This window comes from Canis lupus, chromosome 10, assembly GCF_011100685.1.
Source record: "Canis lupus familiaris isolate Mischka breed German Shepherd chromosome 10, alternate assembly UU_Cfam_GSD_1.0, whole genome shotgun sequence".
Taxonomy (NCBI): Eukaryota; Metazoa; Chordata; class Mammalia; order Carnivora; family Canidae; genus Canis; species Canis lupus.
This window is the reverse complement of record NC_049231.1, coordinates 4724914-4797002: the sequence shown is the minus strand read 5'-3', so window position 1 is coordinate 4797002 and position 72089 is coordinate 4724914. Positions and strand designations below refer to the sequence as shown.

General features: G+C 34.0%; 1 pseudogene; it reads right to left on the bottom strand.

The window, feature by feature from the left end:
- Nucleotides 1–38287: 38287 nt before the first annotated feature.
- On the bottom strand, nt 38288–38705 carry LOC106559344 (annotated as a pseudogene).
- Between the last annotated feature and the right edge of the window lie 33384 nt (nt 38706–72089).

Below are 72089 nucleotides of genomic sequence, written 5' to 3'. Positions count from 1 at the left end.
GTGGGAATGTGAACTGGTGCAGCCACTCTGGAAAACTGTGTGGAGGTTCCTCAAAGAGTTAAAAATAGACCTGCCCTATGACCCAGCAATTGCACTGTTGGGGATTTACCCCAAAGATACAGATGCAATGAAACGCCGGGATACCTGCACCCCGATGTTTATAGCAGCAATGGCCATAAGAGCCACACTGTGGAAGGAGCCTCGGTGTCCATCGAAAGATGAATGGATAAAGAAGATGTGGTTTATGTATACAATGGAATATTCCTCAGCCTTTATTTTTTTTTTAATTTTTATTTATTTATGACAGTCATCAGAGAGAGAGAGACAGGCAGAGACATAGGCAGAGGGAGAAGCAGGCTCCATGCACCGGAAGCCTGATGTGGGATTCGATCCTGGGTCTCCAGGATCATGCCCTGGGCCAAAGGCAGGCGCCAAACTGCTGCGCCACCCAGGGATCCCTTCCTCAGCCTTTAGAAATGACAAATACCCACCATTTGCTTCGACGTGGATGGAACTGGAGGGTATTATGCTGAGTGAAGTAAGTCAATCGGAGAAGGACAAACAGTGTATGTTCATTCATTTGGGGAATACAAATAATAGTGAAAGAGAATATAAGGGAAGGGAGAAGAAATGTGTGGGAAATATCAGAAAGGGAGACAGAACATAAAGACTCTTAACTCTGGGAAACAAACTAGGGGTGGTGGAAGGGGAGGAGGGCGGGGGGTGGGGGTGAATGGGTGTCGGGCACTGAGGTGGGCACTTGACAGGATGAGCACTGGGTGTTATTCTGTATGTTGGTAAATTGAACACCAATAAAAAATACATTTATTTAAAAAAAAGAATTATTATATAATCCAGTATTTCTACTTCTTGGTATTGACTCAAAGAAAGTGAAAATACTAATTTGAAAAAAAAATATGGACCCATTTGTTTATTGCAACATTATATACAATAGCCAAGATATGGAGACAACCCAAGTGTCCATCCACCGGTGAACGAATAAAGGAGAAGTAGTATATACGGTCAACAAAACATTACTCAGCCATAGAAAAGAGTGAAATTTGCCAGTTACAGTATCGATGGATCTAGAGGGTATATGCTAAGTGAAATAAGTCAGCCAAAGACAAACATGATATGATTTCACTTATATGTGGAACTTAAGGATCAAAACAAAGAAAAAAAAAGACTCTTAAAACAGACTCTTACATATAGAGAATAAACTGGGCGCTGCCAGAGGGGAGGTGATTGGGGAAATGAGTGAAATAGGTGAAGGGGATTAAGAGTACAATTATCATGATGAGAAGTGAGTAATGTATAGAATTGTTTAATCACTGTATTATACACTTGTTAATTATACTGGGAGTAAAATATAGATAGATGATGATAGATAGATAGATAGATAGATAGATAGATAGATAGATAGATAGATAGATAGATGATAGATAATGGATAGATTACAGCATGAGAAAAAATATTTCTTTTTTTAAAAAAAGATTTTATTTATTTATGCATGAGACACAGAGAGAGAGAGGCAGAGACACAGGCAGAGGGAGAAGCAGGCTCCATGCAAAGAGCCTGATGCAGGATTCGATCCCAGGACTTGGGGATCAGGCCCTGAGCCAAAGGCAGACGCTCAACTGCTGAGCTACCCAGGGATCCCAAGAAAGAAATATTTCTAATAAACTTGGGGTTTTTAAATTTCACTTTCTCAAAGGAATAAAAAAAGTTTTTGAAATAGAGGTTTTGGTTTTATCAATTTTTACATGAGAGTACTTACCTTAGGAAGGATATATAATTGCTCAAAGTGAAAAAAAAATGCAGAAATCAGTATGACCCAGATTTCTCTGACTGCAAAGCATATGATTTGTTAAAACTTCCCTTAAAACAAAGTATTCATAATACTTGGCTATTTTCTCAAGGTCAGTTACTCTATTAATTCACTATATGCTGAAATTCAGAGACTTTAGTTTGGAAGCATTATAGCAAAGTGCACAAGGGCTATAGGATGAAATATTCCACAGGTCTGTATCTAGTCTATATTTATACACTATTTATAATCATATTTTATATATGCACATTAACTGAAATTCTTTCTCATCCTCCCACATTATTTCATTTTTCTCAGTGGTTAGATTATGTCACTCTAGCTCCCCTTTCCCTCCTTTGCATTGCTCGATATGTTTTGTATTTGTGGCTCTTCTGGGATATTGCTGGGATTTTTGTGTGTTTCCATTTATCATACTATATTCAAGGATATTCAGGTTGTCTGTGGAAATGGGTAGAATTTAGGCAGGGGATTCATGCAGCATGTTAATTCACTAGTCTATTACCCAGAAATTTTACTCAAAAGGATTTGTAGAGAGGTCTTATGTATTTTACCCTTTCAATCATAATTTCCACCATGTGCATGACTGGGCATTTGTCCAGGTCCAGCCTTGGTCTCTTTGGGGTCAATATGAGGATATATTAATTTGAAGCAGGAGGAAATAAAAAGAGTTTTATTTCTGAGTAGCCGGTAACCATTGTATATTTTCATCATCTGAGGCATAGTGCAGTGCTCATCAAAGAGGACACTAATGAGACTGAGTACCTCTAAACCTGTGGTTGTGTTTGTCATCATTTCTCAGAAAAGACCGGGTATATTTTTATTCTTAATGTGAGAAAAAATAGTCTCAAGGGAGGGGAAAAACTGTGCTGGAATAGCAATGAAGAAGTAGTTGCTCTACATGACATTTTATTTCTGGATGGCTAGAAAGATCAATGTACTTGCCTGAAGCTCATGAATTAATATCCTCAGCTATCAAGGAATGAGACATTGTGCACAGCAACTTGTTCTTCATTGCTAACTTCTTGTCATAAGTAAAGTAATAATAAGGTGGCTTTAGAATAGGTGTCACCCTTGGGATATACCATTACTGTATCTTAAAAATCACTAATAACTGTAATGCATGGACTTGACTTACATTTTCTGTACAAATGAGACAATTTGTATTAGGCATTTGGAAAGCAGGGCCTCTGGGAAATTCAGCCTTAAAGAGTTGTATTTTTATATCTCCAGGGGTCATCATAGTTCCATTAGGTTCAGGGAGGACTGGGATGAGGTTCTTAAATATAAATTTCAGTATTATCTTATTCTTGTAACCAAGTAGTTTGTTTCCGATGACTCCATTACTAAATCTCAATAGCAATATCTTTATCTTTACCAATTACAAAAATATGTTCTGAGGACACATCCATCAATGCATGTCTTTCTTTGTTCAATATTTGTTAACTATTTACTAAGGGCCAATAATTGTGGTAGATATTATGTATGTAAATATAAGTTCAAATAACTTTAGAATTTAGTAGGTATGCTGCTAATAATAAAATTTCTATGTGACAAGTGTAATGAGAAAATACAAGCGACAAATTGGAGAAAGTAGAGAGTTTTGATTTCACGAAAGTAAAACCAGATATATGGAGTATAGGATGGCAAAAGTGACTGTAACAATTTGCAACACGATGGGATGTTAGAAGTCTAGAAACTGTGAGACCTCAAATACAGGATGGTATCTAGGTACATGAACTTACCTAAAATCCTTTCTGAGAATCTAATGATGTAATGATAAAAAATGAAATGAATGCACAAAGGCAAAATGAATGGGGTAGTATAAAATGCTACTGAAGATATCAATAACTTTTTTGAAGAAGAAACCACAAGAAAGTTGAAGGAAGTTGGTAGAGTGATAATAATCCTGAGAGGAAGTTTTAGTCATTCTGTTCCTTTCCAAATAGAATAATAACATTTAAAGTTTTCCAATGGTAAGATGCTTATTATTGTCTCAAATTCTTACAGAAGTCTTGTAAGGGGAGTTGAATTTTTTCCACTTTAAGAGTGGGCAATCTGAGGATCTGAGATTTTCAGCCATCTAAATTACTACGAAGGAAAGCTTGAAGATGAGTGGACATCAAAAAGTGGTTAGCTTTTCCTTCATTTAATAAATGTTTATTGAACACTTACCACATCCCAAACACTATTCTCTACAGTGAGTTTGTTACGGTAAGATAAATATGATTTCACCTCTCACTGGATTTATAGTTTTCTGACTTTAACTTAGATATTTATAACAAAGCTGAAGAAGAGAAATCACCATGATAAATTGATAAATGTAAATGTTTAGAGTATAAATATTTATGGTATAAAATCCACACATATTCCTATGAAGACAGGCTAAGTGATTTACATTGTGACATCACCGAGAATTATTTTACTGTATCTATCCTGACTGCCTTGTAGTGTGATTATAATGGAAAGGAAGAAAAAGCTATGCCTAATATATAATAGATTTGTACCATGCCCCATTTGAAATAAAGACATGGACAGATATTTGTAGGACTGGTTCTGTGTGTACATGATGTCATCATTTTTCGTTATTGTTCGTCTCATTTTAATTTAGAGATTAGGTTAAACCCAGTAACTAGGAGAAGAAATCCGTGTAATTTTAAGTGACATTATTTGGATTTGTTGACTATATTTGTGATCTTCAATTTCTTTCTAGTCCAATCAGATATTTACCCCCCGCCCACCCTTCCACTGAAATTGTTAAAAATTCTAGCAATGAATTGCTTGTTGCTAAAAGAAAGGTTATCCCACAGTTCTCAGTTAACTTGCCCTTAAGCTTTGATATAGTTGATGTGCAAACTCCTTGAAATACTTTCTTTACTGAATTCCAGGGTTACCATTTTTGCCTGATTACCTTCTGACCACTCAGGCCACTCTATTCTCAGCTTTCTATTCTGGGTCTTTTTCATATCCTTAATCTCCGACACTGAAAGGGTCCATAGTTCAGTCACCTGACTTTTTCTTTTTACTAAATATCTTTTGACCTTTTCTTTTTTCTAAATATCTCAGTCATCTGGTCCCATGACTTTACTACAGTCTACACGTTAATAATTCTCAAATGTATTTAAATAGTCCATATCACTCCCCTGAACTTCCCCTGACTCTCCTCCACAGCCCCAGTTGGACATCGAGTAGACTTCTCAAACTTAACAGGTCCAAAAGATGGCTCTTGGTATTTCTCCTACATACCTTCTCTGTTCCCAGGGATCTGTATTACTTGCATCCTCACCTTGTATTTGTTCCCTATGAGCGCTCTTAAAGATTACCACATGTTTAGTGTCCTAACAGTACAAATATTTTTTTTTTCACAGTTCTGGATGTAAGAAGTTTGAAACCACTAACAGTGGATTGAAATCAAAGTATGGATAGGACTTCACTCTCTCTGGAGGTTTTAAGGGTGAATCCATTCCTTGTCTCTTCCAGCTTCTGGTACCTACTTATTCTTTCGCTCATGGCTGCATTACACAGGTCTTTGTCTCTGTGATTACATGCTTTTTCCTCTTCTGTTTATGAGTAAAATCTCTTCCACTGCCACTTGAAAAGGATTCATGATTGTATTTAGCACTTAGGGTCCAACGGGATAATCCAGGACAATCTTGACACCTCTAAATCTTTAATTTAATCACATCTGCAAAGACTTTTCCCTCCCCTCCTTTTTGCAACATAAAGTAAACATTTATAGTTTTCCAGAGATTAGGCCATGGATATCTTTTGGAGGGAGGCATTTTTTGGCCTAACATAACCTCCTTTAGGTCATCACTGAAGTATCACTGCTTATGTAATTTCTTCCCTGACCCCCGTATTTAAAACCTCCCACCACTATCACCAATGCCTCTACACTCATCTCCCTTTCCTTTATTTTTTTATCCTCATAGTTCTAACCCATCTAATTATATATACACATATATACCAAAAATTAAAATCACATACATTATATATTACATCTATGAATAAATAATTTAAAGTAGATGTTTAGCTCTCTTCTATTACAAGAATGATAAGCACAATAGGGCTAAGCATTTTTGTTACTGGATCTTATCCAGTGGAGATTAATACTTTTTATAGTAAAGCTCAATAAATCCTGGAGAAATAATTTATTAAATGATTTGTTATCAACTAGTTTACACAAATAGGTTATTATATTATTGTTACATTTCAATGAGCAGCAATTTTATTCTTTAATTTTCACATAAATGTATTAGATAGATCCTTAGTAGTATTAGAAAATCTTTATTTTTATTTTTTATTTTTATTTTTTTAGAAAATCTTTATGATACTCATAGATACTTACCTGAACAATAAATGGGGATTACTTTTTAGTCATTTTATTTTTCTGGTTTATCTTGAAATGTATAATAGTAAAGAAAATCTTTATAATTATATCAGAAGGTATGGATAACACATTTGAGAAAACCAATATTATTTCATCATAGTTATTCCAATTGATTAGATTATAACAAGCTAGGAATAAATTTCAAGTGTTTATAAACTACAAATATTGAAAAACAGAACTTCTCTAAGACACCTCCTTAGACAATCTATTTGTACAAATAATAGATTAAATCACATGTAAAAAAAATAAATAAATTACATGTAATTATTTTCTTTTTTCCTAATCTTAATTGAGATTAAGTATGTATGTAGTTTTATAGTTTATATTATGTAAGTATGTAGTATGTTTTATAGTTTTTGTCATCATTGTCCAAGGACTTTCTACGTTCTCTGTGCTTCTTATTAATTACACTGTCCCAAATTGAAAAGGACACTCCTGGCAATTTTTTTATAAAGATTTTATTTTTAAGTAATCTCTTCACTGACCTCACAACCCTGAGCTCAAGAGTTACCTGCTCCACCAAGTGAGCCAGCCAGGTGCCCCTCCCCTCCCCTTTGAAAACTTTTCATTATTGAAGTATAATTGGCATACAGTATTACTTTCAGGTGCACAACATATTGATTCTGTACATTACACACTTGAACACTGTAAATTTTGAACATTTATCGCCTAGATCTTTATTACCAGTCTTCCATTCTTTTTGTTTATTGTCCCCACATATTTTTTTCCAGACTACATGGAATAAAACGTTGGCTGCTTTGTTTTCTACTTCATTCTACAGAATACTACAGAACAAGTATTACTTTTAATTGAGTCCCAAGCTGCAAAGATCTGCCACTTCTGTTATTTTTATCATCTAATCTTTTATCACCATCATCAAAAGATTGCTGAACACATATTTTAAAGCAGTTCTTAAAAACCCTAACAACTAAGCTACAATATTTTGCAGATTGACACTAAATAAGAAATAATACAAGTCTCTGTCAGTTATAGGCCTATCCAGTTGCACTCACTTTATTGTCTACTATTGCTTATCATTGTTCAGGTGACAGTAAATTAAATTTCTTCTATACTTTCTTATAACTCTGTCCTAAGAGATGGGAAATGTGTGGGTGAAAAGTATGAAATATAAATGAAGAGAGATGAAACTGCATAAAAAATCTGAGATTTCCTTTAAGGAAAAGAAAATTAGGGATGGATCTAGAAGCAATAAGAAAATTCTCACCTAAAAGTTTCAGAATTCCATGTTCTGCATTTTCAGATGTTGCATGATTCTAAACTGATGAAAAATTGAGCTTTGCCATCTCACAAAGTGGAGCCCCTCCTATTCTAAATATATTCTTTTTTTTTTTGTCCTTTAGCACCTATTTTACTTTTGTACTAAGAGCTGGTTAATAAAATTCCTCTTGGCAAATATAGAGGACTTCTCATTTTAAAATAATAACATTTAAGAAAGTATTTATATTCACTCACAGAGAATGAGTAGGAGAGTGTTTTCACTATATTTTAGTTTTCATATAAACACAGAATGAACATTATCAGTCACCGTATCCTTATGTATACACTAAAAAAAGGCTGTTGAATGAAATAAGGCAAAATCTGATGCATAAAGAATGTTATTTAATCTTCACAATCTGTTTGCCACCCATCAAGATATAATCATATAAATGCATTAAACTGAGTAAATTTGGTTTTTACAGCTTACATTTTAAACCAACATTCTAAGTCAGGGTTTCTCGACCTTGGCACCATTGTATTTTGAGCCAGATCATTCTTTGTTTGGGGGGAGGTATCGTCCTTTTAATTGTAGGATGTTTAATAGCCTGAACATACTAGCCTCTGCCACTAGATACTAGTATCAAACCCCACCCCATCCATGCTGACAATAAAAAAAAATATCCCAGATGTTGTCAAATGTCCCCTGAGTTACAGGAAAGAGAGGGAGAGGGACATTGGCCCCAATTAAGAACCATTGCCATAAGTTAAGAAATATGACTACATAATATTATTATGCAATATTATACCTTATATCTGGGTACTTTTAGAATAGATTTTTATTTTATTTATTTTCATTTTTAAAGATTTTATTTATTTACTTGAGAGAGAGAGAGTAGAGAGCATGAGTAGGGGGAGGGGCAGAGGGAGAGGGACAAACAGACTCTGCTGAGGAGGAAGCCTGACAGAAGGCTGGCTCCCAGGACCCTGAGATCCTCACCTGAGCCAGAATCAGACACTTAACTGTGCCACTCAGACGCCCTTGGATTAGATTTTTAAATTATCTGAAGTCACAATTTCTTATATATCATCATATCATTCAAACATGTAAATTACTAACTTCCAGATTTAGGGATAAATATATCTATAATAGATACCATAAATTGTGGAGTATTTTGATAATCCTGTCAAAGAACATCTAACAAGTATTATTTTACTCTATCTTATTCATTTGTATACAGCATGGCTTGCATATTTAATTATAAATAAAATTAAATTAATAGATTACTTATGTAATTACTGATCACTCATTATTCCTTCTAAATATTTAATAAGTGGAAAATATATATGTTTCATGATCTGTCACATGGTTAAGTGAGGATGCTGTTCTCTGATTACATTTCACTATGTTACATCTGCAAATTCATTAAACAGAAAGAAAGGGTATTTTCTCTGCTGTGTGCATTTTAAATTTGGGATTAGTGTTTTCACCTGAATTCTATTTTAATATCTTGATCGCTAGTAATTTAAATAAGGTTGCTTCTGGGTATACCACAGTAGATTATGAAGCAAGCCATAGTGAATAAACTAGTGCATACTTTGGGAAATTAATATGTAAAGAGTTATAGTATGAAAAAAATTAAGATATGAGTAACATATAATCAGATTTGATTCGGAATAAATGAATAATTCACAATGGAATACAACTGTAATTCATCATCAAATTCACATTCTTAGTTTTTTGTGTGTGTGTGTCAAGTTTTATCCCCCTCAAATTGAACATAACTGTTTATTTTCCATTATTTATCTCTACGACCTTCTGTTTCACCTACTTCCTTTCTCTCTTTTTTGACAATCCATCGAGTGGGTACTGTAGTGATTACTCTCAAGTTGATTATATCACGCTCTTTAGTAGAACATGCTCTTTGGTAGAGCAGTAGATCCCCATTATCTACTATGCTGACTTTCAAACTTGATCATGTAAGACTGCCAATGCTCTTAGTAGAATGCTAGGTCATACTGGGAAGTTATATTTTTTAAAAGCTTAAATACAGACTATTGCATATGAGATGTTTTTTATATGGCTACTAAAAGCAAATGCCAAAAAAAGATTAAAAAATAAAAATTAACATAATCTCATGCATTAGTACCTTGTAGAGAAATGATGAAATATCTATATTGTTCTAAGTGGTGAAGCACATTAGTCTAGTTTTCTGCAGAAACACAGAATCACTAACTTCTAAGATGAAGCAAAAAGTGCCCTAGCCTTAGCTTTTCATACATAATTCATCTTAGTCTTCTCTGTAAATGTGTAATATCCTCAAGTCAAATATCTGAAATTCCTAGGAAATTTCCTTTTGGCTTTCCATGCTTTGCTCTTGATTTCCCTGAAACCATAACTTTACAAGCCGCTTCATTTCAACCTGTTGAAACTCACTGCTCATTCATGACCTAAGTTAGACCTGCTCCCACTACTTATCAGAGGCCTCTCCCTTCTGTGCGCTAGTGTGAGTGTTTTTACCAGCTTCCTTAGAATATTCTGACATTCCAGAACATTGTCTAACAGGTTCACTCAAAGATTTTTTTAAAGAGCAACTTAGTTTAGTTTGACTTGCTACTTACTATTGATTACTGGTTATATGCTATGCAGTTGTAGATTTAAAAAAAAAAGATTTTATTTATATACTTGACAGAGAGAGAGAACACACAAGGAGGGGGAGCAGCAGGCAGAGGGAGAGGGAAAAGCAGGCTTTCCACTGAGCAGAGAGCCTGACGTGGGGCTCCTTCCCATGACCCATGAGATCATGACCTGAGCCAAAACCAAGTCTTGGACATTCAACCAACTGAGCCACCCAGGCACCCCTATAAACTGCTTCTTAATCTAATTTAGTGATCGCCTTCCAACATTATTTCTTGGGTAACAATACATTCTTTAAAGGGTCTTTGACCAAGTTTTGTCATTCTTTGGTTTCCATTTTGAAAATTAAATTTGTACGATAGCTACCTTTGTCATAAAATTCTAAGAATGTTTCAAAGACCTTTATACCCCCAACTACGTTGGCCTGAAAATCAGTTGATGTTAGATTAATCTTGGTTGTAAATGATATTCTTGGAGAAAGCACTAAAAGACCATTTTCAAAAGGGTATTTCATTCCTGAGAGGAATGTGGGTCAATTAATATTGATTTGGAAAGGGAGACAGAAAGGAAAGGATGTGACAGGAACTGAGAAGAGCAAAGACTAAGGTTTATTTTATATTTTTACAGGGATACATTCTGATACAATTAACAAAGAAAAGCCAAAAAGAAATCACTGGAATTTATGTGGCTTTAATTTGCTCATGAACTTTAGGTCACACTTTAGAAAAAATAATCAGGATTCAAGAGATATAAACACTCTCTTATACCTCTCCTGTGGGAAGAAATTACTTGTAAGTGTGAGAAAAAATATTCATACTTAGAACATTTATCTATTTACAGCTGTCACTTTTGGGAGAATCTCACTTAAACAAGAGAAAATATTTATGTACTCAGTTTAAGGCTTCAAGGACATATTTTTGCCTCACATTTGTGAAAGAAATGATCTCTCTCCAGCAGTTTTGACTGCAAACCAAGTTAAACATTTCAATATACAACAATTTAGGACTATTGTGAGAGCAAACTTCTGGGGGAAAAAAAAAGATCAAGATCCAAAAGATATCTAGTTGAAGACTTCTTCCTGGTGCAACAGAGTGTAGATAATTTAGAGATGTTATAATGGCTTAATAAAGCTTTAAAAAATCGCCTATGAGCTTAAAACTCAAACTTTACACTTTATAATTTGAGGCCCATTAATGAATAAAAGGACCACTTTATGCTGATTTTGTGGGCAATACTTGTTAAATTACCTATGTTGAACTAGTTAATTCAGGTTCCGGATAGGGTATGAATAAGGGGAAATTGATATTAGAAAATTAAAAAATTACATTCCATATGCATAGACTACATTCAACTGGTTTCCCTAGGTCAGGTCACTGAGTAAATTAGGGCTTCTGAACCTTGAACCACAGTCATGGTGCATGGTGACAGCTCTGAAGTGAGTCTGACTCAGATTCTCCTCTTGCCCCTTTATGGCTCCGGGCAATAATGAAATGCTTCAGGTTCCTCTTTCTTCCTTCTGTGGCTAGGCTTTCTCTCCGAGACTGCTAATATAAGCAAGATAGGGAGTGGACCAAAATTTCTTATGTGGCACGGACACTGGTACCACTGCCCTTCTGTTGGTACAGACTCTATCCGGGCAATGTTAATTCCATTCATAGGTGTCTTCTATTTTGAACAAGGAGCAGGAAACTACTACACAATGTAAGCACAATTAGTGATGGCCAGAATAGAATTACATGAGGTCTGTTAACATAATGCTAAATATTCAGGGCTTTTGAAGATACCCCAAAACTATGTATTAATATTCTACTTGATGTCATACTTAAAGGAGGATTAGAAAAGAAACAAATCTAAGGACTTAGATGCGTTTATATGGTTGACATGCAGAATCTGTCGTAACAGATATGCTGTGAATGGTGATTTTCCAAGGAAAGACAAATCACACTGAATTCTGAAATCTAATGATGGCCAAATATCAAGGTCTGGTAGCTACTGGAGTTAAAAATAGTACAGTGCCATCTAGATCTAGACAAGATAAATCTCATCTCTTATTATTTCTATCATAATGTATACAGAAAATAAAGATATTTATCACAGACTTAAATCTTCACTTACCAACTTTTTCTAACAGAATCAAGGTTAACTTGGATCACAGTATAATCAGGCATGAGATGAACAAATTTGTGTAAAGAGCTCTTCTATTCATGGAAGAAGGGATGTAGAGAGGCAGCAGAGCGGGACACTGAAGAGCATCGATTTCAGAGCCAGACAACCTATTTTAGAATTCTAGGTCACTGCTTACTAGTGTGTCATTCTGCACAAGTCACTGAATCTCTGCTTCATTTCCATCATCTGTGAAGTGGCAATAATAATAATAATAATAATAATAATAATAATAATAAGTACACACACCTTAGGGTTGTTATGAGAATTAAATGGGTTAACGTACTTATGCAAAGTATTCAGAACATGTGTGGCACAAAGTACAACCTTTATAAAATCTCTGATAGCATTATTATTGTCATTATGCATTTTGGTTTGCATTTTGAAGGATACTGTGTTTTGATGTATATAGGTTTTCTCTCTTCGTTTCTCTCCCACTCCTTTTCATTTTTGGCAGATATTGAAAATTTCCCTCTAGTACCCACTCTCCCTTCCTTCCTTCCTTCCTTCCTTCCTTCCTTCCTTCCTTCCTTCCTTCCTTCCAGTAATAGAACTTCTCCCCTGCATAACCAAGCTTGAGTAGGAACATGCTGGTGATTTTTTCTTAAACTCCCTTGCCTGAAACTTTCTGTAAAGCTTTCCTTCTTCTCAATGTTTCCTCATTTCCTGGGGCTAGAATATAGATATGATAGTAGTGACCTAGCTTCCGCCATGGAAATACAAGCAACAGTAGGGGCCAGAAGAGAAATTAGATAGAAGGAACCTGATTCCCTGTATGATTCTGTGAGTCTGAGCCATTGACTGACCCTTGATCACTCATCTATATTTTGCCAGTGACAAAAAAAAAAAAACCAAAAGACTTATTTGAACAACTACATTTTAGATCTTTTTTTTTCATAGCAAGTAGCTTATACCCTGAGGAAAACATCTCTCTCTGTCTCCATTTTCCCAATAGTAGATTAAAAATAATCACTTTATGTTAGGGCTGTTATAAAAAGAGAATGTTTGGGGATCCCTGGGTGGCTCAGTGGTTTGGTGCCTGCCTTTGGCCCAAAGTCCTGGGATCGAGTCCCATGTTGGGCTCCCGGCATGGAGCCTGCTTCTCCCTCCTCCTGTATCTCTGTCTGTCTGTCTGTCTGTCTCTCTCTCTCTGTGTCTATCATAAATAAATAAATAAATAAATAAATAAATAAATAAATAAATCTTAAAAAAAGAGAGAGAGAATGGTAAAGAAAAGGTTTAACATGGAAACTGGCATATTATGCTACCGTTCTTTTATGAATGTAGAATCATTCATATTATCATTACATGATTTATTTGACTCTTTGTGTATATAAAATATTTTGCATATTTGCTTCTTTTCTACAGGCATTTTAGTCTTTCAAATTGAGTCTCCAAAAACAAGGAAAATAAAATTATGAGCTATATCATATATAATATGGTGCTGTATGAATTTGAAAGATCATGTAGTTCACTTCTCTTAAGTGGTTTTTGAAAAAAAAAAATGTTTGGTCAAATCAGCTTAGAATATTTTATAAACACTTTGCCCCACCCCCATCCTTGTGAAATTTTCAGTTCATGAGCATATTAACCAGAAAATTCCTACAAAAAGAAATCTGCTTTATAATTTGATAGATTATGTGGCAAACATAATACTTGGCCCATGAACACATTTTCTTTTTTGTAATGCAAATTAATATCACACAGGAAAGTATTACTAAGAACACAGTTTAAGAAATGATTATCTAGTCCAATACACATTTGGAAATGTGTAAAAGCATTTCATTCTTCTGTTTGTCACAACTGGGTAGTGGCAATGACATAGTGGGTGATAGTCAGGGATCTACATTCCCTCCTTGGCCCCAGCGACCAATATCTTGTCCACTGAGAAACAGTGATTTCTATTCCACTTCTAGGGACTTGTGGACAGTTGAAAGGACTGTTACTGATAAAGGACATGTGTTGCACCTTGAGACTGAACCCAGATCGGACCCCTTATCTGATATTTTATCTGGGGTGACATTTTTCTGATTTACATGTCATGATGTTGAGTAACTGTGAGCGAATTCAGAGTCCTCATGATATACATTTGCATATACAAGGTTCTGATAACCTTCCCCATTAGGATTTTTCTTAGTATTTATTTTCAGGTATAATATTAATCATGCTGGAGATATTTCAAGGCAAAATGATTTGGAATGTTAAGATATCTATATTTTCTATTTATTTATTTATTTATTATTTATTTATTTATTTATTTTTAAAGATTTTATTTATTCATGAGAGACACAGAGAGAGAGGCAGAGACACGGGCAATGGGAGAGGGAGAAGCAGGCTCCATGCAGAAAGCCCAATGCGGGACTCGATCCCGGGTCTTCAGTATCACGCCCCCAGCCAAAGGCTGGTAAAACCATCTCTTAACTATTTCATCTTTGTTTGGGGGCTTTGCTTCTCAAGGTATTGAAGGGATGCTATGCAAATATTTTGATATTTATGATTCTATTTTCAAGTTTCTATCTACTGGTTCTTTGTTGCTGTTATGCTCCTTAGTATTCTACAAGTTCCTTTAAAAAAAAGTTTTATTTATTTATTTTGGAGAGAGAGTGAGAGGGAGGGGTTGGGGAAATGGGAGAGAGTGAATCCCAAGCAGACTCCCCGCTGAGCATGGAGCCAGATGCAAGGCTCAATCTCACAACCCTGAGATCATGATCTGAGCTGAAATCAAGAGTTGGAGGCTTCACCAACTGAGCCACCCACGCGTCCTTCTCTTAGATGTTCTTCCTACTACTGGGATAGGAGAGGATTAGAATAGAACGAAGGAAGAATATATTTAGTGTAGCTGTAACAATTTTCACCAACCAGTATTACAGCCAAGTAGTGAAAAATCTACCATAATATTTCTAATTTTGCAGACAAATTAAAATTCATGTACACTTTTTATTTTTAAGGAATGGAACAAAATACTTTAGATATTTGCATCTAAATTTTCCTGGTATGATGTAATTACAGAAACTGATATTAACCTTATATATAAGTAGTTCTATAAAGTCTAAGATGGCAAATAATAGCTTTATAATAATTTCTCAGATAGCAATGACTTTGCTATGACTCAATGACAAAAATGAAATGGCTTGTCTGTTGAAGCATCATAGATTCTTCCCCTTTTATAATGTTATATATGCCTGCAAGCTTAGTTCACCCCATCACCATCCTCTTTATAACATAAAACCAACTGACAAGGCAAAGGAGTGATGCCCCCATAAAATGTCCTGAAACTCTGCTTACCATTATTAATAGCAAATGATTTCTTTTGAAATAAAAGAGGATGTCAGGCTATTATTGGTTATCCTTAAGTCTTTTCAGTTCTCTTCTAGAAAGATGGTTTTCCAGGACAGGTTATTAATTAAAGGGCTTGGGTTTTTCCCCTTTCGTAAAACATATCAGAGAAAATTTTGATGAGCTATACTCTGTAAAATTATGAATTAGTGACATTTTTACACTGCTATCATTTATAAATCACAATTCCAGGTAATAAGGCAATATCATAATTTTAAGCAAGGATTAAAGATTAGTAATGAGACCTATAAAATAGCTAACATTAATGGAGACGGTTCTTTTGACCTAGGGCCTCCAGCCATTCCAAAGTCAAAATGCTAATCAGTTTTCTCTTGAGTTGTATGAATAAAAAAATTTTATTATAGAAAGTGGAATGCTGGAGATGTTTCTCTTACTACATAGCTTAACTCCCTAATGAAGTCTTATTTTGCCCTAAAATAACAATCCTCAAAGGAACATTATTTTTGTGAATGTTGACAGAAATATACCACTCGGCATTGATCGATCATCATTGCAACTCCTGGTAAATTTTGCTTTCACTGTCCGCACACTGGCCATTTTCCTATCTCAGCTAGATTGGTGGGGTTCAAGTTTGCCATGTATTATCTGCTGAACAACTCGATTACTTATTAGGTAGAAATATTCAGGCTCTCATCAAGTCTAGAAAGAATTGTGTAATTGGGTAGGTGGGAGGAAAAATAAAAATGTAACTAAATCACTCATTTTCCTATTCTAAGAAGTCTGGTTTTCTTCTCTGAAATCACAAACTTGCTTTCTGTTCTCCTTAAATATCTGTCATTAAGATGGAAAATAAATACTTGCAGTTTCACTCATGATTCTTTCATTTGTAGAGCCCAATGACAGATGGAAAAAATTTACATAGAAAATGAAACTTTAACTATGATTAAGAGAATCAAGACGGGGAATTTGCCACATCTACCTTCTCTTATTATGGCCATTTATTCTCGTGTCCTCTTTCTTCATAATCTGTCATTATGTTGGATGGATGCCTCTATATGACACACAAGAACTATTATAAAACTGACAGCATTGGAATAAATAAATCTCGTTCCACAAAATGAAGCTATTAAAGGATGCTGGAAAATAACATTCCACTAAATATGAGTGCATAATATATTATAGGCAAGTTTATAAAACTGCAATGTGTATACTAAGCATAAGTGTCTATAAATTTCTTTAGTTCGGAAAACTGAAATATTAAAAATATTTTTTATTAAGCAATATATTCCTTGTTTTCATATACGTATTAATAAGTCATTTGAGTTTCTAAGTCGGCTATATTAAACACTGGCATAAAACACAGTAGGTAGAAATGAAGAATTTAATTATTTAAATGGTTTATTAAATGGTTAATACTGGTTAAACAGTTTATCTAAATCATTATCAGGATTGAAGAGGATCTGAATAGAGTAATAATAAAAAATTCAAACAGCATGAAAAGTCTCTCTTCTGTTGTAAGGTAGATCTTAATACAAAAATTTATGACAGAGGTCAGCAGTGGAGGGATTGAGCTTTGGCCAGGAATCCTATGCTTCACTGCTTTACAAGGAAGAGCACCATGTGTGGTAAAGTGTTTATAAGGAGAGATACCACGTTTGTTACTGAAATTTTTTGAAGAAAAACACAGTCACTCATTTATAAATATATATATAGGCAAACACACACACACACACACACACACACACATATATATATAAAATATAACTTAAAATTACAATGTTATTCTGTCATAATTTAATTCCATTAAATAATTTCACTGAGAAATATGCATTTATATATATATATATATATACACATATACACTTCACATACACATACACATACACACATACACTTCAAAGTGTTAATTTACACATACACACTTCAAAGTGTTAATTTAATACAAATATTTCCAGGGATCCCTGACTGGCTCAGTGGTTTAGCGCCTCCTTCAGCCCAGGGTGTGATCCTGGGGTCCCTGGATCGAGTCCCACATTGGGCTCCCTGCATGGAGCCTGCTTCTGCTTCTGCCTGTGTCTCTGCCTCTCTCTCTCATTCTGTGTCTCTCATGAATAAATAAATAAAATATTAAAAAATATATTTCCAAAGGTAAAATTCACTCAAAAACTTTTAATTTTTATATAGTCTTTTGATCATAGAGACATCAAGGTACCACCATACATAGTTGAATTCTATGACTCTACCTCATTGCTTCATGGTTAGTTTGGCCACTTTTCCCTAGTGTTCAATTTCAGACTCTCAGTGTTATTGTTGCACCTGAGGCACTCAGTCACTTATTGTTTCCCAGTGATGAATATTTAGTTTTACAAAGCAGGATGATACCTCAAACGCCTTATTTTTGTGCAGACAAATACACTTGAAAGATCTCCAAATCAATCAATGAATCAGTCAATAAATATGCACCTGGTACTAGCTGTAGGTCTGGCATTCTGCTAAGCAAAACAAAGTGAAGGTAAGAATTGAAGAAAAGGAAAGATTCACTTGTTTCACTTATGTATTTTATATGCTGTATGCCTTACTGCTTACAACAAATACCCATACAGCACATCATGTGTTGCAGGTACTGTATTAGTTACAAGGGATAAAGTAATGAATATTAAAAGTTCTCTGTATTTTAGAACATATTCAGCAATTGAAACCAACATCACTTAGTAGCAGAAGTAAATATAATTATTACTGAACTGGACTACAAACGGGATTCTATGAATATGTTTTGAGGAGACACCACCTACTCTAAGAGTGAAAGGACTACAAAAAGGCTAATTAGAAAAAATAAAAGAGGGTGTACTTCTTGGGAGCTGGATGGGGGAAGGGAGAGGGAAGAGGCTAGTGTGCTAAAAAGAGTAAACCAGTTTTTTTAAATTGATTATTTTACAAGTATTTGTCCACTTTCTACAACATACTAGTTATTATTCTAGGTCCCGGGGAAACGGCAGTGAACGGGACAAGAATCCATGTCCTCATCAGAGTTTATACTCTAGTAGCCAGATGTACAAAAAAGCAACTATGTACATACAGAATAAGAGATCATGATAAATGTTATAGAGGAAAAAAATCAGAGGAAGGACTTCTGGAGCTCTGGGAGAGGTGCTCATTCTGAAGAACACTGTCAATGAATGATACCGTCAATGGTAAGTTGCCATTTGAGTGACCAGAGAGAAGTGGGTCTAAGCTATCGGTCCACCTGGAGGAAGCGCATTTCAGACAGAAACTGCAGCAGTGCTCTCTCTCTCAGGTAGAACAAACTAGAGTATAAAAAAAAAAAAAAAAAAAAAAAAAAAAAAAAAAAAAAAAAAAAAAACCAGTCAGGCCAGGGCTACTGAGCTAGTGGAAGAGGAGAAGGAAATGAGATTAGAGAGACAAGTGGAGGTCAGGCTGTTCACAGCTTTTGAAGTCATTTTGAGGACTTTGGTTTGTACCAAAGTAAAAAACCAAAGAGAACAGAGAGACTTTGTGAAGTTCTGAGCAGAGATTCTTCTTTATGTGACTTATGTTTTAACAGTTTTAGTCTAACTACTCTGTCAAGCAAAGGCTATGGTGGGAGGAAAAGGGGCAAGGGCAGGGAGATCAGTGAAGAGATTATTACAGCAATTCAGGAAAAGGATGACTGTGGCTTTTATCAGAGCGGCAGCATGTGATGGTAGAGTTGTCCAGATGAATGCAAAAATTTGAAGTCAAGAGAGAGTCTGACTCTTGTGAAAATCTGACAGAAAGCCTTAAACAACTGGTTCCTATGCAGCAAGTGAAAAGCTGGTAAGAGAAAAAGACCAGAGGGCTGGAGAGAGGGGCACAACCTACTTCACGGAGAGTCTTATAAGATCTACTAAAGATTTTACTCTGAGTGCCCTGGGAATCCACTGAACTATTTTAAACAAAAAGAATTAATAACTTAGCCTCTTAAAACAATGAGCATTTATGATCGCCCAGCTTCTGTTGGAGGAGTCCAGGCACTATATAACTGGTTCCTCTGATCAGGGTCCTAAAAGACTGAAGTCAGGACGTTGGCCAGGCTATAATCTGTTCTGGAGCTAGGGATCTCCTAAACTCATTTAAGCATTTGGCAGAACTGAGTTCCTCACAGTTGCAGACTGAGGTCATCAATTCTGAGAGGCTGTCCCTCTCCACTGGACTTCACACCTTAGCTATTTGCTTCTTCTTGGCCAGCAAGAGAGTAATATTCTTTTAAACGCCATCTGCTTAGGTCAGGCTCTCCTATCACTGTCATGAACCTATAGTAAACCGATTAAGGACATCAGTTACACCTGCAAAATCCCCTCATCTTTGCCATATAATGTGACATAATCATGGAGTGATATCCTATTGCTTTTATCATATTCAAAATAAAGTTACAGGTATCACACTCAAGGGGAGGGAATAAAACCTCAGGTTGTGGGAATCTTGGGGGCCATTTGAAAATTATGCCCACTGGGTGGACAGATAGATAGGCTGATTGGTTAAAGTGCAGTTTGTATATTGAGAACACTGTGGTCTTTCCAGTCATTCTGGTCTGGTATTTTCTCTAGAGTAGATCAGAGTGAAACAAAGGGAAAATAAGACAAACTAAGCAGCAGTATGCCAGTTGAGACTTGTCTGCATTGGAAATTCAAATCCATTTAGAAGACCACTGATGAGACTTAGGGGGTAAAGGAAGGAAGGAGAATAAGAAATGATCCCTAGACTTCTGACATGACAACCGAGTGAATACATGGTGTCATTATACAATCCAGAAGACACAGGAAATTTAAATATGACTGAATGGAAGCAAGGGCAGAAAATAAGGAGGTAATTTATATATACATTGAATTTAAGGATTCTGCAGGATGTACAAATGGAAATGTCCTTTAGGCAGTTATGTATCTAGAGCAAAAATAGAGATAGTAAGTGGAGATATAGTGAGATAATAAAGTTGCCCAGGAATAATGTGTAGCATGAGCAATGAGAGACTAAGGGGCACCTAAGTGGCTCAATTGGTTAAGATCTGACTCTTGGTTTCTGGTCTGGTCAGGGTCTCATTGGTCACAAGACTGAGCCCCGTATCAGGCTCTGTGCTCAGCAGGGGGGTCTGCTCGAAGATTCTCTCTCCCTCTGCCCCTCTTGTGTGTGCACTCTCCCTTTCTCTCTCAAATAATATATATATATATATATATATATATATATATATTTTTTTTTTTTTTAGAAAGAAAAAAGAGATACTAAGACCACATATATTCATCTGATGGCTAAAGAAAGGGAATTCATCACATTGTTGGAAGACTAGGCAGAGGGGTAGGAGGAAAACCAGGAGAGTTTATTGCCACTGGAGGAAAGAAAGGGGGGAGGCTAGTTTTCAAGGAATGTGAAAATGGTTAGCAGTGTTAAATGTCACTGAAAGTGAAGTGAGTTTAAAAGCTGCTAGCTGAATTTGATGACATGTAGAAAATGCACGGTTTCTTCTAGAATAAATAAGGAAAAATAGTATGAGGAAAGTTAAATCTTACCTCGTGGAAGTAAGAGGAAGAGGTAAGTATTTGAGATCATAAATGCAGTTTCTTCTTTCAAGATACTTGCCCATGAAGGATAACTGGAGGGGTAACATGGTTAGAGCTAACCTCCAAGGGCTTTTGTCCCCCAAAGACGCAAGGTGCTTGAACATTTACGATGGAGAAAAAAGAGAAGGACTGAAGTTACAGGGGAGAGCAGAAATAATCAAAGAATGCAATCCCAAGAGGGTGAGAGGGGACTAGGCCCACAGCATAAGTAGAAGATTTGGATTTAGATAAAGCAGGGACCCTTCTTCAAAGGAAAATAGCAAAGGCAAAATGATTATTTCAGATGCATAAAACAATTTGCAGATTTTCTGCTGAGAAGTGGAGGTGGTTTCCTTCTAAAGGTTTCACTTCCTCTTATCCCCTCAGGGAAGCAAGAGATGTCATATGCCAAGAATACATGTTTTTAGCATTAACTAATTCTCTCTTAGGTTTCATTAATTATTGCATTTCTTCATTCATTCCACTATTGAATTATTTTCATGTCACAGGCCAGGTGTTGTGATAAGTTCGGGGCACATTGCTGAGAAGAAGACCTAGTACTCCTCTCAAGATGCATACTTTGGTAGAGGTTAAATTGTAGCAGAAAATGAAAGAACTATGTAGAATATTCTAGTACTGATAAAAGCTTGTCATTATGGGAGGGGTATAACCTGGGTGGGATCAGGAAAGGAAAGTACTAAGATTTGAGGAAGGCATTGCACAGAGGTGAGTAGGTGGCTATGAAATTATTATGGACTTAATATTATGGACTGTTTTCCCCCAAATTCTTATGTTGAAGTACTAACCCCCAAACCTCAGGATAGGACTATAGGGGCCGTTAAAGAGGTGATTAAGTTAAAATGAGGCATTAGGGTGGACCTTAATCCAATATGACTAATGTCCTTACAGAAAGAGGAAGAGACCCCACAGCTGTGCACACAGCAGAGAGAGGGCACGTGAGGACAAGGCAAGAAGGGAAGGCCATGTAAAGGCAAGAGAGAGACCTGAGGAAAAGTCAAATCTGCTGACAGCTTGGTCTTGGCCTGTAACCTCTATAACTATGAGGAAATAAATTTCTGTTGTTTAAGCCACCGGCGTGTGGTATTTTGTTAGGGCAGCCTTAGCAAAGTAATAGAAAGCGGAAGCTGAAACTTCAGTGTCACCTGGAGATCTCATTAAAATGCATATTTTGATTCAGTAGGGTCTTAGGTGAAAAGGAAAGTCCTGTATTTCTAACAAGATTGCAGGTGATGTCAAAGTTGGGGCTTTGAGTATCACTTTCAGTAGCAAGAGTCTAGAGCGGCACATCCAGTAAAGTAAGCACTAACCACTCATAGCTAATGAGCATTTTAATTACACCAAGTTTGCTTGTAGACATGCTGTTAAGTGTAAAATACACTCTGGATTTCAAGGATTTTGTATATAAACAGTAAAATATTTCACTTATAATTTGCTTATTACTGACTACACACTGAAAAAGTAACATTCTTGATATGTTGAGTTAAATAAGTAAATGATTTAAATTAATTTTACCTGTTTCTTTTTACTTTCCTTTAATGAGGTCCAGAAAAAAATTAATTACATGTGGGGCTCACATTATATTCCTATTGGACAGTACACTAACCTAAGGAGAGAAACCTCATCTCTTTATTGCCTTTCTCATGGAGTTCAGTTCTTTAGATTTTTGTAATGTGAGATATAAAGAATCTTGGCCACTGCTTTGGTTATGTGGTATCTACATACAGTGTAACATTATTCGGCCTTAAAAAAGGAAATCTTACTATTTGCTATAATGAGAATGAATCTGAAGGACATTACACCAGGTGAAATTCAGCAGGCACAGAAGGACAAATAATACATGATACCACTTACATGAGGAATCTACAGTAGTCAAACTTTTATTTATTATTTTTATTATTTTTAAAATTTTACTTAAACTCAATTAATATATAGTGTATCATTGGTTTCAGAGGTAGAGGTCAGCGATTCATCAGTCTTATATAACACCCAGTGCTCATTACATCACGTGCCCTCCTTAATGCTCATCACCCAATTACCCCACCCTCTACCCCTCTCCCCTCCAGCAACCCTCAGTTTGTTTCCTATGATTAATAGTCCCTTATGGTTTGTCTCCCTCTCTGATTTCATCTTGTTTTATAAAACAGTCAAACTTTTAGAAACAGAGTGGAATGGTGCTTCCTGGGAGAAAGAAATGGGGAAGCATTCATCACATGGTATACATTTCAGTTTTATAAGATGAATAAGACCTACAGATCTACTGTACAGCATAGTGACTATCGTAAATGTTACTATATTATATACTTAAAATTTGCTAAGAGGGTAGATCTTAAGTATTTTTATCACATCATCATCATCATCATCATCATCAAGATGGCAGGAGGAAACTTTGGGAGAGAATGGATATATTTATGGTATAGGTTGTGGCGATGGTTTCACTAGTCTATACATAGCTAACTCATTACGTTGTATACATTAAACATGTGTAATATTTTGTCAGTTATACCTCAATAAAGCGGTTTAAAAAGATAAAAAAAACAACATAAAAATATACAAATAATTCAGTCCATGCTGGAAAGTAACATATCTTTCTCCCTGTCCAGTTTTTTTTTAATTCATTCAGTGATCTGCGAAGCAGGCTATATAATCTTTTCCTTATGCAACTTGAGTTTGTGCAGATCTTTTACTGTGTCAAAGAAAATAACATATTAAATCATTATTTTTAAGCCCCCATTCTCTCTACCTTCTGTATTAATTTAAAGCTTTTCTTTGCTATTCCTTCTATGAAAGATGGAGTCTAATTCCTTTTGCCTCAACATGTTGGCATTAGTAACCTGCTTGAATCATTCAAACAGAAGTAATTTTCTTGGATTTCTGAGGCTAAGTCATAAGAGATGTTGTCGCTTCCACTAGATACTCTACACACACTTGGTGTTGGAACCTTGAGTTCCAATGTGAGGAGTGGACTCTCATATCGAGTGACCACATGGAGAGGAAGCAGATCCCAGCAAGGCCTAGCTTTCTAGTTACCACTTCTGAGGAATGGAGTCATATACATATGAGCCAAAATTTTCTGGACGGTTCAGGCTAGACCAGCCACCAACTGAACACCACTGAGTGACCTCCAGCTAACAAACGTGAAACTCAAGAATCAACCCGCCAAACCCTACCTGAAATATTGATCCACATAACATGTAATTACATGACTTGTTTTAATCCACTAAATTTAGGAAGTTAATTTTATAGTAATAGCAAAAGAACATCATTTTTCAAGGATACTGTTTATTTTGCCGAGCTACTAAGTTTTTATGTCTGGGCAGCATCATGGATACACAGAATTCAAGTAACTGTAACAGATTATGTGTAAGAGGCTGTCATGATGAGTGAAACTTTAGTGAGAAGAAGAAATGTGTAATGATATTTTGAAAGAAGTTCTGTAGTGTGATATACTATCTCATTCTCTCCTTGATGTTCTGATGAAAGTTTCAGTAAAGATTTCTATAGCTTTCCAATGCTTTTGGAAGGAGGCTTTTTTTTTTTTTTTAATGTAAGGATATGGTGAGACTAAATTTAATACAGGAGACAGTTTTATATAAGTTATAAATAAAGTCATGAACCAGTATCATAAATAATCAGAAACTCAACACTTATGGAACATAGAATTATAAAATGATACCAGAGCTTAGAGTCTGAGCCCCTTATAACTATTGTTATGTACACTTAATTGATTTACCAACAGTTCTTAGCTTACTCTCATATATATAAATGCAATATATATATATATATTTATCATGAACATATAAATATTTTACTATATACATTTATATATGTATATTACATATATATATATATATTCAGTTGTACATTAGTTTTCCTTTAAAAATTTCCTATTTCTCTACTTATGTTCCTACTGAGATTAGGACTACACCTTTAAGCAGATAGCAATTCTAAACTATTATATGAAAAAGCCATTATATTTTAAGATTTGTCTTTAGCTTGATCATTTCTCTGTCTTCTCCTATTTTTTTTTTTTTTTTTTTTTTTTTTACAATCCACCTGCCTCCAAGGGCCTATCCTGCTGTGGCATCAGTGATTCAGTGATTCCTAGAATGAGACGTTCCTTTGGATTAAGGCCTTGCTTTCAGAAAGCCCTGGCTCAAACATAAATGTGATGGGATATAAATCAGACAGTTAGGATTGGGAACACAAAAAGCTTCAGAATGCACATTATTACTGCCTTTGAGAAGACAACCTGGCTTGTAAGGCTACAGTCGGGTAGCCACCTCCAAATAAAGTTTTTTTTTAAAGAGGGAGTATCACAAAGTTAAGTTCCAGAAGGAGTATTATTTCACTCTTAATAATGGTCGAGAACACAGGTACTCGGGACAGACTGAGTGGGTCTGAAACTTGCTTCACTCCCTTTTAGGAGAGTAATCTCAGGCAAATCACTTAACCAGCATGAAGTTCAATTTCCTCATCTGTAAAATGGGGACAATATTGCCTACCACAAAGGGTTACTGTGGGGATTAAATGAGATAAAGCAACGTTGGATGCTTACCATGCTAGAACATTTTAAGGACTTAATTTGTGACTATGCAAAAGGAATGCATTCTTGTCTTTTGCATGGTTTTCTTGTATCTTTTGCCCATTTTTATTCCCTTAAAGCCTTACTCTAACTTTGTCCCAGGTTCCACAATGTATTCTAAATCATTTTACTTTATTTGGCCTATTTCATTTTGACCTGCATTCTCCTTCTTATCATAAACACATAAAAGCTAGTCATGGCATTTGAGCAAAGGGAATAGATTCCTTCCAGTATTCCACTGGTTAAAACCTCATTTCCCTTGTTCATCTCCCCTGTACAGCTGTCATGATACATCCTTCTTCTTCTAACACACATTCATCTGCTGCCAGCTTATCTCCCAGAGCACCTTGACCCTCCTTATCTTACCTTACAAACCTGCCTTTTGGGCTCTGTTTTCTTGCCTACCCCCATTTTGCTACATGTCTAATCATCAGGAAGGGCATAGATTGAAACTAATTTTGTTTAAAAAGAAATCATGTGCACATGCAGTCTGAGAAAGATAGCTCTAGCCATACGAATCATGGAGAGAAAACACACATAAGTACAATTTCTGTATATTGCTATTTTCATGTAATAGTTTTATTTTTTGGATTTAATTTCCTCCAGTTTTAAAACTTATATGACTTCATTTAGATGACCTTTTTCTTATGTTTCTTTCAAGCATCAAAATAGGAAATAGGGTGTTTGCAACATGCTCATTAGCCTACTTGATGATGGATAGATTGACTTAAGATTTATGCTTTGAGGAAGAGGTGATCTGTTGAGAATTTCTCAAAAAAAAAAAAAGTCTGCATAAATATATTGATGACATTACGTTAGAAGATCATAATTTTGGAAGACAAAATAACACTATGATGTCATGCATTACTAGTGCATAATATTTCCTGGCAAGGAGGTTATCTGTCTATCTCAAATATATGTAAAATCCTCTACCAGAACACTATCTGGAGGGTCTACTTCCTGAGGCTACTTCTGGTGCCAATCACTGTTTCAATCAGGATCCAGGCAGGTTCAATGATAGAAGAGATTACATGTCATAGATGTAGGCAGGGTTACAAGAACAGCAAAAATTACTGTGCTTAGGGTTGAAGGAGCAAGGGGAGAAAATTGTGTACAAAGTCGAGAGAGAGTTGTAGAAGTGAAAAGGGGGCCCCCTGGTGGAAGTTGTAGTTTTCAGGGAATAAAGGTACTGTTTTTTTTTTTTTAAAGAAACAGGTATATTGAGATATTTGATTTTTTTTCCCTACTTTTCATCTCTCTTAAATTGAGTTATTAAGTTTTTGGTGATTTTACACTATAACTGGCTTTATTGAAAATATTTCATTTGTTTCAGTATGTGACATAACTATATGAAAAGGGATAGAGATACATTTAATTTATATTTAGATATAAATGAAAGATATAGATTTTGATATGAGTATTATTTCATGCAATTCATAAAGAGAACTATCATGGAATTAGTAACTAAGGGAGATTATTTTTCTTTTCCTGGAAAATGTTGATAAACATTTCATAGATAGGCATTTGTTTGTGTATAGTAGGATTATGCTATAATTTTATCAAACAATAGAAAAGAGGGCAGTATAATCTTTTAATTAGCATATCAAGTGGAATATAATTTTCAGGTTGGCCCTTACTTATTGATTTCCAAAATGATTAACTGTTACATAGGAATGCATTTTTTTTTTTTGCAAGGACTCCTCTTTTTAAATTCCCTTTAAATAAAGTCTTTAAAAATGATGATCAAGGGATGCCTGTGTGGCTCTTGATCTCAGCTCAGGTCTTGATCTCATGGTCATGAGTTTGAGCCATGTATTGGGCTCCACACTGGGCGTGGAACCAACTTAAAAATGATCAAAATAATTGTCCTCATTACTTCTTTTTTAATTTTGGAACAAGGAGGCACATTGAAGGAGAAATAAATATTTAGAAAAGGCAAAGCACAGAATATAAATCACCCCGACTCTCAAAATCATTGTCTTAATAATCTTACTTTTTTATATTAATTTACCTCACAATTTTTCTAAAATGAGTGCCTATAAACATGTTTCCACTAAAAAAATACAAAATGGAAAGCTTTTCAGACTGTGAAATAAATGTACAATATGTTTTAGAAAAATAGTTTTGATACTAAAAAAATCTAACTTGAATTTTAGTTCACCTAACTTATTTAACTTAAGGATTAAAAGGAAAAACAACTATTTTAGTTAAAAGGCAGATTTAAGAGAGAAAAAAACCTGCTAACTGATAATTAGTAGAGAGAATTTTATCCAATCTTAAAAGTTAATTTACTGACTCATCCTTACCTTCAGCCTTTTTATAACACACACACACACACACACACACACACACACTAATTCACACATCTTATCCAATCTAATTAGCTGATGACTTGTGCAATATTTAACACAGAAGACAAGGATTATATTGGTCTTAATTAACAGGTGTTTTTGAGCAGCTTTCATATACTAAGCACTGAGCTGGTCACACAAAGGGGAGGGGGGAACCTATCAGTCTAAAAGACAGTTTAATTATCATAGATGGAGTTGGGTTTGTGTTTCTAGGGTTGCCTTGTGTATTAATCTGCAGAACAGTTATTTTCTTCATGTTTATATTCTCCTGGCAACCTATCCAGATTTCCAGAAGCTCATCTACATGTAAAGGTACTTCATTCCTCATAGTCTAGCACCCCGTGTTTATCAGAGTCTGTTAAATGTGCTTCTTGACAAAAGCAGAGCTTTCAGCTTAGTGTACTTTTTAAAAAGTTTTCTTATACCAGCATCTTAACAGTCCTGAGAGCTATAGGAATAAAATCATGTTTGATTTCTCACTCTCTCCTTTGACTTTGTCATTCAGTCCATCACTATCTTGTCACTTTGCCCTTTGGGACACTGCTGAGACCCACTCATTATTCACACTGCCACTGTCTTTATCTAGAATTCATTTACCTTGTGCCAGGGCTACTGAGACAGCCTTCAAGGTAGAGACCTGTCTTCAACCTCTCTCCTATCCAATTTATTCAACCCTCAGCAACTGGAATTATTTCCCTCAAAGCAACATGACCTTCCTTCTCATTATCTCGAAGTAGCTGCCAGCAGTGTTTCTTCTCAAGTCTAATCTTTTGATCCTTGCCTTCTAGGAGCTTGACCTTTAAGTCCGCTATTACCTAATCTATTTCACTCTTGCTTATGCGGTGGGTCAGCTCTTCAGGACAGACCTACGTACTAACCTCTGAGCACCTACCCCACTCAGTGAGGCACTGGGGTGTTCTTCTTCCTGTGGAATTGGCTTCTGGCTATTAACTCTACCTTTTCGTTCAAAACTCTGTCCCAGGCTCAGTTTCTTCAAGTTGCTTTCTTCCAATAGGTTTGTGTAGTTTAGTAATTTAATCTGATTTGCTTTTCAAGTTTTTATTTTATGTGTCTCTAAACAGATGATTACTGAATTCCTGTAATGTATACCAAAGACATGTGTCAATAAACAGGAATGGGATCAGTAAGTGAGATCCAATCAGATTTGTAGGATTCTAAACAGCTCCCATGTTGCCCCACAAAATGATTTTAAGATACGGTCTACCTCTAAATTGGATCCATACCTCAAAGGTTTGAGTACTTAATCTAAGTTTTTTCCTTCTGTCATTGCCTTTAATTTTAAAGCTTCAATCTTAATATATTACCTAGCATGTATTTTGATCAGGATGGCATCTGTTGGGTTCTTTAGTTTGAATATTAAGCTTTAGACATGAAGTTCATATTTTAGATATCATAACATCAAATAGCTTTTTTTTTTTCAAGAGTACTCATCTTTATAGTGTTTTTCAGGGATGAAACGTAAAAAACTAGGCAGAGTTTCCCTGGCCCTCTTTGGCCCTCTTCTTTTTATGTGCTTGGATGGACTCAAATCCTCTAAAGCTGTCATGACTCAGGCTAGATATGACAAGTCTTCCACAAATTTGAGAGTCTTACTTGGCAACCCATCCCTCCTTCACCTCAGCCTCTGATTTTAGGTTTCTGAAGCAGCCTTAAAATTAAGCACAAATTCATTTTCTCTGTAGTAGAAGGTGATCAGAGTCTCAGGCAAAGCTTGAATAGTTCTTCTTGACCAATTTTATGTTATGTCTGGCTATGAACAGCTGAGCAGAATTGTTGTGAACAATAATGATGCTGATGATAAGAACAATCGCTACCATTTATCACACAGTTTCTGTACAGGGCTGACCTCCCACTGAGGGTTTACAGGAAAGTTTCTGGCATTGCACTATGTGCTTGGCACACATTACAACATTTAATCCTTATAAAACTCCTAATGAGGCCATTTAACAGGCAAAGAAACTGGCGTACCAAAAGGTTAAATAACTTAGAAAGGATCACACTGTAACTAACTGAACTAGGTTTAACTGACTCCAAACCCAAGTCCTAAAAGGTATCCTAGGAATCCAAAATATCAGACTATCTGGACATGATGATGTATGAGAAAATAGGGGAAAAAAATCTTGGAACTTATCCTTACTGGAAATTCTGAGAGCTTGGTAACATTATCTGAACAGCATAGCAATAAATATTTGAAATTAGGGAATAATTATAGGTTTGAAGAGGGAAATGCAGTAGAATGAAGCAAAACTGAACTAATGGTTTAAGTGATCATCTTTTTAAGGAATGATTCTGTTCTTATACTGACATAGAGACACACATACAGGCAGCAAAATATATAAAGTTCTTATCAGATACTCAGAAAAGATGTGTTTCTTTTCGGAAAGTAGCCATATGTATCGCTTCTTTGAAACAATGGACATTATTTCTACCACATATAGAGAACTTGGCCATACTCTGCAAATAGTTGCGTGATAATAACTAATGCCAGATAGATAATTCAGAAAAATGTGAGACTATTCTATGTGTGTATTTGTATGCGCTGCCAACGGTTCCTAATGGAATAATTTGTGTTCTTATTTATTTTGAAAGGCTTATTTTAGGTATTTCATTAAAACCACCAGATTAAGTATCTCATAAGAATGACTAAGAAGGAGAGGTGAAGGAAAAGGAGTAAATATACCTACATGATTATTACTTTTTATACCTTGTTATGAGAAATGAAACTAACCACTGAATTTAATTAGTAATTGCTCTAATCTACTCTACATTAATTAATTATGATATATCCTAAGCACAAGTAGAGCACAGTTTCTGCATTATGTTTTATTTACTTCTGTCAAACTTTGGAAAAGAACCAAAACTCTTAGATACAGAATCAATGATTCTGCTTTCCTGGACTCTGAAGCTTAGAGGTTATATAGGACAAAATTATTTGCAAGTGTGAAGTTGATAGACTCTTTCCATTCCATCTCTATGAGTACCGTATTCACATATGGACATATAAAAACGTATATTCATTGAGAAATTATCTCATGTATCATAGTAATGGAACTTGAGTTGGTTCTACATCCATTAGTTGAACACTCCATTTCTTGCCAGTTGAATAAAAGTTTTAAAGTTTAATAAAAAAGTCTATGTCAAAAAAGTCTATGGCATAATTGATACTCTCCTTTTCGATTCCTAGTAAAAAGAAATCTGTTATAATGAAAATATCTCCTTGTGTTTGTCTTTCTCTGTGTGTGTGTTTAAACAAGAACTAGGCCCATATAAGATAGTCATAAAAATCATTTCTTAAAAGCAAAGAAGTGATTAAAAAACCTACCTTTACCCAAAGACAAGAGAAAGGACTCCCAAAGGCCAAAATTATAATAATTTGAGCAAAAATAGAGTCATATCTACTTCCCTTTACCTCCTATACCTTGTACCTAGTTATGTACCAGACAAACTTCTATTCCCTAAGCTTTTTTAAGCTAATGCTGTGTGGTGGATATTGCTCTGAGTTTTGTGTATACAAGCAAATATAATAAAGTTGTTACCTTTCAAGAATGTAAAAAATGTCATGAAATTATTTTCAAACTTGAAGTAGCCTTTCAGCTTGGTGTGACCCCTGAGTGCAAGATGGATCACCAGCATCTATACTATAACCACAAACCAAAATTCACCCGTGGCTCTTTCTCTTGTTCCATCAGCTGAAAACTGTAGGGTCTGATCCAGCAATACTTTCTCAATATGTGCCACTAATGTAAGTATATGAAGGACAGAGGCTTCAAGCTGAACTAAGTAATGTTTCTTGAATGAATTATCTAAGATCATCTACCTGACTAAAGAAACAGTCCTAGACCTTTGTGTGTTGTCATCTTCTTACAACTAAAATAGCATGACTTGGTATCAGGATAAAGTTGGGAGTAGAAATTACATGGAAGCAATTACATGGTGGTCATACAGATTTTTTCAAGATCATTTATCAAAATAAAAAAAAAAAGAAAAGGAAAAGGATAAAAAGAAGGACATTCTCATGGGAATTACCAAATATGAAAATTGCCTTTAGGAATCTTGTCTCATTTCAACTTTGAAGGTTATCACACTCCTCATATAATTAGATTTTTTTTCATCTCTGTTCACATTTCATCAGTAGAATGCCAGCCAGTTACATATTTCACTTCCATAGTACGTACTTTGTTTAATAGACAATATAGTCTGAAATATTTTACTCTGAAACACTATTAGTCTTTAGCTTAAAAGCACTAAATAACCCACAAAGAAATTCTTCTGTAATGGCTACTATTTTGTTCTGATTTGCCTATTGCAACGCAGACTGGTAGTCCGACATTGCCTACAGAGGTTCTATTTTGTATAATGTAATTGAAAATACTGCTTTGTAATCTCAGAATTTAGCATAGACATAATTTTCTTAATGTCATTTAATTGCAATGCCATGAAAACCTCTAGGGATAAAAATATTAAATATTTAATTTTAGAAGACACAAGCTATAGTCTACAAACATAATTACCCAATGGTATGTGACATATTTGTATCTATTAGACATTCTTTTAAAATTCAATTCATTTTAATAAACGTGTATTGAAGATAACTAAAGGCATTTTCAGATTATTTATATGCTCTCTATCCTTGCTCATGGAGTCGATTGATATTTTTCTGCTTATCATCAAATTGTATGAAATTTACTGTTGTGACTATTTTAGTACTTTAAGAATTTTAAGACTCATTATTTTAATAAACTTGAGATTCTTTAAAATTGAAAATACTTGCTCCAAGATCAAATATTGATACATCTTTTTCTGATTATATTCTTCCACTTTTTTAGAATTGAGCATGACATTCAGAAACTTGGTTAGCTGAAAACGATAAAAAGGGCAAGGGGACACCTTACCTCCTCAGTAGTGAGAGATTTTTCTCTCACTACTGACCTTTTCATGAAAGAACATGCAACACTTTCTAATTATGTATCCATTGCGAATGCTCTACCTCTATGATCAGTAACCATTGTAAAAATCTAGGAAGTTCAGCCTGCACTTTATGGGAGAAAAAAAAAAGCATCCTAATGTTACATATTTCCTGCCTTAGTTTTGTGTGTGTGTGTGTGTGTGTGTGTGTGTGTGTATATATATATTTTTTTTTCTACTGGAATCTCAACTGTTATTGCCAAAGTATGAAATCATATACATCTGCTTTATGTTTAATAATGGAAATAGTTCAACTATCCTTTTAAGAGCTTTCTGCAATAAAAGAAATTAGTTACAGAAAATAGAGATGGAAAAGAGCTTTCAGTAAAATAACCTTTTTAATTTTTGAAAAATTTCAGTGTGAAATTTGATATTTTATTACAACCAAATTCCATTCAGTATCATCTTTGAATTGTGACGTGGCACTAAAAATAAGTTTCTAAGTTTTAAAATACGTTTTAACTGATCTCACCATGTTTGTTTTTGAACTTTGAGGAATACATGCAGGAGGTACACATTTGAGTATGGATCTTTTCTTTTAGTTTATATATGTGAATTTCATTCATGTTGTTGTCTGTAGCAATGATTTCTTTTTTATTGCATATGCTATTTCACTTATGAATAAACCATAATTTATATATTCCTTCTACTGTTGATGAGCATTGGAGCAGGACTGTTAAATAGTCATGTCATGAAAATTCTTATATATAACTTTGTCTTTTGGTTCATACATGTATGCATTTTTCTAGGGTATATATGTAGGAATAAGAATTGTTTTATACAGAATGCAAAGATTCTGATTTAGTAGATACTACCAAAAAAACTCCTCCTAAGTGACTGCAGTAATTTATATTCTTATGAATAGTTTATAAGACTTTAAATTTCACCACATCCTTGGCAACACTCATTATTGTTAATTTAAATTTGCCAGTGGGCAGATATTTTTAATATCTCATTGTTTTATGTTCTATTTTCTCTTATGACTGAATAGATTCATAACATTTTTATGTACTTATTATTAGAATGTCCTCTTTAATAAAGTGCCTGTTCAAGTATTTTGCTCATTTTTTTTACTGAATTTTATAGAGTTGCCTGAAATGTTTTTATTGATGTGTAGGAGTTACTTACATATTCTTAATATTTGTCCATTATCATACATATGCATTGCAAATATCTTCTACTCTGAAACACCATCTATTAAATTTTTTTTATGAATAGAAGTCCTTAATTTCAATAAAGTTAAATTAATAGATAGGTTCCACTATGGTTAGTGTATTTTGTATTGTTTTTAAGAAATATTTTCCTACCTTAAGAATATGAAGATATGCGATCCCTGGGTGGCGCAGCGGTTTGGCGCCTGCTTTAGGCCCAGGGCACGATCCTGGAGACCCGGGATCGAATCCCACATCGGGCTCCCGGTGCATGGAGCTTGCTTCTCCCTCTGCCTATGTCTCTGCCTCTCTCTCTCTCTCTCTCTGTGACTATCATAAAATAAATAAAAATTAAAAAAAAAATATTATGAAGATATTCTGTTTTCTTCTAGAGAATTTTTTTTACTTTTTATATTTGACTAATCTAGATTGATTTTTTAAAAATGTATTTTAGGGATCAAAATTCTCACCCTACCCACTTTTAAATGTCCAACTGACTGATACTTACTTAACCATACTTTCCACAGTGCACTGCTATGACCTCTAGTCATATATAAAGTGAGCATATGAGTGTGTGGGTTGGTTTCTATATTCTCCATTTGCTCATATGCCTGTTTGTTTATTCTTGACCAATACTACATTATCTTTATTACTGTAGTTTTATAGTGTAAGTCTTCTGAGTTTGTTATAATTCTCTAATAGTAACTTGTCAATTTTTGTCCTATGCTACATAAATATTCAAATTAACTTGTCAGTTTCCACATATCACAAAATCTGAAAAGGGTTTGATTGGGAGTGTTTATTATTAGTTAAATTTGAGATAATTGGGCATTTTTGTAATATCCTCTTCTAACACATAGACATGGAGTGTACTATTATTTGGATCTATTTTAGTGTTAATATTGCATGTAATTTACTAATCAGAAGTCTTCTGGTGCATTTGTTAAGTGTACTACTATGTATTTGATATTTTAGGATACTATGGTAAATATTTGATGTTTTAGAATAGTACTTTTTAAATACATTTTGTTTTGTTTTCCTATATCTCAAAGGATATAGGAGTTGCTGCTATATAGAGTATAATTATTTTTTCTAACATTTTATTATAAAAAATGCCAAATAAATGGCAAAGTTGGAAGAATTTTGCAGCATACACAAAGATTCTACCTTCAATATTTTTACATAATTGCTATCACCCATCACTTACATTATACTCACCTAGATTCTAAAGATAAAAAGAAAATACTGAAAAATGCCAACAAATGAAAAAGAAACCTATACATATATACACCTTGGTAACCTGTGAAATATTAAACAAAAGAATGGTCTTAAAATCATTAAGAAAAAAAGACTGCTTTGAATTACTAATTGAATTAGTCAATAAAAGTTCAATTAGTAATTATATTTAGTCAATAAAAATACTCTCCATCAGAAATTATAGAAACTAAAATATGTAACATGATATTTTCAATGTGCTCAAGGAAAATAATACACCCAGTTATTTTCAGATAAACAAAAACCAAGACTGTCTCAGGTGGACTCTCACCAAAACTAATTACAAATATGTAATTCAAGAAGAAAATAAAGCAACTTTATAGAGAGGCCTAAGGTGAATATATAAATAAAAAGCAAGAAATTAATAAATGGGTGCATGTAAATAAGATTAATAAGTTTGGCTGAATAGAAAAATAATGTTTAGTGGATATTATGGGCTGAACTGTGTTCCCCTCAAATTCATATGTTGAAGTCCTAAGCTCCATAACCTTAGAATGTGACTCTGTTTAGAAACAGGGAACATAAACAGGCAATTAAGTTAAAGGGAGTCAGTAGGGTGGACCCCAATCAAATTGATTGGTGTCTGAACATTATAAGAAATTAGGACACAGAAAACAGAAGGATGATCTTGTAAGGACTAGCAAAAGGTAGCCATCTGCAGGTCAAAAAAAAAAAAAAAAAAAGGCCTCAGAAGAAACCAAACCTGCCACACCTCGATCTCTGGCTTCTAGCATCCAGAATTGTGAGACAGTAAGTTTCCATTGTTTAAACACCCTGTCTGTGCTATTATAAGAACCCTAGCAAACCAAATAGTGAGATTTTAAAAGTTCAAATTAAAAAATTCAATAATAGCACAAAAGTGATATGGACTAAATGGAGTGTTCTAATATCTTCATTATTCAAAAAAAAAAGGGAGTGAAGATACTAATTATCTCAAATTTTGATGAGTCAGATATTCATGTTTATATATGTAGGGCAACATCTAAAAGAAATCAAGTATTTATCTCCCAAATGACTAGAAGGAAATGTGTGTAATGATAAAAAAAAAAAAAAAAAAAGGAAAATAAAGTAAAAAAACAAAACAGAACGGGGAGGGGGGCAAAAAAGAGAAGGAACAATAGCAAACATTAAATAATACACTGGCATTTGTCCAATTATATCAACAAACAATGTAACTTCCATTTAAAAGACAAAGGCTTTTTTTTTGTCTTTTTGATTTTAGCCATTATGACAGATACATTATAGTTTTGATTTGCATTTCCCCATTGCTTAGGGATGTTGAATGAGTATGTGGAGAAAAAGAAATTCTCATACATTGTTGGTGAGAATGCAAAATAGTGCAGCCACTGTGGAACCAGTATGGTTCCTCAAAAAGTTAAATAGAAATATCATATGATGCAACAATTCCACTACTGGGTATTTTCCCCAAAGAAAACAGACACCAATTTGAAAAGATTATATGCACCCCTATGTTTATTGAGCACAATTTACAATACTCAAAATATAGAAGCAGCCTAAGTGCCCATTAATAGATGAATGCATAAATATGTTATATAAATATATGTTATATATATATATATATATATGTTATATAACTCAGGCATAAAAAGGTAAGACTTTGCCATATGCAACAACATGGGTGGACTAGAGGGTATTATGCTAAATGAAATGTCAGAGAAAGGCAAATACCACATATTTCCACTCATATATAGAATCTAAAAACAAAATAAATGAATAAACAAACAAAAAGCAGAATTAGATCTATAAATACAGAACAAACTGATGGGGAGGGGGGTTGGGAGATGGACAAAATGGGTGAAGGGGAGTAAGAGATATAAGCTTTCAGTTATAGAATGAATAAGTCATGGGAATAAAAGATACAAAATAAGGAAATAGTCGGAATAGTAATAATGTTGTATGGTAACATATGGTAGCTCCCTTGTGGTGAGCATAGCACAGTGTACAGAGAAGTAAAATCACTATCGTGTATACCTGAAACTAGTGAAACATTGTACACCAACTATAGTGCAATTAAAGAATGACAGTAAAATTTTTTTAAAAAGCTAAAGACTGGGGATCCCTGGGTGGCTCAGAGGTTTGGCGCCTGCCTTCAGCTCAAGGCATGATCCTGGAGACCCGGGATCGAGTCCCATGTCGGGCTCCCTGCATGGAGCCTGCTTCTCCCTCTGCCTGGGTCTCTGCCTCTCTCTCTCTCTCGTGTGTCTCTCATGAATAAATAAATAAAATCTTAAAAAAAAGCTAAAGATTGTCAGTCTGGCTAAAATAATCCAGCAAGATAATTAAAATAAAAACAAGGTTTCACTAAAAATATGGTTTGTGTTGTTCATTGAAGAAGTGGGTAAAAATTAGTATTAATATAGAATATTTGAACCATATCATTAACATGTTTGACTAAACTGACATAAAATACTGCACAAACTACGTGCATTTCATGTACACATAGAATATTTGTAAAACTGGACCACATAATGAATTATAAGAAAAATCTCAAGCAATTTCAAGAATTTGAATCATATACCTTTGACCAAGTCATAAACCAATGACATAAAAGGAGTTTTAGAAAGGCTGTGTGTCAAACTTTTTTTTTTTTTTAGTTTAAATGCATTTTATTTTCAGAAAACCTACATGACATGTTTTGTTTTTCTTAAAAACAATGCCTCCACCCCAAATAAATCAAGGTCAAAATAAATGGAGAGCCCAAGATGACATCAGTCCCATTTGTCTGAGTCCTGGCATTGTGTGGATGAAAAGCAGCAGCCAGTTACCACAATAGGTGATACCTCCAAAGTTAACAGCCAAATTCTTTTAACTTTTTTCCATTTCTAAATCATCCTTATAGAAAATCATATACAGGGTCTCACCACCCTCACAGTAGTCCAACAGAGCAACCATGCCATCTAGAATCATGTTTTCACCAATAAAGAACTCAGAGTTTTTTTAAATTGGCAAGAATGTATTTGATTCGTTCTGCAACCCCTGCCACAAAAGATTTTACTCTATCTGGCCTCTGTTCTTCAAGTTTGCCTTTGATTGATTCCATATAATCTTTGATGTACTACTTGCAGAGTTCTTTTGTGAAGCTGTTTTCCTGCAAGTGATGGTTCATGATAATATCAACACCAGTGACTATTGTGGTTTTGGTACCTTTGCCCTCAGGAGCTTCCATGGAGGCATTTTCATCAATGAACGAGTCATCAGTGTTACCCTCTGTCCTACTGACCATCTTTCCCTTCACCTCTAGGCACAGCCATCCGTCACGGCTGATGAGATACGGGTAGTGATCATGCCCACTGTTGGAGAGAGATGATGGCAGTGCTGGTTTAGCAGGAGCCAGAGCTCTGAGCCAGCATGGTGCAGTCAAAGCAGCATCCAGCAGAGGGTTGAGGAGACGTGGGAATGGGTGGGAAAAAGCTGTGCCAACTGTTTTAAAAATACACTTTTAAGTAACTTGTGGGTCAAAGAAGATTAAGAAAATATTTTAACCTAAAAGGTAATACAATATCGTTCATATAAAACCATTTGAAAAAGAAACAAACAAACGTGAATGCTCAGCCATATGGGGCAGACTGCAATAGTCCAAGCATTCAATTGACAACAAATATGAAAATCTGGAATTATTATTTTTTTTGGTATTTATTTATTTACATAGAAAGGAAGAGGGTAGGAGCAGAGGGAGAGGGACAAGCAAGCAGACCATGCTGAGTGCAGAGCCCCACCAAGGGGCTGCATCCCACCACTCTAAGATCATGACCTCAGCTGACATCAAGAGTCCAAGGCTTAAACTGAGCCACCCAAGGAGCCTCGGAATATATGGAATAATTATAAAAATCATATGTATGATGGCTACATATTGCTGAAGGAGCAATGAAGACTAGAAGAAGTTAAACTCAACAGAGGTGATAAATTTTCAGAGATGAGCTGATGTTCTGCGATTATCTTTCGAAGCATTCTGACTCTTGATTGCCTATCCTGGTTGCAGGCTTAGAAACTGAATCTAAGCTTGACCCAGGCACAAGGCCACTGAGAGGAACAGAGAAACCAACTATGTTTCTGGAGGTCACACAAGGCTGGAGTAATATATTGAAAACTCTAGGGCCCTACACCTCTTGACTGATTACCATCTCAATGAAAGTTGCCCAGAAAAATACAGGATGCCCAATTAAATTTGAAATTTAGATAAACAGAGAATACTTTTTAAATGTACTTTTTAAATATGTCAAATTTTGAATGGGACATACTTGTACTAAAACTTTAATTGGCTATTTATCTGAAATTCAAGTGTACTGAGTGTCCTATATATATATTTTTTAATCTTTTGCTTAGTATGGAAACTTTAATCTTAAGACATTTGCTGAATTCCCAAGAACTGGGAAGACAGAAACAAACAAATAGGAAACATTAAATAATACACTAGGTGTAAGAAAATTGTTCATATTATTTTTGTGATGTCTGAAAATCTGAAATTGCTTCAAAAATAAGTTAAAAAATAGTGCAAGAAGAAAGAATCATTAATGATTTCACAAGTCAGAAATTTATGGCAACACATCCATCTTAATTAAACACACCTCAGGTAATGTCAAAATTAAGCACAACAGAGAAAAAATAGAGTGAAGAGTGCTGAAGAAAAAAACAGTCCTCTATTCTGATACTAAGCCTGTTGGACTGAAACAAAGACTCAAAGTTTCATTCATATTCCTTGGTAGAATATGACTGAGATGGAAACAAATAAATATTTTGCAATTTACATAATCCTACGACTTATCCAAGAAGAGTTTCTGCTGAAACTTGCGTATAAACAAAAAATTGAATCTTGAAATATTTTTATTTGAAATTAATTTTTAGCATTGAAAACAACTAAAGAGATATTTATATATCTGGTATCAGAAAATATCTGACTTTTATTACCCAGAGAAATAAGTTACCTTCATAATAGTTAATTTTTTTCACTCTTTAAACATCTTAAGTGTAGGAATCTTTTTCTTTTACTAATAGAAACCAGGGTACCATATTCAGGGACTCATAATAATATTTGTATCCTATCTAGCATCTTCTTGTATACACACACACACACACATCCACACATAGAGCAAGAAAATTATAATGGAACTGAAATTGCCAAGTAAGTATAAATAACTAAGAATGACCTTTAAACTACACTTTAACTGTACTTGTAGTCACAGATTTACAGATAGACCACTAAAATCATCAGTGAGACTTCCCAAAAAGAATAATATACATTATATATTTAAGCTACCTTCAAACAAGGGAGGTCATTCTTTGCTGGCATGTTATGTGGTTTTATACCTTGAATCAAAAATAGATATGAAACAAATATCATGTACTAATTAGATTTTCAGGAACAGTTTTATAATATTTGGCATCAGAAACTGATGAGTAAGATGTAAGCAGTATATAAAGTCAAGGAGTAGGGAAAATTGACAGATTAGATTGAAAGCTGATGGAGAGCCAAAGAACAAGAGATGAAGAAAATATCAAATTTCTTAAAAGTCATCCAGAAGTTAGTTTGGCTAAGGGGGCTGACATTTTTAACATATAATAAGAGAAAAATGACATTGATAACAGTTAGCCCTGATTTATGCAATCTAAGAAAAATTACCTATAATATTCTTTAAGAATATCCTATAATGACAAATTCTATCTTTTTGTTTCTTTTTCTTACAACTATTTTTGAGCTCCTCTACTAAGCTAGGCCCTATTGTGAGCTTTGAAATCACAGCAGTGAATAAGTCAAGGAACGTTCCTGCTTCCACGGGGCCCATTTGCAATGAAGAGCTGCATACATTAATTTACTTTTATTTTTGAAGAACACCAATAGGAAAATAAAGAGCTGAAGGAGAAAGCATTGGAGGTCGGGCAGGGGTAGAACATTACTTTAGATAGTATATTCAGGAAAACTCTATGATGAAATAACTTTGGGGTTGAGGCCTACATGATGATAGGTGCTCAACCATGAAAAAACTGAAGAAAGAATTTGAGGGGCATAAAACAACTAACTGGTCCTTAGCTACCGAAGTAGAAATGATCTTGATATCAAACCACAACTGTTCTACCTTCAAAAAAATATTTTGGGATGGTGGGTGGCTCAGTGATTGAGCACCTGCCGTTAGCCCAGGGCATGATCCCAGGATCCGGGATCGAATCCCACATCAGGCTCCCTGCATGGAGCCTGCTTCTCCCTCTGCCTGTGTCTCTGCCTCTCTCTGTGTCTTTCATAAGTAAGTAAAAAGTCTTAAAAATGTTTAAAAAATATTTTACTTATTTATTTATTTGAAAGAGGGAGTGGGGCAGGGAGGGGCATAGGGAAATGGAAAGAAAGAATCCCAAGCTGACTCCATGCTGAGTGCAGAACCCGATGCAGGGCTCGATCTCACAACCCTGAGATCATGACCTAAACTAAAACCAAGAGTTAGACGCTGAACCAAATGAGCCACCCAGGTGCCTCTGTTCTACCTTTTCATGAGGATTTTCACTTAAGAATATTCATTTGTGATAGTTATTACTACTTGATTTCATATACAGTTTGTAGACTTGAGACTCTAGAAATGCAATTATAGCTCATACAGTGACAGCTGCCTTGTCTGTCTTGATATTCATCAAACAGCATGTCTTGACTTGATGGTTGGTTGCACTGAACAATCTTAGGAAAAATTTTCTGTACTAAAGGATTATTGAATATCAAGATTCATTTTCATTCTCCTTATAAAGACGTTTGAAACTTGAGACAAAAAATAAAATATTTAAGTTCACAAAAATGAGAGAGATGGCAAATGGAAGATATAATTTTTGTTTTGTCATTTATTTCATGTTTTATTTCTTGAACACTATTTTTCAAGATACTTCTTATTTAAAATATATATAATGCACTTTTCTTATGGAAATGAATTAATTAAATAATGCTTATAATCAATTCCTATTTTCTTTCATTTATAAACTTAATGAACAATTCATTTATAGAGATAATGGACAAATCTAGGTAACAGCTACTATATTTTTATTTTTATTTTATTTTTTGGTACTATATTTTTAAATAAAAGTACATTTAGTGGTTCAAATTGATGGCAATGATCTTTTAAAGATCTCAATAGTATCGCCATTATCTGTATTCTCTAATTTCCTCTTTAGTCGACAAATCTCATTTATCTGTTTCCAACTTACATGATCTTAAGTCAAATATTATGACTGAAATAAAACAAAAAAATAAAGAATAGTTGGAAACACAAAGAGATCTGGAAAAACCCTCAGATTTCACTATATCATATAAAAAAGTGGAAAAATCTTTTCTCTGAGTATCCATCACTGCCACACAGTCTTACACACATGAACAACAAACAAAACTGTGTGAAGTTTCTTCATTGTGTCAGCATAATAGAGGAAGTTGTCAGTCTTGTCTCTTTCATCTCTTACTTTTCACATATGGTTAACTGTCAATTACCTAACAGGTTCATCTCCTATATATGTTTATTCTTTGTCACTTTTCTTCTACCTCTACTTCCGTTGTCTTTATTTAGGAACTGGCCACCTCCCATCTGTTGGTCAACATGCTTCTAATGTTGTCTTAACTCCCTATTCCAAATCTATTCTTTGTAGCCTATCAGAGGAATCCCTCCTTATGAAAAATTATTGTGTCTCATTCTTCTTAAATTCCTCCAGTAGTTTCAGAAGCTCTGTGACTAAAATCTAAGCCTTTTAATGTGACATACAAGACTGTACAAAATCTGTAAGGAAGAATTGCCTGAATGAGCTTTTTTTTTTTTCCCTCAAATTAAGACCTCTGATGCCCTAAACATTCATAGGTAAATACTCAGAGTTCTCTAAGTTCAAGGCAAGTTATGTATTTTTTAGATGAAAAAAGCACAGATTGACTAGAAAATTCAGTATCATGATCTGTGTGCTAGAGCATTTAACTAATATATCAGTGATAGGGTTGGTAAAAGCACTATGGGAAGACAATTCTTGAATTGGTACTTCAGACTTAAGGGGTCAGAGAAGGCTTTTGGAGATGTCATATTTAAACTGTAATCAAAAAATATAGAAGAACTTTTAGGAAGAATTGAGAGATGGTGACATGATGGAACAAATTCTAGAAGAAGAAAAGTATATTTTCAAACAGATAATATTTATGTATGTGCAAAGATTGTTTTTATGTTTATACCTCCATAACCTTTTTATCTTATAATAATTCATATTACTATTTGCATAATTATAGATTAAATGTTTGAAATTTAAAGCATTGTTTAGAGAAGGGATATACAGATTCTAGCTCAAGACCAATAATCCTCTTTGTAAATGAGGAAAACATTATTGAGCCTTCCTGCATTGTTCACATTATGAAATTTATTTCTAAATAAAATTCCATGATAACAAAATAATATATTTGAAAGCATTTAACTATTAAAATAAATTTTAAAAAGCATGGTAGTAAGACTTAGGAATGTATTAAAACTAAAAAAAAAAAAAAAAAACTAAAAATATAGGACATCTGGGTGGCTCAGTGGCTGAGCTTCTGCCTTCGGTACAGGAAATGATCTTGGGTCCTGGGATCGAGTTCTGCATCAGGCTCCCTACAGGGAGCCTGCTTCTCTCTCTGCCTATGTCTCTGCTGCTCCCTATTTCTCATGAATAAATAAATAAATAAAATCATAAAAAAATAAAACCGAAAATATTCTGAAGGGATATTAAATACCTCTTTATTTTTTATTTTTATTTTCTTATTTTCTCTTTATGATTTTCAAATCAGTTGTAGTTGATCAGTAGCAGAGTCATCAGAGAATATTTAGAAAGAAAGGAAACTTAGGAAAAGATGTGTAAAATATAAAAAACATCTGGTGATAGTAAGATATATTCCAAAATCTAAAAGATAAAAAAGTTTTCATGATTGGACTTTATCTTTTATTTTTTATTATTTATTTATTTATTTATTTATTTATTTATTTATTTATTTTTACTTATTTTTATTTATTTTTTATTTTTTTGGACTTTATCTTTTAAAGGACAGAGGGTCTGAGGAAGATAGTAAAAACAGAGAGAAGTACAAATAGAGACGAAAAAAAGAAAAGAGATTTGTAAATCAACTAATTTACTTTTCAAATGGAAACTAATTTATTTTATTTAAAATTCTTGGGCACCTTTCTTCCACTGGTATTTGTTTTTCCAGCTCATTAAGTTTCTGAATGATTAATCTTTGCTCTCTAAGGAAAGAGAATGAGATTATTTGGTGAAGTGTGGGAGAGCTGAGCCCCTTAGGACATAGCTTAATCCAACAAGAAGGAACTTAGAGCTAAGGTTGTCATGACATTCTTAATAACAAAAACAGTGATAATATTTCTCACTGAGTTTTTAGTATACTATAAACACAGAATGAGATATGCCACTTATCTAGTGGTCTGGAATATATATATATAATCAATATAATATGCTCTATTGGTTAATGTTGGAATTGGAAAATCAATGAAAACTTCTCAAAAAAAATACACCAGAATTAAGATAACTTATTAGCTTATTTTATTTTTCACTTGTAGGAAAAAATCAGGAAAATAGTTTTTTTTTTCCCCCAAAGCAACATGTTCAGATAATTAAGGCCAAGATCTCTAAGTGCCAAATAAAAATGCTATTTTACAAAGGAATTAGTCCTAATATAAATTACCACGCCTTCTTTGGTAAATCACACTGAACAATTTTAAAATGTATAGAATTATCAAAAGTTAAGGTCTTCTTGCATATAGTTTAAGCCCCCTTACACCTAGTTATTATCTTAACCACTGAAGTTATGGGGGTATACAACAATGAAGAGGCTCTTAGCTAAATACACATTTAATTGCCACCTTTAGGGTGTTCCAGCTGATTACACGTATCTTGCTTCAGGAATTCTCCATAGACATCAAAATTCCTTAGGGTCTCTCTCTCTCTCTCTCTCTCTCTCTCACACACACACACACACACACACACACACTCATACACCCCAGAAGAGCTACATGTTATACAGTAGCCTTAAGTAGCTTTTCTTGCTTCCTTTTCTCTGGTCTCTGTAATGATTATGAGTAGTTCTTTAAGTCAAGGATCTCTCTCAAGTAAACTGTGCATTCTTATTCAAAATTTTGTACCTAAAATGTTTTGGCTCAAGCACCTTGATGGCATAGGAATTAAGGATTCTTTTCTCTCAGCTAACACCCAACAAAACGTCAATTCCCTGAGATTTTTAATACAAGATTGTATGTTTTATTGATGTATCTTAATGAGGCACAGACTATTAGACTGAACAGTAGCTATAAATGACTCGTAAGAACATACTGGTTTTTGCCTGGATATCAGCTTCATGATATTTACTGTTATTTTCCTTATTTTATAGATGAGAAAACTAAACCATAGGTGATTTATTTTGCCCCAAATCAGAAATTTGGCAAGTGGTAGAACAGGAATTCAAATTATGCAATCTGACTCTAAATCCTCACAACAGCCCTTCATTCATCCTTCTAGACCTGGCGATCAGAAGCAGAGACTAGAGGTGGGCACTGTTAAATTTCTTAATTTGTATGGAAAGTCTTGTCTAATATTTGCTGCCTGATGGCACCTTTCCTTAATGAAGAAATTCATTTAAAGAGCACAGAAAATCAGGAGCATATTACACAATTTATTGCTTGTATAGTATAAATTAACGTTTTCTTGAATTATTGAAATATGCAATGAATAATTACCGAATTATTGAAATTTTTAAAGTGTATAAGAATGCAAGCATAAATAAGACTACAAGTACACAGAACCTATGTTGCCATACTTTCTAAAATCATTTTTATTTTTTTCCTATAAAAAACTTATTTATGGATTTTTAGCAATCAATAAGAGTGTGGTATATTACAGTTATCCCTTCCTGATTCTTCAGCCAATGGTAGGAAGTTCCTCATGCATGGAATTCGACCAACTAGCAAATTCATTGCATCTGGAAGAGAATGGATGTACTGAGATACAATTTAGCTCAACTTCATCTATCAGATTATCACTGTTATTAGCAAAGTGTGATTTTATTTGTCCAAGGAAGGCATGTAAAGGCATGTTGAGAGCTACCAGGTGACTCTGGGACATTTAAGAAAAAAAAACTCTACAACGGAGCCTGTTTTCTTACTTGCTATGGATGATTTATTATTTTTTACACTCCATTTTTGATACTTGACACATGGTATTGTTGTCATTGTCAAGTTTCAATCAGCAGAAGGATAGCATATATAGCAATCTGAAAGACAAAATACGAGTGACTTTAAACTCCTTGTAGTTTTAAGTAGCAATTAAAGAATTCCAAGGATTCCATAAATAATTTTAGGTTTTTGGAAAACTTTTGGATGCTTTAAAGTTTAAAAATGTGAATTGTTTCCTTTTGTGATTGTATTAATAAATTCTAGACTTTCCTATCTTACCCTTGGGGAACAAAGTTCTTTTATATTTTTAATAGGTCATAAAACTGGAGTCTAAATTCACTGGAATATTTTACAGAAATCACTAGAAGACAAAATGGATGCCATATTGAGTCTGATCAAATGTCTCTCAAACCTCTTACACAGTCTCTTCTGCTGTGTTGAAAGGACTACCTTTAGTAGGGGATGCAATTATTCTTTATGATCTTGACCTTACAAAAATGAAGAAAGAGCCTGTGCCTTTCTTTGTGCTACCAGATGAACACAGAAGTTTTGTGTTTTGTCCTGATGGTCAAAGAAGTATGGGATTTTAGGATTGAGAAGAATCTTGAGAAAGATGTAGTTAAGAACTTTCTGATCAGTGTGTCCAATTACCTCATTTTGCTATGAAAATATCCCTACTTTTTAAATGTGTCATGAGGAAAAGAAGACTGGGAAACACTGTCTAGAAAACTCCCCTTTTATGTGGTGGAGCTTCTCTGTTCTCCTAATGTTCTTTTAAAAGCTATCTTGCAGATTATCATGGATGCGTGAATTCATATAAATCCTTTTGAATATGTTCGTATTTTGATGTCACACACACACACACACACACAGATTCTTTATTTACCAACATTCATTCACTTCTCCCTCTTTCTAATATCACATTTGGGCATCTTTCAACCTCATCCCTATTTCCTACTATATTTGTCTGGGATTATCCCTAAGTGTACCTCTTGGGTTGTGTTCTTATTGGCTATAGGCCAATTCAGGTCATCATAGCTGCCTGGTCATAGCAATAGGTCCAGGGTGCATATGTAAACAAAGTCCTCCAATTAAGGTTAACTTGAAGAATTTTGCTGATAATTGGCAGTGCACAGACCTGTCAGATGTTTTGTCTAAAATGTCTAAAACTATGTTTATTACCATTAGAGAAGACAGTCTGAATAGCAGAAGACAGATGCAAAGCATTGACAGAGATATGAATCTGTAGATCAAACCATAATATAAAGCTGGTCCCATCCTGCAGTTTTCAGTTACTTGCATGGAAAAGTTTCCCTTTCATCAAGTCACTTTCTTTTACATTTTAGTTCTTTATAAGCAAAACACATCAAAATATGTGATTTTTATTTCCTTGAAAACAGATTTCTCTTATTAATAAAGATGGCTTAGGTAGGATTAATGGATAGAATTACTAAGGGTTGGCTTAAAAATCATGTAGGTCAAATATTTTTAGGAATAAGAATCTTGTTCGTTGAATAGTCAGTCTTCCTTGCATTCTGGGGAGGAACTATATACCCAAAGGTATGCTAGATCGAGTATGGAATATATTAAAATGTAATTTATATTGCCTACCAGGCTTAGAGCCAAAGTAAGCCATCTGTGTATTTTCCACAACAATTAAACCTGACTAAAATCTTAAAAAAAGAAAAAGTGATGAAAGCTAGAACATTCTTGTCAATAAGATCTCAGAACAAAGACAAAGAGAGCTACACTCAGAGCCTACTATGAAGATGCCTTCAATGACCTGACTTGCCAACTATCAAAATGGGGGGCTCTGGAGCAATGTCGCAGTAAGCAGGGTCACCAAATATTCTAAGCACAGAGATGAAGGGAGGGAAAAAAGGAGATGGCTAGGCTTTTCTCTCTTTCTCTTATGGAATAGAGAGAAGAAGAGTTCAAAAAATGAAAAATTAAAAAGAGACCTCTGGATTTGTCCATTAGAAAGTCATGATAACGTTAGGAAGAGTAATTTCAAAAGTAAGAACATATTATGGTGAATGAGTGATTCAGATTACTGTGTTTACAATCATGAACGAGCATATGTTCATAGTGCTGAAGGTACTGATAACTTGATGAATCTCTCCTCTGGATACCAAAACTTAAGGAATAATCACAAGAGGATCGAAGTAGAATATTAGCTTTTTATGGACATTAAAGTGAACAGTTAATCTCAAATATAGGACAGAGAACAAAATGAGTTTTCCTAATATAGCCTCAAAAGTCTTGATGTAGGCACCTGTCCCTAAGAAAATATGGATTTGTAATGGGCACCTCAAACTCCTTATCCAGTCTGTGGATGGTCCAATTCATGGAGTGTCATGATTTTATTTTTAACTAATAGAATTTACTCCTTAGAACAATTTTTGGCTTACAGAAAAAAATGAACAGAAAGTAGAGTTCTTATACTCTTTCTATTTCCCATAACTTTTCCCATAAAAAATGTTTTATTTATTTATTTGTTTGTTTGTTTGTTTGTTTATTTATTTATTTATTTATTTGAGAGAGAGAGAGAGAGTGTGTATGTGCAAGTGGGAGGAGGAGCAGAGGCAGAGGATCTCAAACAGACTCCACGCTGAGCACAGAGTCCAACACCTGAGGATAAATCCCACAACCTTGAGATAAAGACCTGTGTAGAAACCAAGAGTCATCCGCTCAACCCACTGCACCAATCAGGCACCCTAAGCTTCCTCATTTTTGACATTTTGCACTGATATGGTACATTAGTTATAATTGAGAGATCAATATCAATACATTGTTATTAACTACAAAGTCATGGTTTATGCTAGGATTCACTCTTGGTGTCAGAGTTCCATGGGTTTGCCAAGTGCATAACCTCCACCATTACAGTATCACATAAATAGTGTCATTGCCTTAAAAATTCCCCCATGTATCACCTCTTCGTCTTTCCTATCTTCTCTGCCCCCATAACCCTTGGCAAACATTTTTTATTGTTTCCATAATTTTGCCTTTTTCAGAATGTGGTATAATTGGAATCATAGAGTATGAAGCCTTTCAGATTGGCTTCTTTCACTTAGCAATATGTCTTCAAGGTTTTCCCTTGTGTTTTCATGGCCTGATAGCCCATTTATTTTTATTGGGAAACAATATTTTACTGTATGGACATACTATGGTATATTTATCCATCCCCCTATTGAAGGACATGTGGTTGCTTCCAATTTTTGGCAATTATAAATAAAGCTGCTAAAAACACTCATGTAGATTTTCATGTGAACATATGTTTTTATTCATTTGTGTAAATACCTGAGTGCAGTTGCTGGATTATATGGCTAAGAATATGATTAATTTTGTAAAAAAATACCAAACTGTCCTCCAAAGTAGCTTTACCCATTGGCATTCCCATTAACAATGAACAGGAGTTCTTGTGCCACATGCTCTCTAGCATTTTGTCTTGTCAGTGTTTTGGATTTTGGTCCTTCTAATATGTATGTAGTCATATCCCATTGTTGTTGAATTTGCAAATCCTTTTCTACACATATTGAGCATCTTTTATAGGCTTATTTGCCATCTGTATATCTTCTTTGATGAGATGTCTATTCAAATTATTTCTGCCTATTTTTTAACTGTCTGTGCTTTTTTTTTTTTTTTTGGTTTTAGGAGTTCTTGGTATATATTGAATATATGCCTTATATTAGATATATATTTTCAAATATTGTGTCCTAATCTGTAGCATGTACTTTTATTTTCTTTAAAATATATTTTCTACAGCAGACATATACGTGTGCATGCGTGTGTGTGTGTGTGTGTGTGTGTGTGCTTATAAAGTCCAACTTACACATTTTTACTTTCATGGATCATTCCATTGTTGTATTTAAAAACCTGTTGCCAGACTCAAGGCCATCTAGATTTTCTCCTACATTATCTTGTAGAAATATTATAGTTTGCACTTTACATTTAGGCCAATTATTCATTTTGAGTGTTTTTTTAAATATATAATATCAAGGTTAATTTTTTAAATAAATTTTTTTTTTCATGAGAATGTCCCATTGTTTCAGGATCATTTGTTGAAAAGATCGTTTTTATACATTGGATTGCTTTGGGTTGTTTGTGAAAAATAAGTTGAAAATATTTGAATATATTTGAGTGGGTCTATTTTGGGGCTCCATATTTTGTTCTTTTGACCTATTTGTTTATTCTAGAAATAGTACAACATTGTCTTGGTTACTGTAGCTTTATAGTGCATCTTGAAGTTGGGTAGTTTCAGCCCCCTGCATTCATTCTTCTCATCCATATTCTGTTGGTTGTTCTAGGTGTTTTGCAGTTCCACATAAGCTTTAGAATCAGTTTGTTGATATCCACAAAATAATTTTCTGGTCACTTGATTGGGATTGCATTGAACCTCTAGATCATTTTTAGAAAAACTGGTATTTTAATAATATTGAGTCTTTCTATCCATGAACATGGGATATCTTTCCATTGATATATATATTTTTTGACTTCTTTCATTAGTGTACTATAATTTTATTCATCTAGGTCTTATAATATTTTGTTAGACTTATACCTATGTATTTTATATTTTTGGTGATAATGTAATGGGGTTATGTTATTTCAAGTTGCAACTGCTTGTTGCTGGTAGATAGGAAGTCAATGGACTTTTGCATATTAACCTTGTGTCCTGCAGTTTTGCTCTAATGGTTATTACTTCCAGGAATTTTTTGTCAATCCTTTGGCATTTTCTACATGGATACTATATGATGTGTTAACAAAGAGTTTTATTTCTTCCTTCCCCATCTGTATACCCTTTACTTCCTTTTATTGCCTTACTATATTAGCTAAAAATTCTAGTACAGTGCAAAATAATAGTGGTGAGAACATCTTTTTATTTTTCCTGCTCTTATGGGAAAAAATCTAGTTTCACACCAATACACATGAGGTAAGCTTAGGCTTTTTGCAGATACTATCTATCAAGAAAATTTTCCCATGCATTCCTACCTTCCTGAGAGTTTTTATCATGAATGGGTATTGGATTTTTTCAAAGACTTTTTCTACATCTACTGGTGTTATAATATGACTTATGTTTTTTAGCCTATAGATGTAATGAATTACCTTAAATAATTTTTGAATATTGAGCTGACCTGCATACCTGGAATAAATCCCACTTGATGGAGGTATATAATTCCTTCCATGCAATGTTGGATTAAATTTGCTAAGATTTTATAGGAAATTTTTGCACAATGTTTATGAAAGATATCACTCATAGTTTTTCTTGTGATGTTTTTTGTGTAAAGTGTTACGTTAATGACTCACTGAATGAGTTGGAAAGGTTATGTCAGATTTTATTTTCTGAAAGAGATCATAAGAACTCTTATCATTTCTTATTTAAATATTAGAATTCACCACAGAACCCAGATGGACCTGGTGCTTTCTGTTTTAGAAGATTAATAATCATTGATTCAATTTATTTACTAGATATAGGCCTATTTGGACTATCTCTTTCTTCTTGTATGAGTTTTGGTAAATTGTGTCTTTCAAAGAATTGATCTTTTTTCTTCCAACTCATTGAATTTATTGGCCTAGACTCATAAAACATATTACTCTTCTCCCCATTTTTTGTGGTAAAATATGCTTAATATAAAATTTATCATCATAACCATTTAAAAATGTACAGTTCAGTAGTATTAAAAACATTCATAATGTGTGCTACCATCACTACATTCCATATCCACAACTTTATCATCTTTTAAAACAGAAGCTCATTAAACAATAACTCCCAATTTTCCTTTCCCCTAGCCTTTGGAAACCACCATTTTACTTTCTGTCTCATAATTTTGATTCTTCTAAGTACCTCATATAGTGGAGCCATAGTATTTGTCTTTTTGTGACTGCCTTATATATAATTACATAAATTATATATATATATATCCTAAAGGTTCATAATTTTGTAGAATATTGCAGAATTTCCTTCCTTTTAAAGGGTAATATTCCATTGTATGTATATACAACATTTTGCTTTGTATTTGTCTTTTTGTGACTGCCTTATATCATTTAATATATATATATATTAAATAAAGGGTAAATATTAGGGTATATATATATTAAATAAAGGGTAATATTCCATTATATATATATATATATATATATATATATATATATACAGCATTTTGCTTCTCCATGCACTGCTGATGGACACTTGGGTTGCTTCTGTGTTTTAGTAATTAAGAATAAAGCCACTATTGACATGGTTATACAAGTATCTCTTTGTGACTTGCTTTCAACTTTTTTGGGTATATGCCCAGAAGGAGAATTGCTGGATTATATGATAGTTCCATTTTTAATTTGAGGAACATCATGCTTTTTTCCACAGAAGCTGTATCATTTTACATTTCCACCAATAGTGCATAAAGATCAAAGTATTTCCATAATCTTTTCAACACTTGTTTTTTGGTTTTTGATAGCAGCCATCCTAATGGGTTGAAGTGGTATCTCATTGCAGTTTTCATTTGGATTTTCCTAATGATGGTGATGCTGAGCATCATTTCATGTTTTCTGGCCATCTGTATATCTCATTTGAAGAAAAGACTAATGCATTTCTGTTTTTGTTATTGAGTTTTAGGAGTTGTCTGTATATTTTAAATACTAATCCCTTATTGAGTATATGATTTATAAATATTTTTTTCCCACTCTGTGGTTGCCTGTTTGCTTTGTTGATGTGTCTTTTGATGTGTGAAATTTTAAAACTTTTCACGAGGTCCAATTTGTTTATTTTTGTTGTTGCTTGTATCTTTGATGTCATAACCAAGAAATCATTGCCAAATCCACCGGCATAAAGCTTTTGTTCTATTTTTCTTCTCTGAGACTTTAATTGTTTTAGGTCTTACATTGAAATGCTTGATCCATTTTGAGTTAGTTTCTTAGACGGTATTGGGTAAGGGTCCAAATTTAGTCTTTTGCATGTGAATAGCCAGTTTCCCCAGCCCCATTTGTTTTTTTGTTTTTTTTTAAGATTTTATTTATTTATTCATGGGAGACACAGAGAGAGAGAGAGAGAGAGAGAGAGAGAGGCAGAGGGAGAAGCAGGCTCCATGCAGGGAGCCTGACGTGGGACTTGATCCTGGAACTCCAGGATCAGACCCTGGGCTGAAGGCGCCACTAAACCGCTGAGCCACCAGGGCTGCCCCCCATTTGTTAAAAAGACTGTCCTTTCTCTATTGATTGGTTTTGGTATCCTTATCAAAAATTATTTGACCATATAATAAGGAATTATTTCTGTGATGTCTATTCTATTCCATTAGTCTATATGCCTGTCTTTATGCCAGTACCAAACTGTTTTGATTACTGTAGATTTGTAGTAAGTTTTGAAATAATGAGGTGTGACTCGGTTTTGTTCCTTCCCAAAATTTTTTGGGCTATTTGAGGGTCCCTTATCCATGTGAACTTTAGGATGGATTTTTCTATTTCTGCAAAAAATGCCATTGGAGACATGATAGAGATTGCACTAAATCTGAAAATAGTTTGGGTAATATTACAAAATTGGTCTAGAAGGTCTAGTTCTAGAGGCAACAAGAGTACCATTAATTGTGGCATCATCTAGTACGCAGTGATTTTGCTGGTGATGTATGTAATGTCTATACCTAATGAGAGTATCAACTACTAGATCAATTTTGCGATCCAATTTTGAAAACTTTATTCACAGAATACACTCCAAACTAGTTACTTTGAGAATTGAAACAATTCTGAGACTCTCCCTCAAATCCTCCTCTTCCTTTTTTTTTTTTTTTTTTTTTCTTTTTTAAGGTAATCTATCTGCCTATTGTGGGGCTCAAACTCACAACTCTGAGACTGAGACACACATGCTATGCTGAGTGATCCAGCCAGGTGCCTCCCCAAAATTACTTATATTTGAATAATTTGCTATTGTTTGAACCTGTGTACCCAGATTCATAGGGAAAAATGGTGTCTAGGTTATCTGGAGATAGGAGTGAGAAGGATTCTGTGATTGATTTCCTGAAAATTTCAGTCCTGAAGGAAGTGAAAATATAGTTATTTTTAGGGTTAAAACTTTAGAAAGACCTCCAATTAATAGGACAAAAACTAGGCCTATTTTCACATGTGGTCATTTGGAAAGAAACATCCACTGAATGCAAATCTTTTGGGTCAGCTAGGTACTGTTGCTATAGGGTAAAAGGGGGTCAGGAAAAACTTCAACAAATGCAGAGGTCTTTGTTTTCTCACTACTATAAAAACTGTGGAAAGCTTAAACAAATAGAAATAAAAGTTCAAATTTCCATAGCCTTGGCTCATGTCATACACTGATGATCAAAACTTTATATTACTGTACTACACTTTTTTTCTTGAAGCCACAGTTTTTAGGCAGACTAAAATAAAACTCACATTTTGATCCTGTGCTTTATTGAATTTCAAAGACATTTAAATCCACAGACTCTCCAGGTTACTAAGATGATATGTTCACATTGATTGGCAAAAAAAAAATAGAATGGAGATATTTTGATAATTTAAGTTCTGAAGTCTCAAACTTTACTGAAACATACTTGGCAGCTGAAGTAGCTCTTCTTTCCATATTTAAAAAAGACTTTGCCTCCTCAATTTGAAGGAGCTGATATTCTAAAAGGAGAGGCCAATTCTCTTCAAACTAAAACTGGCCATCCTTTGTAATCTCTATTTAATTACAGTAAAGCTGTACTTGTGCTACCTGAAAGAAGTGGGAGGGATAATTACAGTGTCAAATCTTGAACAAAATAGTACACACTTGCAAAGACAAATTGTATTTTGAAAAGTATATACAAATTAAAATCACGAGGATACATAAGGAAATTGGTGCTGGGGATGTTCAATCAAATTTAGAAATGTACAATTTTAGAAAAAAAGTGGAATTATCAGCATGGGATTTCCATCAATTATACTGAATTCCAAGTGCTCTCAGGGATGGCTGGAAGAACACTCACTTGTTTCGTTTGGATGATTGTTGGAAACTCGGATCTGTAGCAGATTAACAAGTCAAGTAGGCAGAATTGTTTGGCAAATGTATAGAATAGAACTTAGAGATGTAGGTGAGAATATTTTAGTGGAATTATTAAAAGCAATGTGTGTACACACTTTCAAACTTTATCGTAGAAGGTCCATAATCATACTTTCTAACTAAGCAATGAAAAACATGTTGGTGAAGGTAGAGCTACATCTTTGAAAAGCAGAGGCTGATATTGATAAGCCAGGACTGCTGGTGATACATGCCTTAAATGGGTTCTCTCATTTCTGTGGGATTGCTGGTTTCACACTGAGGTAGACTAGGTAACTGCATTTCACTGCCGAATGCAAATGGAGTGTGGTTTTCATAATGAGAAGAAGGATTTATTTGTTAATCAGAATGTTCTGGCTTGCAGCAGTTGCCTTGTGGTCCTTAGGACTTCCATAGTAAGGCAAGCCACTAAGTTAATATTAAGATTTGCATTGGAAAATAAAAAAAACAATTAAATGTGAAAACATATGTCTGCCTTGAGCAGATATAAGCAAATTACAGCTTCTCACCCAGTTTCCCAATATGTCAGCTCACAGATCTGATACTGTTCAAAGTGAAGCTCAAGTACTTTTAAAATGCAGCCTCAAAATAATGACAAGTATTTCTTGTGGATCTTTTTCTCAGAAGTTTCAAATCAATGGGAATCAATGACAAGCATCTATCCTTTGGGAAAAGAAATTGAGATATCCCTAGTGGATGTTCAATCCTGGATGTGAGCTAATACTAATCCCTGGAAAATGGTGGTTTGACAATCATAGTGGTATCAGATAATGAAATTTTAACCTGAGTCTGACTCTTCATAACTAAAACTGGAAACTCTAATGTCTCCTCATAATTACTTTCCACGTTTCTGTATATTGTATCCAAAAAATATGTATGTATCTACCTATCTATTTACATATCTAACAAGTGACAGAAGTCACAAACCCTACCTTGAAACCCTGACCCACAGAATATGAATTTCCACGCTAAAAATGGTAAAAATGACCATGTAGAAGGTTCTATAATGCCTCCTAACTAAAAGAATAAATAAAAAATAATAGCAACTTTGTAGAAATCACAGAGATTTGTGCTTAAATCTAGAACTTGAAGCTATAATACAAGAATTTCAATTCTTTGATAGGTAAAAAGACATAAGGATCTTGGTTATTATAAACTTAATTTGCTGGTTACTTCTATTGCAATTACTTTTCCCTGTTGTTCTCTGTATTAAAGCTAGTCAGCAGAACACAATGGAGCTGGTATACAATTGCAGATCTGGTAAATTCTCCTTTTCCTCCAATACCAGTTAATAAAGAATATCAGATTGCTATGGCTTTTCAGGGAAGGAGTACAACTGAAATATCTCCACTTATGGTAACATTATCTCTCCTTGTGTCACAATCTGGTTCCCATTGTCTTAAATTTTCTCACCTTATTATAGGACATCACGCTAAAATAACCTGTAAAGCCAGCAGCAGCAACAATACCATGTTCACTTAAAAAACAATTATCTATCTGTAAGTGGAAAACTAATTTCACAAAAATACAAGAACCAGACAACTAATTGAAATCCTGAGAATCAAATATACTCAGAAACGATGACATATAGCCTTCACAGTAAAAGGTAAGTCTCTACACAATCCATCCCCATGCTACCAAGAAAAACTCACAAAACTTGGGGTTCCTTAAATTTTGAAGACAACATATGTCACAACTAGATGTTCTGCTTCACTTGATTCAAAAGACTTTCCCCTTTGAGTCACACTCAAACAAAGAAAGTATCTTTTAGTGATCCCAAACTGTTCAGCCTGCTTTGTTTCTTGATTTTTATGATCCAGAAAATTCAGTGTTTTGATAATCATCCAGTTCTTGGAATCAATGATATTTTTGATAGCTGAGAAAAATTTTCAAGGATAGCTATGTGGATCGACCTCCTGGAATGCATCCATAATATGAGACTATTTGTGTCTCATATAAGTGTATAAAAAATTGCCTCTACTTTGAGGTGGCTCTCAATAATTTTAATGTATAGTATATGTAAGTATAAATGTAAGTATAATGTGTTTGTATATATTTTATTCATATATTACCTTTAGTTTTTATAGAGTATTTCTTCAGATTTTGTGAAATGGAATTAATATTATGCCAATTCAGATATAATTTTTGGTGTTCAATTTATAATTTGGTATCAAACAACTCTTTTAATTCAGAAAATTCTCAAAAGTATTTGAGTTTCTTCCTAAGTGGCTTCTTTACTTACTTAATTTGTATTTCTGGACTTTCCCTTTTTTGAGGAGTGGGAGTATGGGACTAGCTTAGATATCCCAGTCATCAGCTAAGGTAGTTGTCCACAGATGTTAAATAGAATAGTCCTATGGTATAGGTAATGGTCATTCCTGTAAGTAAATTGGAGGTGGTAGTTGATGAAAGGTAAATACCCTCTGTACATACTGATGGGTAACTTAGCTGGTTTAGGCCCTGGGCACAGGAATTATATCTGTGGAAGTGAGGCACTCAGCAGCCACTTCTCATCTCCTACAAGCTTCTTGTTTTCAGAATTTTCTTACAGTGGTCTTTGGTAAAAATATTTATCTGGCTACTCGTGGTTTATTGGCCACCTCTCCTCTTGAAGTCTTCCAGGAATTGCGTATGATTCTAATATTTCTGGCGCTAAAATGATTACAACTGAAAAACCAAAACTGAAAATTTCCTAAAGGTTATGGAAGCTTCAACTTTCAAAAGTTTCTAGTAATATAGGGAAAATATGTGCATTTGATTTTACTGATGCAACAAAGTGACAAATATATATATATTTATGTAATTGATAAGTTTTCATATTAAGATATTCACATTCTGTTATGTGTCTATATCGTTATCTTAGACTCTTCAGGCTGCTACAACAAAATATTGCTGAGTAGTCTATAAACAATAAAGTTTTATTGTTCACAGTTTTGGAAGGTGCAAAGTCCAAGATCAAGATGCCAGCATAATGCCATCTAGTGAGAGTCCCCGTGCTAGATAGCAGCACCTTCTAGTTATACCTTCATAGTGGAAAGGATTAGAGATCCCTCTGGAGTCTCTTTTTTTAAGGTGCTAATCTCATTCATGAGAGATCCACCCTCATGACCTAACCACCTCCTCAAAGGCCCACCTCCTAATACTATCATTAATGGCAGGATTTCAGTATACGAATTTGGTGGGGAGGAGTGGAATTGGTAGGATGCAAGCATTCAAATCATAGCAATCAATAATAATAAATCCTCCTAGAATATCCCTTCACAAAGCGAATGATTATTGGTATTGACTTTTCTATGTGCACATGAATTTTCTTAAGTTTTATAAATCAAAGCAACTAACTATAATCTTCATGCTTTTGCCACTACAACATAAAGCAGTGATATTGTTTTATTTTTCCTTGACATTTTTGAAGCCTAAGGATCATTCCTTTGTATAGGAGATAGACTAGAAATGCAACTTTAATTGCACTGCAGGAAATAATTTTGTTCAAATAAATTCTGTGATTAAATATACAAAAATGTCTATTTGCTACTAATCAATTAAAAGTCCTTAGTTATAAAAATAATTTATAGTGTTATCATGGATATTAAAAATATCATATATTGTTTCCACATGCAAATTCAGAAAAGCAAAACAAAATAACAGGATACCTATTATTCTTAAATTGTTTCAACATATTTTAACGGCTATTTATAAATTAAGGAAATACAATAAACTCAAAATTATAAATGTTCATGATTTAGACCTATGTAGGGAAAACAGCTACCAGGCAAGTAGTTATGACTTAATTGACCATTTTTTATGGCCTTTAACACGAATGTTTACTTTTCCACTGAAAAGAATTAGTAGAGGCTGAAGCAGGTTATCAATACTTTAACAGGGACTTTGCCTTGTTTATGTTTGTAGATAGACTGTAAGGCTAATAGAGTCAATTTGAGTTCTTTTGTCCTGTGATGTCTTGCATATTTATTTTGCTTATATGCACCTATAGGAATTGAGAACAGTTTTCCTGGTAAATATAGGTATATTAGTTTCAGGCATGAAGCCAGAGGATTTTTATTTAGATATGTCACATCATAACTGAAGTCAGGTAGCTGGCAACTGAATGACTATAAATAATGGCAGACTATACTATATTCCTACCAAAAAGACAAAGAGATTACCTACTATCTTGTGGAAATCTGTTCCCCTTTAAAATTAATTTATTTTTAAAGCAAGGCTAATTAATGCATCTTTAGATTTGATTTCTAACCCTTTGTAGATAAAAATGATGTCTGGTCATAGTTGTATCTTTCCTGGAGATCATGGCACATCTTTGTTACTAACATAAATATAGATAAGTCACATAAGCCACACTTGAACTATGAAGTGTGTGTGCAATATATATAATATATATCAACATTAATATATTAATCAATATAATTAATAATTAATAATTATATTGTAAGGCAACCTATATATAATATGCCATCAAATAATATTAATATATTAATGTAATTAATAATTAATAATTATATATGTTGCAAGGTAACCTATATGTGATATGCCATTGAATGATCAGCACCTTTTTGAACCTCCCAAGTAGAAAAGACTTGAAAATAAAAAGATAAAGGTAAACCAAAAATGCCTTAATATCTTTGTTGACTCAATTTTTATAAACACAGATGCTTGAATACTACTAAAGAATTAAAAATGGTAAAACAACTCCCATAATAATATAAAATAAACAGATGTAAAAGATGTTACTTTACTTAATTAATGCGAGGATCCATAAAATGTCTCAATTGGCTAAAGAAAATTAAAATATCACACATACATAGGCAGAAGAGGAATACCAAATTAAATTTACATGTAGTGCAAACAGGTCTGTCCACAGGACAATAATTAGTTCACTGGAGACAACTAATTTGCTTTTTTTGTGAATACAACTAATATGCATTATTTTCTGTTTTCTGCAATTTACACAGTTGTAAAATAGATCAAAGACAATAAAAGGTGGAAACAATTCAAAAAGGTAGCCTAAATGGCATCTAGTTTCCCAAATGAAAGACATGAAATACTCTTTTTGGGCTCTTCTCAAGTCTTCTAGCAGTTTTTTTCTGACAATAAGCAAAAAATACTATTTCATTTAGAAATATCATGCTTTCATAGAATTATTTTCCACCAAGCAACATTGCTTTCCTCCAAATTTTTTTACCAGTAGAATTAATAATTCAAGTTTTTCATCTATTCCTATGGATTTAGATTTAAATCTCTACATCATTGTCATATTTTTCGAACATTTTAAAATATTTTCTTAAATGATCAGATCATGTTGACAAGTAACATTCTGGTGAAGACAACGTTTTAACAGATGTCTTGAATTATAAACAGGAAAACACCTTTATCTTGAGTTAATCTCCATTGCTAATGTAAGTACAATATCAGGCATGCTGGCCAATGAATACTAGAAAGCAGATGTTTGAAGGAATAAGAACCAGAACAAGAATCACAAAGATAGCTCAGAATCAAGACTTTTTTGCTCCCTGCTCTTTTTGGATTCTTTTGTAATCACTCTACTCAAACAAATCTCTCTTCCACATTTCTCAATTTCTCTTAAGGAACCCCTTTAAAAATTATTTATTTATTTATTAGAGAATGAGAGAGAGAGAAAGCAAGGGGAAGGGCAGAGGGAGAGAGAGGACTCTCAAGCAGACCTCACACTGAGCACAGAGCCTGACAGAGGACTCCATCTCACGACTCTGAGATCTTATCTGTGCTGGAACCAAGAGTCAGGAGATCAACTGTGTGAGCCACCCAGGCGCCCCCAAGGAAGCTACATTTTAAATTTAGCTTGAGGTTGTTTATTTTGGGGATTCCAAAACGGTCAAAGTTAGGGTGCTCTGACAGGGAATGTCCAGGTTTGGAACTGTTTCACCAGAGTAACTTGAGTTTAATTCGGGAAGGAGGTAATACATCACCTACGATACTTGCCCTATTTAACAGAGGAAAAGCCAAGGTCAGAATAATGTAAATTTCTTACCTCAAGCTTCCTAAATTTCATTTGAAAATCCATTCCACCAGCCAAAACAGAAGAATTCCCATTTGAATAAACATGGAAGATTCTACAAGGAATGCACAAATAGAATATTAAGAAACTATATTAAATTTCTCCAGTTACCAGTTGAAAGATAACTTAGATCTCACAGAATACCAGTCTTCATGATACCTTAAAAATGTTCATTTTGAAGTCAATAATTGAAATATGTAAGTCTAGAGATGAAGTAAATCATGACATAAAAATTTATAGAAGAAGCAAAAATCATATAATGAGTTAATAGAGAAGACTATATATTTTTTCAGATATAGTTTTATAGACTGAATAAATCCTTTTATTAATAAATCCTTGAAATATATCTATAAAGTATCTAAAATGTAAAAATAGCATTTGATGGCATTGCTGAGTACCCGAATCTCCATGATTTCATTAATTCTATTCTGTCCTGTTTTCCACCATTAAACTTTGCTATAGAACTTATTTACTTGAGTATGTTTCGTTAATAGTTTTGAAAATTTGAAATAAAGGTATAATTAAATTTTGCAAAGGAAAGTCAACAAACATAGAGAACTCTAGGAACAATGAAATTATGTTAATTATTTTATTTATTTTCTGTTGCTTTAGAATCTAAAAGCCATTTAAGTTAGGACTTTCTTCTTTCTTCTAAAGAAATATTCTTAGGAAGTACAACAGACTAGCATCACATAACTATAAAAAAATAAAGTCAGTTTGATTAGTAGCCAGTAGTCTGGTATAGATGATATGTTTACATGTTTTCCTACCACACAATTATATGCATGGATTTACTCACACTCATATAAGAACACATAAGCGGGATCCCCGGGTGGCTCAGTGATCCTGGAGACCTGGGATCAAGTCTCACACCGGGCTCCCTGCGTGAAGCCTGCTTCTCCCTCTGCCTGTGTCTCTGCCTCTCGGTGTGTCTCTCATGAATAAATAAATAAAATCTTTTTTTAAAAAAAGAACACATAAAGCACTGGAGGGCCAGGCATATACATACTTTAATTTGTTTTATTTTTTTAAGCTATAGCTTATCTCCCATTGAATAGAAAAACTTACTGCTATTATTGGAAATACTAGCTATACAAACACAATATTGTGCTCATTATTCAATGACGTTGTATTAGAACCCTATGCATTTAGAGCAGAAGAAATAAGAACCAGTTAGAATATTAGTGATAATACAATATTCAAGAAGATAGATGATACACTTATAACTTGATAAATGGAAGAGAAAAAGAATGGTTAGAAGCAAAGTAATAAATGTCAAAAGTTGCTATTAAACAAAAGGCTGCCCTTTATATTTCTAATAATATTTTTTTAAAAAAAGGTCAATGGTTGTGCCTACTAGTATCTCTAGAATGATTACTGCAATGTAATTTCTATCTATAGGCTTCATTATATTTTGTTGGATACCTATTTCTATTCCCATAATGGAATTTGAGAAAAAAATACTACTACAATAGCAGATAAAGAAAAAATTCAATTCTGAGTAATCTGGAAAACTCCTATCAATCAAATATCTTTTCTTTCCATATTCTTTCCTTTAGAAAATTCTGCTATAATACCTAATATATATTTGGAATAGACATACAAACTATACATTGATTTAAGAATCTCTTCCAGCAAAATATATTACAAATATTCATTCGGAAAAATAAAAACAAATCCCCCTCCATCTGGTTTCAGCCTTCCCATGTGCCAAAGCATTTTTTGATATGTCATATTTTCTACTATATAACTAGTTTGCTTAAACTGGGCAGGCCAAGTGTAGGTATATATCCCTTTCAATGGAAATCAGATTAAAATTTTATTTCCAGGTATGTATTCACACTTTTTACGCAGTTTTACTGATGTCTACATGTATACATATAGCTTTATTAAATACAAAAGGGAATTTAGTTCTATATAGGTGAGTTCTTGTAAAGAAAAGATATATCGGGGATCCCAAGGTGGTGCAGCGGTTTGGCGCCTGCCTTTGGCCCAGGGCGCGATCCTGGAGACCCGGGATCAAATGCCACGTCGGGCTCCCGGTGCATGGAGCCTGCTTCTCCCTCTGCCTGTGTGTCTCTGCCTCTCTCTCTCTCTCTGTGACTATCATAAATAAATAAAAATTAAAAAAAAAGAAAAGATATATCAAGGTATATACTTTCACAAAATCACCAAAAAGATTAATGAGACACTTAAGTTAAAAATGCAATTTATAAATTAATTATCATTTTAATATGTTTATGGCCTGATTTTCATTTAACATGGATAGTGATAGAAAACTGTATATTATATGAACCCCTCAAAATTATTAATATTAAATTTATTTTTAAATTTTTAAGATTCCTCAGGAATATTCACATTAATAATTAATCTTCAAATTTTTATTTTAAACATCTGGAGACATGATATGATCACAACGGTAGTTGGATTATTTATTTATTTTTAAAGATTTTATTTATTTATTCATGAGAGACATGTACTATATAACAAGTACCAGAATTATATACACATGTTATAGAATTATTATTTTAAGTGATTAATACCTTTTTCTAAAACATGAAATAAAAATGACTTGATATTTAAAGTCTCATAAGCAAAATATTATTCCAGCAAATAGGAAAAATTAGATCATGACCATAATACCTTATACATTAGGAGCATTTTTGTAATGAAACTTTCAAATTATCGTTGCTTAATTTAAAAAAACTCATTAATCTGGCTTCAAATTATCAAATTTTCAGAATGGCAAATACCAACCAGTTGTCATTTAACAACTTTGTCAACTATGCATATTACTAAAGAGTTTATGATTTATTCTATTGGCCTATAATATATGGTATTCAATGAATAAAATGGAGAAATGGAGAAATAACAATGACCTTAATAGAACATAATGTCAAGTATAACATAAGCTGGTATCACAAGAAAAAAAGAGCTGATCCATTCTATATTGACCAGAATTTTGACTATTATTTCTTTAAGTAACATTCATAGAAATATCATAGATAAGAACTCTAGGTGTCAAATCTGATTTTACATCCAACTAACAGGCAGCTCAGGTGGCCCAGGGGTTTAGCACCTGCCTTTGGCCAGGGACGTGATCCCGGAGTCCCGGAATCGAGTCCCACTTCGGGCTCCCTGCATGGAGCCTGCTTCTCCCTTTGCCTGTGTCTCTGCCTCTCTCTCTCTCTCTCTCTCTGTGTTTCTCATGAATAAATAAATAAAATCTTAAAAAAAAACTGGCAAACTTTCCAAAATAGGGTTGTTGTTGTTTGAGATAGTTGTTAAGTCAACATACCATTGAATCTAGTGCATAATGGATAGAAATCGGATGATTGAGAAAGTGACAGGTGAGGAATAACTTGCAAAGAACATAAGAGAACTTTTCGGGTTTATGGAAATATCCTCAATCTTGTTTGGGATATGGTTAAATGAATGCATAAATTTGTCAAAACTGATCAAAATAAGGAGGGGATAGCTAAGACCTGTGATGTAGCAATAAAATAAATGACCTGAGTGGTGTAAGTTTTTGGAGATTTATGATGACATGCTTAGATGGATACTGAAAGTGTAGCCAATTTGGCAAGGTATAGCATCTAAGAAATGCACAAACATTATAATTGCTTAAAAAATTATTGTAATTACTCAGATCCTTCATTAGAAAATGGGATCTTCCAAAGCTGAGTAAGCACATAAGTGTATAACTGAATTTTTGCTAGAATTTTACTAAAACAAATATACTATGCTTCTGATACTTTTCTAACAGAGGTCAGTAGCTAGATAAGCAGACTTAGTTTTCAGAAAAAAGGCTTGAATCTAAGAGAAGGAATGAATTTTAAGATAATTTGATAAAATGTCAGAAAAGAGAGTAAAGACAAAATGCTAATTATTCAAAAAATGGATAGGGATTTAGTTAGATTCCACAGGACATTACAGAAGTCTATATTCATTCCTAAATTACAATATGGAAAAGACTCAATGGGAAAAATAATACCGCACACTATTGTCATGCTGAGGCTGTCTATATAATGCTAGCTTTGATTCTGCAAAGACAGTAGGGGCTAGATTTTCTTTAATTTTTTTCTTTAATTTTTTCTTTAATTTTTTTCAAAGATTTTATTTATTAATTCATGACAGACACAGAGAGAGAGACGCAAAGACATAGGCAGAGGGAGAAGCAGGGTCCCTGTGGGGAGCCTGGGATCACACTCTGAGCCTAAGGCAGATGCTCAACCACTGAGCCACCAGGTTCCCAGGGTCTAGATTTTCAGTTCTACTTGCCATTGTTTAAAGCAGAGATGGAAAATTAGGTAAAGGCTAATATTACTCTCTTATTGAATGGTCATTAGTTTGATGGCACTGAATGAGCCATATCCCTCTATTCATGCCCATTTGTAGTCTCCACCCATATTGATTTTGGATTTGGCCATGTGACTAACTATGGCCAGGGAATATGAACAAGCCTGAGAATGTGAAGGCTGGATAAGAGCTTACTTATTGACGTTCAGATACTTGAAATGCTCCTTCTTGAAACTAAACCATTATGATGTGAGGAAGTCAAAGAAATCATGTAGACAGGCCCACGTGCAGAAGTACTGAGGCCACTGATAATGGTCCCAGCTGATCTCCCACCTGGAGGCCAGTCCCAACTGCCAACCTTGTAAGGCCATATTTAGCTTTTTGGCTATCTGACACCCTATTAGACACCAAGTAAATCCAGTCAACACACCAAAACATGAGAAATAGTTTTTGTCATTTCAAGCCACTAGGGTTTTGATGATATACTATGCAGCAGCATAAAACAGAAATGATATATATCTACTTGAGAATTATTTTTATCTTTACTTCCATTATTGATATACTTGTCATCATTCAGAACAATGAACAGTGCAATATTAAGAAATTATTTACCTAAAACTGTACATAATATTTTAATATTTACTTCATTTTAGTTTATGTTCTAGGAAAAAAAAAATGACTCAAGGGCAAGCACTGAATAATTTCCTACAAGCATTTCCTATAAGTAAAAACATATTGACTCTAAAAACAAGTTCAATTTCCTGAAGGTTTAGAAATAGTTTTCTTTAAGGGCATACTAATACATGGTTTTCAGTTAAAGAAACAGTTGTTATGCTTAACCGATTGAGCCAACCAGGTACCTTCCTTTTCTATATAATATTTATTTATTTTATTTATTTTATTTTATTTTATTTTATTTTATTTTATTTTATTATTTATTCATTTTTTATTTTTCTTAAGTAGGCTCTATGCCTAGGATAGAGCCCAACTCAAGGCTTGAACTCACAATTCTGAGATCAAGATCTGAGCTGAGATCAAGAGTCAGATGTTAGAAACAGTTGTTATAGATGAGTGTTTAGTTTGAAGAGAATGCAAACATTTAAAAAGAAGTCCCCATTGACACCTAATATGTATTTTGAGACAACCACAGTCAACTTTAAAAACTCTCATGTTCCAGATTCATATCATTTATGTAGAACTGTATTAGGGAATAGTGACTGAGTGAATATTGCCTTGAACTACAATCCTTAATTTGAATCTTGGGTACACTCTTACTAGTTGAGTGACCTCAAATTATTTTAACCTCTCTATATCCCAGTTTTCTCATCTATAAACTAAAAACTGTACATATTATATATGGTTATTATAAAGGCAAAAGGAGTTAATATGAGTAAACTACTTACCAGTAGTAAGTAGCACCTAATATGTGCTATATAAGTATTTGTTATTATTGCACATTAATACTATACATACTTCAAAATTAAAATTACAAGATATGTGCACACATTTTGATATCAGTAGGACTTCTAGGGATCAAATGCTGAAATTGACTCATGTACAAATCTAACAGCCCATTAGGAATTTGGGAGAGAAAACTTCTTAAATACAGAGGGAAATTAATTCAGGACCTTATAAGCAATAATATTAATTTTATATAGTGTTTAAATTTAAATAATCTGATTAACCATTAATCATATAAATATCTTAGTAACCTCTTTATTCAGAAATAGATTTCTGATCACCAAATGAGTTGTTAGCTTAATGTCTACAAGTTAACACGCTTTTAAATTAAATTATTTGTTTTTAACAAAATTTCATTTGTTGTGTATCTAAGTTAAATGTGCAGAATTTAAAATTTTGATTTCACTTTGTCAAGCAATAGGCTAAGTTGTGTTTACTCTGATCCAAAGCTATAAATATAAACTTGTACACATGAAAGACAATTTAACTCACTTCCCTATAGAAGTCTTTCGTTGACCATCTGGCTTTTTAAATTCAGAGGAATATCCCTTGAACTATTTTGTATACCTCTTAGGGTTTGGTCTTTTTTCATACACACAGGAAAAATATTAGGAATCTGATGGAAATGATGAGAACAGAAAACAGAAACCAGAGATGGAAAAGATTCACGGAAGCAAGGCCTTTGTTCCCCTGTCGCTGCAGGGAATGTAACCAATGGAGAATAAAGAGCAGAAAGAGAAGCAGGATAGGGTAGAGATGACAAAGGTTTAGGGGCACCTGGGTGGCTCAGCAGTTGAGGGTCTGCCTTGGGCTCAGGTCATGATCCTGGGGTCTAGGGATCAAGTCCCACATCAGGCTCCCCTGCATGGAGCCTGCTCTCCCTCTGCCTGTGTCTCTGCTTTTCTCTGTGTCTTTCATGAATAAATAAATAAACTATTAAAAAAAAGATTGTGTTTGATATCTAAGATATTTAAAACATTTTCTGGAACATAGTAAGAGTTCAACAGACTTTTTTTTTTGTATTAGTATTACTATTTCTCAAGCACTGAAGCTTTTTCAAAAATGGAAGTTTTGGCAAGATATATCAAAGAAGGTGAAATTATCTGATATTTTAACTTGGTTCTGGAGGTAGTATTTAAGAAAACACTGTATCTTCACTTAGAAAATAGGAAGGGCATATGTATGTTTTGGTCCCAAATTTACCACTTTGGTTGGTATATTTAGATAACCACATATTCCTTAGCACAAATCTAGTGGTGGCGTTCCTGAGTGATACTTTTTAATGTGATGCTCTCCTAAATCTTAAGTCACTTCCTATAGGTCTCTTTAAATGCTTATGGATGAAGCACTCTGAAGTAAGCCACGTCCTGGGTCCCCTACTACTCTCCTTAGTGAATTGGCTCAACGTTTCATTTCAGAGAACATGGCTAAAAACTTCAGTGATGTTGAATCAGGCCAGACAGCTTCTAAAAGGGTTTTGTGTTAACTTCAGCAATCAGAAAACTATACATATTAAATTCTAAATTACCAGAGGTAGCAGAACCAATATTGCATTTTGGAAATTAAGTTCAAAATATTGCAGTTTTAGAAAGCTATGACTTGATTTTATTTATTTTTTTAAATTTATTTTTATTGGTGTTCAATTTACTAACATACAGAATAACCCCCAGTGCCCGTCACCCATTCACTCCCACCCCCTGCCCTCCTCCCCTTCTACCACCCCTAGTTCGTTTCCCAGAGTTAGCAGTCTTTACGTTCTGTCTCCCTTTCTGATATTTCTCACACATTTCTTCTCCCTTCCCTTATATTCCCTTTCACTATTATTTATATTCCCCAAATGAATGAGAACATATAATGTTTGTCCTTCTCCGACTGACTGACTTCACTCAGCATAATACCCTCCAGTTCCATCCACGTTGAAGCAAATGGTGGGTATTTGTCATTTCTAATAGCTGAGTAATATTCCATTGTATACATAAACCACATCTTCTTTATCCATTCATCTTTTGATGGACACCGAGGCTCCTTCCACAGTTTGGCTATTGTGGCCATTGCTGCTGTAAACATCGGGGTACAGGTCTCCCCGCGTTTCATTGCATGTGTATCTTTGGGGTAAATCCCCAACAGTGGAATTGCTGGGTTGTAGGGCAGGTCTATTTTTAACTCTTTGAGGAACCTCCACACAGTTTTCCAGAGTGGCTGCACCAGTTCACATTCCCACCAACAGTGTAAGAGGGTTCCCCTTTCTCCGCATCCTCTCCAACATTTGTGGTTTCCTGCCTTGTTAATTTTCCCCATTCTCACTGGTGTGAGGTGGTATCTCACTGTGGTTTGGATTTGTATTTCCCTGATGGCAAGTGATGCAGAGCATTTTCTCATATGCATGTTGGCCATGTCTATGTCTTCCTCTGTGAGATTTCTCTTCATGTCTTTTGCCCATTTCATGATTGGATTGTTGGTTTCTTTGGTGTTGAGTTTAAGAAGTTCTTTATAGATCTTGGAAACTAGCCCTTTATCTGATATGTCATTTGCAAATATCTTCTCCCATTCTGTAGGTTGTCTTTTAGTCTTGATTTTATTAATTTAATATCCACATGAGGAGGAATACCTTTTTGTTTCTTAAAGACTAAAACCCCAAATGTAGGCAGAGCTGAATTGTCTAGAAATGCCACAGGCAAAATGTGTACAACATGCATGGATCAGTAATTAAAATTAAGGAGCAGGTCTATTGGGTTTGATCTCAGGGATAAATGGAAACTAATGCTTAAGTTTTCGCCATAATTCTACTTCTCATATCTAATTCAGAAGGCTTATTCTGTGAAAATTAAACAACTGTATTTTTAAAAAAGAAAAATTATAAGTTAAATTGGATAGCTCCAATTATGGAAATGAGCCAATTAAATCTCATCTCTTACTGGGACCCAATCATGTTTGTTATCTAAGACTAATTATATTAATGAGACTGTTAAGACATAATTTAAATTATCACAATATATTCTTTGATGATTTAATTGAATTATTATTATTTTATGATTTAATGGAATGTTCAGCAATAAACTATAAAATTATATCACTAGGTATTACAGAAAGAAATACCTCCAAATTGGTACCAAAACATCTGTATGTAATAAAATGCTTCAACCCGATCTGCTTTGCATGCTGCATACATTTGATTTTATCATTAAAATATCAAAACGGATTTTCCATATTCGGATGCATGAATGATTAAGCATGGATAATAAGAGGGTTTTTGTTCATTAGATTAAATTTTAGATGCATAAAAAAGTTTCAGTGAAAGGAATTAGTTGTAAAAGTTTTATCTTACAGGCAGTTCTCTTAGAAATGTATTCAGATAATTACAAAAATTAATTTGCTTCAAAATATTGCCTTTTTAATAGTGTTAAAGAAGATTTTCTGAATTGCTCTTTTGGTCAATAAATTAATGCAATCAATCTCCTGCAAGAAATTCTAGAGATCATGTGATTTAATATAAATACTTTTATTAGCTTCTCAAAGACTTCACTGAGGATATAGGCTGTTGTATATTAGTGGGCTTAATAACTACCCTCTGGTATTTGTGCATCTTACTATTTGGAAGCTTGCTTTCTTGCTCCACAAGTTCTGTAGGTGGGCGTGAGGGCAAGTTGTAATTTCCTCTACAATGAAGGGAATGCCTTTTTCAGGTAAAGACTGTGTTCTGAAGCAAAGACTGAGTGGGAAATATTTTGGAGTTGTTTTGAAGCCCAGGATACTTGGAGTTCCCTAAAACTTCTCTCAAAGTCTTGAGATATAGACAATATGTCCTACTGATTACTAGCTCTTGTTTGACAACTAGCTTTTTTTGGGACATCAAAATTTTCAAGCCTCTTTCTTGATTCAAGTTAAAGAGAAACTTCAGTCCTCTTACAAAAATAATTATACTGGAACCACACCACCAGAGTTTCCAGAAACGTATGCAGTAACAGTCATGTTGAATTTCCTTGGTATACAATTGTAGAAAGCCCTGCATGAATTGATCTTTGTTTACACTTTTTTTTTAATTTGAATTCAATTTGCCAACATATAGTGTAACACCCAGTGCTCATCTCACTGTGTGCTCTCCTTAACGCCCATCACCCAGTTACCTTATCCGCCCACCCTGTTTACATTTCTGGTTCACTTTTTATAACTCTCCTTCTTCCCTCTAAAATTCAGAAATACTATACAACTCATAGCTCATAATTATATTGAGCTGTCTTACTTGTTTTAACAAATCTTATGTCCTATCCTTGTCCGTATCATAAAATTCTGATCCATTCTTCAGGAAACTTAATAGCCAGCTTTTCTAATTTGTCTCCAAATTTCCTAGCAACAATATGTGGTCTTTCTTTTATGTTCTACAACAAACACATAATTTAATTTTCAAATTTTTATTGTTTTTATTAGCTTTCTTTTTTATGTCTGTCACTTTTTAAAATTTGAGTTCTTCAAAGTTGGAGGCAGGGAATGAGTTTTTATATTTTTATCCTTAGATTGAGCAAATTCCCTGCACTTTAATACATGCCCTATAGGATGCTATTGAATGAAGGAATGAATACATAAAAGTGGAAACTTACTAACATATTTTATCTCAAAAAATAA